General features: G+C 38.3%; 1 long non-coding RNA gene across 1 annotated transcript; it reads left to right on the plus strand.

Moving 5' to 3' along the window:
- Positions 1–2,891: 2,891 nt before the first annotated feature.
- LOC136560721 (uncharacterized) lies at positions 2,892–54,605 on the plus strand. Its single transcript, XR_010784197.1, has 5 exons — positions 2,892–2,998; positions 3,789–3,914; positions 39,553–39,799; positions 50,888–51,015; positions 52,171–54,605. It is a non-coding gene; the product is annotated as an uncharacterized lncRNA (long non-coding RNA).
- Positions 54,606–72,089: the final 17,484 nt, after the last annotated feature.

Genomic DNA, 72,089 nt, shown 5'->3' on the forward strand with positions numbered 1-72,089 from the left:
ATATTTAGAAAGTGGGGCTCTGTTAAAAATTATATTCAGCTTGCACCCATTCCATTTATATTATGTTGAGCAATTATATTCCTTCCCTCAAACTGATTTTTTACCATTTCGAAATAAGAACTCTGCATTTAATATCGCACATTCTTTATTAAAGAGCCATATTGTTTAGCTTGTCATGATATAGAGTTGCTTTTCCATAAGTACATTAAGCATGGGTACTCAGGGGATATTTTCTTCAAAGCATGTGGAAATTCTGGGAAGAAACGTGTTATAACAACTGTCTATGGTTAAGAATGAGAAATAGTAGAAAGCTTGGATGTTCCCTGGGGAATAGGGTGCTATATGTAGCATTGTGGAAATGCCATCTGAGGATGGTTATGAAGTAAAAGACTGCATGCTCCAATTTATTTAATTTCATTTTATCTTATTTTACTTTATTTCCCCTGACACATTGGCTAGAACTAGAGCGTTAAGTGTTCATTTTATTTACAGTACAACGCTATTGATGAATACATGTGTACGTGAGCTAAACCTCAGGAACTACATGTAAAGAATTAATGTGGAAAAGATTATTAGGTAGGTACAAGTTTGGAAGCATATCATAATAATGTAAGAATTTTCCTCCCCCTCAAATTAGAAGCTCTATGATCTTCTGAAATGAAAGTACCTATTTAGATAAAAAAAAAAAAATTCAGGGAGTAAAACTTCAAAATAATGGAATCTCCCTTTTTTAACCCCCTTTGCATAATATAAAGTCCTTAAACTCTTTCTGCAGCAGTCCTGCTGGCTTTCTGTTGCTTGATATTCTGACCATTTTTGAACCCTTGAACTCTGACAGAGAGGAGGGACTTGGAGAGGTTGTCATCTGATCTATGTAAGAAGGCAAAAGGAATAGCTTTCTCTTTAATAGCACTCTTTTCTGCTTAACAGTTGGTGGGAGATTAAAATGATCTAGGTGGATAAGGCAGGTTAAAGGTCAAGGGACACCACGACTCCCCCTCTTCCCCACATGTCAAAATATAGACAGGTCATTAGAAGTTAAAATTTTGTGCCCCTTTCCAAAATATTTCAGTTTATATATTATAATTTCTATTATTTATGCACTCATTTTTATTGTAAATTCAAATTCTTGAGGGGGACTGGACCCCTACCAGGCTACTGTCCAGCCTGTATAGTCATCAGGTGCTGACATTCTGAGTTTCAGCCATATTAATTGCTGGATAAAGGCTATAATCCCCTCTCTTTGAAGCCCAAGACTGATTTTTAGGCAGTACTTCAAAAGCAGCACACAACTGAAGAGGCATATTTCCTACTAGCACTGAATCAACATGATTTACTCTGTTTGCATTCGTCTACATACGCCGTGCATATTTGGCTGCACAACAAAAAGGTGTGAGTTGGCTATAATGTAGTCTAAGGAGAGGTTTTTACTCTCCTGAAGTTGATGCATGACCTCATCTGAGACATACCGTTCCAGATCTTTGCTTTAAGCATCATTAGGAAAGTATAAACTCCTATATCATGCTTTTGTTACCAATGAAAAATCTTGCCTTACATTGCTAGAATTTTTTCCCCCTGCAACATCATATTAAAACTATAATTTAGAGTGAGCCTGCTTCTTAAGCTGTGAATAAATAAGGCCTGTGTTTTGTAAAAGCAAACCTTTTTCAAAACATGGATTTTAATATCTTAAATACTGCAGCTTCTTAATTAAATGTAGCTGTGATCCAGCAGCAAATATCCATTATTAAGAATAAATAAACATATTGTTTAGCTTGTTTTCGGGAAAAGGAAATGGGTGAAGAGGCCTTTGAATTGTAAACAAATTTGTAGCAATTGCAGAGCTCATGGCTGAGTGTGGTGTGCTCCTCTCTCGTGGCTGTGCCTCTTTTTGTGGCGGGGTGTGCTTGGCTCCTGGCTGGCTGTCCACAGAGCCGCACTACGGGGACTTTCTCATCCAGGATTTGCCAAGTATACTTAGTGTTATGTTTGAGAAAGATTAACAATATTTCAGATCAAAGGAGAATCCTGCTGCACGGTCTTACAAGATTGTCATTCACTTCCATTATGGCTCATTTGCACAAGATTTTCCTGTAATGTGCGCCATTGTTTTGATGGCAGTGATTTGACATAAAGACAGGGCCAAAATGCATCTCGGAGCTCCACTCCACCGGGCTGGGGGGTAGCTGGGGCGCAAAGAACTTGCCAATCATAAAATGCAACTTTGTCTCAGTTATATTAAAGCCTTTATCAGGTGGGAAACTTTTGAATGAGCGTCGATTCAAGGAGAAAAACTATCAATGGCTGGTTTTTATTAGAATGTTTTAACCAGGTAAAGTTTTGGTTAACGGGGAGCACAAACCTCACACAAAGAGTTTCAGTCAGCCACGTATTCTGATGGGTTTTTGTTTCTTTGAAATGTGGAATTTGTTTTGCAAATGTTGGAGAGCCCCATGGCAGGAGTGACACATGAAAAATTTATTTCTCCCAAAATTTATTGTTAAACTAGTAGCTTCATTTTAAAAATCAGATTTCCCAGGTGGATGCTTTCAGACACTTTAAAATGCAGATGCATTAGACTGTACTGCAATACAGGAGTCAATAAAATTTATTAGAGAAGAAAAGTACACTATATCGCATAATCTTCTTCAATTCCTTTCTTTCAAGTAATAACTTTTTAGATAAGGTCAGATTTTATAGGTAAATAAATGCTGAACTTAATAAACTTGCTTGAGCAGTTTAGTTTGATTTAAAGTCACAGCCTGGAACTGGACGAAGCCTGTTGCTTTGGCTTTAATACACCCTGTTGGGCTTAGGTAACACAGGAAAATCAGTACAGGAGCTGATCCAGTATGTCTGATGCCTGAATCCGTAATTCCCACTGAGATCAAACTTCCTGTGACTCCAGAAAAGGACTGCAGCATGACCATCCTTTCCTGTCCAGCCAAACACCTTAGCTAGAATTATTCAAGTTTAAACCAAAATTTCAGCGGTAACTGTAAGTTTCCTGGCTTTCTGTGGGTCTAAATTGTCATTAAGTTTTCTACCTTTTTTTTTTCCACTTTTCCACTCTTTTTTTAAGGCATGGTAGTTTTTTTTCCAGCAGTGGGGGGAAAAGAGAAAATGTGAATGCATGAGAATATGTAGTATGTTTATAGGGATTTAGAATACAATTTACTTCAAAGAGCTAATAATGTCTTTAAAGCTGTGCGGAGGTATAATGCTAAGAAATGCATAGGTAAAACTCAAAAGAAAAGTTACTGTGCAGAGGATTATTTCAAGACGGAAATGGTATATTCTACTGGTTTTTGTGGGTATAGGTAGTTAATAATTTGTTATGGGCAAAACACCTGAAACAACTAGGTATGAACTGCAAAGAATATTTCAGAAAGAAAGAAAGAAATGCTGAAGAATGCCACTAAAGTGATGTGTTTCAAATTGTTTTCACACTTTGCAGTGCAAGTAACACTTAAACACATCTGGTGTGCTTTCAAAATGAAAATAACTGAAATATCCTTATATGAAAATGTGTCATGGAAGGAACCTTGTGGCTGGGTTATGAAATCTTGGTAAATGGACTGTAAAGTGGAAACAGTGAAAAACATTTCACTTTGGCGACGATAGCTGGCATCCCCCTTCTAGACTGCCACGAAAAGTATTTATTTCAGGAAACTCATCACATACTGTGGAAGGTAGCATCTATATGTCAGCAATTCCACTGACATTTTATGGAAACCTTAAAAATACAAACATTAAACTGGTGGATCCCTGTTTTTCTCCCTGCTCAGGAAATGCTTGCAGAATACACGAACAACAGCGCCCTCTGCACCTGAAACCCCTCCGGTTATTAAACCCAGACGTTCCTACGTGCTGGAGTAGCCTTTAATTTCAATTACTGCTTTTTTCAGCTGCTGGTAGGTATAGCTGGGCAGCGGGGGAGGGGTGAGAATATTCAGCTATGCTTTTAAGTGCTATGTAACTTTATAATATTACCTGAAAGCTTCGGCACCCTCAAGTACAAAATTTACAGCAATACATAATTTAAAGTTACGTAGAAAAAAAAACCAAGCGCAAAATAGCAGCAGAGATGTTGCACTTTTGCATTCCCTACAGCATAATTTAGATTCCTAGTGCTGCACTTTTGCATTCCCTACAGCATAATTTAGTTCCCCAGTGTGTCATTAACAGTGAAGTACATCACAGTCTGGAGTTTTGTTTTAGTACAGGCTGGCTGTATTGTTTTAATAATTTTTGAGTCTTCAAATATTACATAGAGAATAAGAATTATCTGTTTCTTGTAGTGCTAAAAGATTTGTTCTGAGGAGTTTCCAGAAACCAGTAGTAAAGCCAGAGACTGATATGACAGGATTTCAGGATTTTTGGCCATAATGATGAATTTAAAATTGGAGAACTAGCTATTTTTGCAAGGCTCAAAATAGAATTATGCAAGGAAATAATTATTACAAAAATGTATTAATTTGAAATAAGTATTTAATTTTCCTACAATAATACATGTAAGAAAAAGGTCCTGTGTGAAAAGTTCTTGCATAATGTTTCTTGATGATCAAAAAGAACAAAAATGAATTTCTATGTGCTATTTATATAAGCAATTAGTACAGCTGAGATGCTAATTAAGCCCATAATATACTTTGCTTATTTCTATAAAAGGCATTAGATGAGCTGTCTAAAAAACTCCCAGCAGAAACATTATATTTCTCTTAAATTAAAGCAGCAGTTTTTAGATACTTTCCACCACAATTTATTTCTTCAAGCCAGAGGCAGTGAAATATTAGAAATACTTATATATTTATTATATATATCGATGAAGTATAGGAATGTATCAGGATACTTTGAATTTTTTAAAAATAAATTATCTTTTTTTTCCAGTTTTTCACTGGGAATAATTTAATTCTTTGCTTTTTCTCATCCCCTCCTTAGCCAATAATTCCTTATCTTTAATATGAAAGAAACTCCTAATCACAAGTATTGTGCCTGAAATATGAGTTTTAGAAATGTTCAGGGTTATTTCTACACGGATTACAGTTAAAAAAAAATGGGTGGATTGTATGGAAACTATTATAAAGGACTTTTTTATAAAATTAAAGTAGCAAAGTTAACACCAAAGAGTGGTAATCTCTTGCTTAAATAAAATGGAAGTAGATCTACATCTGCAACAAAATATTAATGTGACAAAATTTGTTTTTAAAATTTACTCATTTAAGAAAGGCAAACTGTCTTTGTCACATCAATTAGAAGGAGAAAAGTAGAAAGGTTAAAATCATATTGCTTCTGCATATGAAACAAATACTTTCTAAGAAAATTCAAAGACATATCTGAATGCTAATGTAAGCTTAGATTATTGATGTGAAAGGGACTTAACAATCAGAAAACAATAGTTCTTTGTTACATTTATACTTTTAAGCAATTTAAGATGCTGCTTGGAAAGATATGAAGTCTCAGGAAATTTTCAAAGACAAAGCACTAATGGCTCTTAATATCACTATGTTCATTTTAAGAGCAAATTAAAAAAGAACGGTGCAAATAATTGTTTCATATGTTCTTTGCTTGTGACTGCTGTAATCATCCAGGCTGATTTACAAATGTAGACTTGAAGGTTTCTCAGCTTCCTGCAGTGTAGAAGACTGTTACTTTGGCACTCACACTCATGCCCTTGTAATCACCACTCAAAACTGTGCCCTGGTACTTCCAATTCCCAGTGTCTTGATTGAACACCTCATTCTGTGCTAACAAGGTGTCCAAGGTATTTGAACAGGGGCTGCAGTCAGAAAATTGTTAATGGTTTCACTCATTAAGAGTTGCTGCACTAGTTTTGGTAATTTGGTAACTGTCTAAATTGCAAGTTGATTTTTTTCCTTCATTTTAAATAATGATGCTAAAATTTGAGACCAGGAACACTAACAGCTAAAAAACCCCAGAAGGGTGCTTAAATCACTGTATTTGTATTAAAGCAAAAGGTTTTCATAGCAGAAAAGCTATAATTTTATTTTTGAGGTTTTGTTTTAAAATTATTGAGAAATGCATAAACAAGTATTAAATAGAAATCTAAGGACAGAAAATGCATAAAAAGGTAACAGTAAAGTGTAAAACAGCCTGAAGATCTTGAAGAAATTATTTAAGAAGCAAAGCTAATATTAAAATTACAAACAAAAAAGTAAGAAATAATTTGCCTTGAGCTTGGAGGTACATTTTTGGTAATTAGGATGAAATTCTTTAAACCAAAAGGATTTATAGTTGCAGGAAACTGTAGTATATGTACCTGAGAAAGGCCTTAGGAGTCTTTAATATTTTTTTGCTATATTGCAAGCTAAGCAGAAAGTAAGCCAAGATCAATGGGCCTGATCCTGCAATCCATACTCAAATAAGAACCTTTTTCTTTTTCACTTTTCTATCTTGCCGAGAGCAGCATTTAGAAAGAAATGCATTTCCTGGAAAAAAAAAAGCAGTAAAGTATCATTAAAATTCATTAAACAAATGATGTGAAAGAGATTTTACTGTTTGTATCCTCACTGTCATCTGGGATCAGTAAGTTACTTTCTTGAAATAGGAATATTAAAGCAGGGAGTAGGTTTCGTTTCAGGAAACATTTTACACCTGAAGAAAATTTTCCCCATGGAGATTTAATATTTGAAGTGGAAAGAAAACTTTTCTGAAAAAAAGAAATATCACAGTTTGCAGATTTTTATGCAGTAAAAGTTTAAGCAACCCCTAAAAAAATTGCAAACTACTCTTTTAAAAACAGGATTAAAATTCAGTGAGTTGGCCTCCACTGCATCTTTTGGCCAGGTTTTGTGGTTTTTCAATTACACATATATATATCTTTACAAATAATCTCTCTGTGGCTGTGAAAGTTCCACACACACACGAAGGGAAACGAAAGGCAACGCTAACGCTGGCCACACAGAAAGCTCTGTCAAAAGCACACTATAAACAAACTGAGGAGATATTTTTTTCCCCTGTTGTTTTTCTTCTATTAATTTCAAATATTCTTTGTAACTTTAGAAAGCAAACTACTTTCCAGCACAAGTGTGGATAATATCTTTGTGGTAGGTGGTTTGAGCTTGTTCTTTACCGAACAAGTATACACTTTAATAAAAATCATACCGGAAAATGTAAAAATAATATTGTAAATATTCTGCCAGATTTGAAATATGATATGATTTGGCCTTCACAGGAATATTCGAACCAGCAGGAAATACTCATCTGATTTTATTTGAGCAGAATCTCTCATACAGCTCCTTTAACCACTGCACTTTCATAAAGTTATGCTACCCACATCATTTGTCCCTCAGCTGGCTGGGATATCTCTCCAAGGTACACAGCTCTTGCTCACGATAGAAAAAAAGATTGCAAGCAAAGGAGCAAAATGAAAGCGGTGTTTACAAGGCTGCCACAGTTTGCTGAGATGTGCTGTGAGCAAACAAGCAAACGTGAGCTGTTGAACAGAACACACTGCTTGTACATTAGAGAAGTGCAACGCGTCTCTGAGTTTTACTTTAATTCCTATCTTTATTCAGATTGATGTTTATAAAAATTTTTGGCATTTCTATTTATTTACTAATGGGAATTTTACTGATGCCTAAAGGCAAACGGTCTGTTTATATATCAATGTACCAGATCTCTTCTGTCTGCCTATTTTGCTCTTTGATTGCAGCTTGAGTGGGTGTGTATAAATAAATAGATTTTAGAAGAAATTTTTTTTGAGTTTTGTTGTGTGATCGATGTATATTTGAGCTAGACGGTGGAGGGGTTTTTCCTTTTAGTAGTTAGGTCATTCCTCTGGAGCTGATTGTGAAGATAAAATCCTATCTGTATAAATTGAAAACTTGTCTTTTTGAGCTGGAAGTTGAATACAGACCATGACTTTTGCATGGAAAAATTACAGAAATAATGGCCCCTGGCTGTGGAGGCATTTTTTTGTTTTTCATGAATCAGGCACAAAGTTATTTAAATTAATTCTGGTCTCATCACCCTAATAGAATATCATTACTGATCTTTAGAAAAAATATTAGAAATCAGCAGTGTGTGGATGCAATAGCAATAGCTATTTGACCAATTTCCCCAAACAATTTTTTCTTTATTGAAAAGCAAGACTGCTGATGACAATACTCACTCATGATGCACATGCTTCATGCATTTCACACATTATCTTTTTATGTCAATTACATGGATCAAAAATACTAACTACTCTTTTGCTTCATGATTAATAAGGGCTAATTTATTTACTATCTTTTGAAAGCAGTCATTAAAGAAAAAATCAGAAGAAGAAACTCTGTTAATATTTCCATGTAATTTAAAAAATATATGAAAAAGTAAAAATTCTACTACCCAGACTTAGTCTATGGCTATGCACCACCTAAAGTGTTCTGCTCTTCTGATTGGATCCACTAAAACTCGTACTCAGGTATGATTACATGGACTGCAAGAGAACAGATTTAATTTCTCTGTGGCTGCTGCCTAACAGAATGCAGGATATCAGATACCACAGCTACAGCTATTTAAGTTCTAATACTTCCTTAAATGTGAATATTTAGTTATTTTTTCCCTTCCCCCTTCTGACACTGACACTTCTGTACAAAGACTTCTGTACTTCACCAATTTCTGTTTCAAATATGTGAAATGTCCCTGAAATGAGAGCCCTTCCCCTGAGTGTTCTGGGTTGGTCCCTTTGCCAAGGCACGAGGAAGCCTGAGGTGGTGTGAGGCAGTGGATCCATCCCAGACCTGGCAGGCTCTCCAGTGGCCCATTTCTGCCTAGTAGTCACTGAGCATGGGCTTCCTACATAGCTCCTCTGCTCCTTGATTAGGTGGGAGTCAGACTTTGCTGGTCCCAGGTGTATCCTACCTGAGAAAAAGGGCATTCTCTGATTCAAAGTAGGGGCAGAATCCACACTTTTAAGACACTCCTGAATGAAAAAGGCTGATGCCTTCCCTTAACAATGAATGCAGCAGCTGAAAGATAGCCAGTGTGCTATCTTAGCACTGCCAAAAGACAGGACATTCTTTCTGACAATCATCAATTCTATAGAAATTTGTCACTAACCAGAGCAGAAAGAGAACTGAGGTCTTCTTCAGAGGCTCCACTCATCTGCTCATCCCACAGCTCAGCACCAGGCTCCTCCCTTCCAACTCTGCCAGCCATGAGAGTGCTGAGAAGTGCTGAATTTCCCAGGCACAGGCACAATGAAGGAGCAGGGACAATGGGTGATGATGAGAAAGCTTCTTGACACTAAGAGGAAGCACCTTTCAAAACTTCCTCATGCCTCCTCTGGAGCACAAGACTAAAAGGGCTGAGGAGAATAGCGAGAGGGAGGGTTTCAGTGGTGAGTAGGTGACTTTAATGTGGCTAAGCCCAATCCTTAGTGAGGAAGTGCAGCAAGCGTTTGAGTTCAGCATTATCCTCACTGGTAGCTTCAGCTCTCTCTTTATTCCAGTATCAGATTTCTCTGCACTTCCTGTCTTACTTATGACTATGTTGGTTCATACACAGCACTCAGCATGTGCTTTGTAAAAATGGATCGCACAAGATGATGTGGATTTAAATAGGTGCAGTGACTTTTTCAATTGCTGATGGATTCTTCTTGACTGTGCTCAAAACCTCTATTTTCCAGCTGGAATTAATGGTGGCAATGGAATTCATTACTGGGAAAATTCTTACTGGAGTCAGAATGTTGTTCAAATCCATCTGCATTTTCCATGTTGATTGTTCATTTCTCATAGGGTTTATTTTCCTCCCCCATGTAATATCAAAGATGTGGGCATGATATTTCAGCACAGGAACATCTAGTCCATCAAAAGGCTCCATAAAAACCTTTGCAGCAACTTGTTGAGCCATGGCAATTTCTTTGATCCGTACCACAATGACTAACAAGTTCAATATAATAAGTAAACAATGGGTTATCCATCCTGAAAAAACACCATTTGGATAGATAGATAGGAAGTAGTTCAGCACTGTCATGGTCCACTGCTTTTCCCCCCCATGCAATTCTTAAATTATATTCATTTTACACAAGCAACTCCTTCCCAATCCCTGATGAGTCCATCTTCCACTAGGGAAAAAAGAGCTGTGGGTCTTGAAGTTTTTGGGGAGTCAGGACCACTTCAGATTTACTGGCAGGTTTCATTTTCTCTCAGGGGGGTGCGTATCACTCTAATGATTTGCTATAATCAGAGGAAAGGAGGTTCTGGGTGATGTGGGCAGTGGTGTAATTCATGAGGTGCCATTCATGAGGTGAATGAATATGTGTATATCTTTGTTTACTAAGTTTTTCACCACCATTGCTGATTATATCCTGCTTTGCACCACCTTGTGCTCTGTCTCTCCTTAGTGAATACACCCTTCAAGTTCATTCTATTACTTGCCAGTCTATCTTTGGCCAACATGTACCTAAGATTTTTTTAAAATAAGTTTTCTCACTATTGTGAAATAGAATAGTAGAAAACTTCCATAGAATGATTTCTTTCTATCTGAAATCAATGACAGAGCTCCCAGTTGAAGCTAGTTGAGACCTATTGTTGATTTCCTCTTCTGGTAATATAAGTGATGTGTTTTTTCACCAGCAGATTCTTTTTTTCATGTGGATGGTTTTGTATGTTATCTCTGAAAGGAATAAAAAGGAAAGACAATATCATTTAGAAAAAGTGTGACTATGTGGATACAGAAAATATTTGAATTTTTTCAATCTTGATAATAAACTTGGAATATATTTATTAATGCATCCCAGATAAGCAATTTTTATTGTGATGTGTTCTCTGAGAGAACTGTACTATGGCAAATTGAGAATAATGGGCCGTGTCATGCCTTCAGTCCATGTGCAGAACTCACACTGATGTCAATAGGAGCTCCCTTCACAAACCAAGGCCTATATATGACCCATGGAGTCACTAGTAGAAGTTTCCCATACATAACTACAAAATTAATGGAGCATTGTAATCCATTTTGAGATCTAATGAAATACACCATGATTTAAATTGCAATTAAACAGAGAGATGTCAATAGGCATTGATGAGTTTCCACATGAAGATAGCAACATTCCTGCTACAAACCTACAGCTTTTGATGGGTAGTGGCTCACAGACTCTAAAAACACATTTTCTCAGAGCATTATTGATTAAGCATCTCAGGAGCCTTAAACATCTGAATTATATCTTTTGTTGTAAGACATAATTTGTAAATCTAAGACTTGATCCATTCTGGAAAGATTACAGATTCCCATGTCATGGAATTCAGCATTTCTTAATTGCCATACATTTAGAAATTGAAAATCATAACATTAAATTATGCTTTTGTAGCAGGGGGAGGTTGGAAGGTTGTAGAGTTCAGGTGATTCAAAAAGATGTTGTTTAAAGTTCATATACTTGATGGTGTTTCATCTGTCCATGACTTTTTAAATTATTTAATGTGATAAAATATTCTGCGTTTGTGTTTGTGTGAGAAATGTCATGAAATGATTAGGGTGTGTGTATTTCACAGCACAGAGAGACCAAGTTTCATTACAACAGTGTTTAAACTACACCAGAACTTTTGAATCCCACAGTAATATTAATCTTCTAGTGCTCTGAAATATTTCATTCCCTGCTTCCTACCCTCATAAAAATACACAGAGAGCTGTGGCTTATCTTTGAAATTACCCATTGACATAAAATATGAGGAGTATTATTTTCAACTGTGTTTCAAGGAAGTGTTTCCCAGGATGCTTACTAGGCAGAGCAGTTCTGGTCTTTAGCAGGAGCTCCCGTGATCCTTCCCAGAAATCGACCTCCCTGCTTGCCCTTGCCCCACAGACTGGTGCCTTCTGACAGCACCTGGCTGCTGGGAACTGACTTTCTTATTACTTCAAACAATAGTTCATCTCCTATTTTGCATAATTCTGCAAAATAGGATGCCATTATCTGTTGTAATGTAATTATCTCTCACTTAAATGAGACAAGTCTTGGCCAGAATGCTAGAGACTCAAGACTTCAGCAAATCCATAGTGTCCTGAAGACATGCAATTTTCCAGTGAAGAAAGAGCAGAGTTTGCTGGACTCCAAATGAACTAAATGAGGAATCCATTCCCCTAAGACCATCTGCAAACCCTGTCAAAATTTCATTTGCTTTTCAGAATTTTTTTTGGTGTAATTATATGGACTAGACATTACATATGTTCCTTTTATAAATAAAGTAGGGTATGTTAGAGTGATATTACTAAGTATGAAGTATGAAATACATTTCTTATTACAAAACTCCCAACAATTATTTTAAAAAAATTCAAATGACATAGAAAGGCCCAAGAGAATTTACAATAGAATTTTTGAGGAATTTTAAGATTGATGTCAGAAAGTCCCAAATGATTTTGCATTTGGGACTTTCTGACATCTGCTGGTTGTTTTGTTTTTGTTTGGGTTTTTTTTTCTGTGGCTTCTCTACCAGTTATCTTGCCAGAAGGTTTATCAAGGAGAAGGCTGGGCAGCTATTTTGTGATGTTTTCACAAAGCAGCAGGTCTCATTTACTCCATGAAAACACCTCCATTTAATATCCCACTTTAGCAGGGAGATGAATACTTTGCAACTGCACCACTCTGGGTTGAAGTTTATCTCTACACAACATATAAATGCTCCCTGGAAACTATTTATACCTGGAGTACTTATAAAAGCTGTTTTTTCTTATTGTTTCCTGACTTTCTGGACACTAACCAAGACCAGCAAATTCTTAAATCCTATGAATGATTTCAGCCATCTGTAAGTTATAAAAGAACTCTGTTCAACCTCAAATACCTGAGCTGATTTCTGTTCTATTGCAGGTTGTTTGACTGTTGAGCCTTCTTTGGTCTGAAACAGGCTTTGGGTTTTTTTTTTTTTCCTTCTTCCTTTGTCTGCTTTTTCAGCTTACACCTTCCCTATGAGAATGGTATGAGATGACAAGAAAAGGTTTCTGACCTCACTATCCTCTACTTCCTCCACACTGCATTTTGAAGGGAAATTTATAAAACTCCACCAGTGTAGCCTGGACACTGCTGTCCCAGTAAGGACTACAGGGAGAAAGAACCAGGATCTTGGGTTTGTTGCTTACATTTTCTTTTTTTAACCCTTTCCCCCTGCCACCTAACAGACAGGTGATCTTTCATCTTATCTTTTTCCTTTGATCAAGTTTCAGTCATCTGCATCATAGAACAAAATTTTGGTCTAGTAAAATGTGAAGCTTGACTTTGGAAGAACTTCTGATTTCTATGAAATAAAGCAACAGTTCTTTGTCACCACAATCAGTGGATTTTTTTTTTCCATAATCAAGCTTGCTAAGAACATTTTAAATAATATTTTTGCTGGACTGAAGCTCTCAGCTCCCAGACTCTTCTTCCTTTTACTCCTGTGAACACAGTGCTAGTGCACTGTGTGTCAATTTGGTCTTGTTTGTGGGTTCATTTTCCCCTCCATTAGAACAGCATTTCTCTCTTTTTTTTTTCCTTCTTCTGATATTGTTCAAAGGCTTCTTGTGATGCCTTGAAAAAAGTTATTGATTGTTAGATCATTTCTCTCATTCATTCAGATGTTTTCTGGTCCCCAGATGGAAACATCACAGCTGCTGCTCTGGAATTCACTATCGACTTCTGTCTCTGGATTATCAGAGCCCCTAGCAAAAAAGCCTGATTCCAGGCACCCTCTTTCCCTCTGTTGAGACTTAAAGCTGTTATTCTTCCAGCTCAAAGGAAGTCCTAGTGCCTTTATATGGCCAGAGTCTGTAGCAGTAAGGTCCTATGATTACTTTCTTTGAGCTATTTTTCTAGTGCACCTTTTTTTTCTATATAATTTTTCAGCTCTTCAGTAGGAGCACCAGATCTCAAACACCAGTCTGATTTCCTGCCTCCCTCTGCTGCTATTTCTGTGCTGGTCATTGTTGTATATTTGAGGGCCAGAATCAACCTGACAAATTAATATTTTTCAAATTCAGCCTTTTCTGACCAGCAGCCATCTGCTCAGACAAAGAAGAAAGTGGGAAGGATTGCCGTGTTTTAAATGCTTTTCACCCAATCTCTGAAGGAAAGCCTCTTTTTTAAATTCAAAGAGTTGTTATGATTCAAAGAAAATGTTTATTCTACAGACTGTTTCCTTTCCATTAAAGTTTATTTATACCGCCCTCCTTGTCTGAGGGTATAATTATGAATGATCTAAGCCTGTACTGAAAATCCTAAATTAAAAAATACATCTGTTGCAAGGATTCTCTCACCAGAAACCTTGAAAATGTTATTCTGTCTATGCATCCATATATCTGTCTGTCTCTCTGTAGGTTATGGCTATCCTTTATATGTTCCAGAAGTAAGTGAGATTAGATCACTTGCTTCGTACTTTAACTTCTGTAGACATTCATGAAAAGAATAAAACAATGTGGAAAACTGAATACATTTTATATTTATTTATAGTCTTCTTTCAATCACATTTTCACTTGTTAACAGCTAAAGGGATTAGATTGTATTGTTCCTCTCCTTCTAGATTTAGAAATAATCATAAGTGTAAGAAAACATTATTGAAATGGAAAAAGTTATGTTTAGAAAAAAAAGAGAATTATAGCACGAATGATGCGAAGTGCATCAGTGTTCAGCCACAGCAAGGTGTTTTCCTGACAACAAAGGGCAATTGCTTCAGCCCAACTTTTCAGCATACCTCAGGAAGCATCGGTGAAACACATTTATTTTTAATTAAGGCCAATTCTGTCCCAACATTTGCTTTAAATATGAGGACCAAAGAGGATCAGAAAAGGACATTATTTCTGCAGTCCTTTGAAGCTGCTGCCTCCTGATATGTAGCACCAGGGAGGGCAACACCGCACGGACGGTGGATTCATAACAAAATCTCCACTTTGCAGAAGATATCCAGACAGCACTTTTCTCAGTTGGATTTCACCTGACTAATAATCTTATTTTTCATTTTTTAAACATTACAATGAAATGAGTCCATTAAGATGCCATAATGTTAATTAACATTGTCATAAATTCTTTCATTTCACTTGCATGCATTTTTCAAAGCTACATTGTGGAAATGATTCTTTTACCCTGCCATTTGCCTATATATCATCTCATGCTAGTACTGAAAGGTTAAATGTTATAATTTATGCTAATTTTAATTTTCCCTACTGCCATAGGCAGTACAAATCAAGCAGCAGCAATTGATTATACATCACTGACAGTATAAAACAGAGCAAACATACAGTTCTGTCAATGAAAGGCCTGTGCCAGGTTAGTCAGAGTTAGGTTGTTATGGCCTCCTGAGAACAGCCAAACAGCAACTATGATATGAATATTTATTTTGTGCATAATTTTGGATCCAAGCCATATCAATAAATAATTTTCCATGGTACTTTTGTGCCTCAAGAATTTTGATGGAAAGGCTCTGTGCCTCTTGAAGAATTTTGTGCAACAAATACCAGATATTTGTTTGGGCTTTGGCTTTTCGGAGAAGGGCCTGATGTTGTCAAGGTCAGGCAGAGTTTCACTGAAGTATGTTCCTGCATGATAACATGTAGGTTACAATTACAGGAGAAGGAAGAAACCAAGGCCTGGCTTAGGCCGTCAAAAGGCAGAAATTATCACTAGCTTGATATCATCTGGCGGCTAAATTGTTCCCTTGTCACTGCCATAAAGAGTTTCTTTGGAGCTGAGGAATGATAGTCAGAGATTTTCAAAGAACCAGGATAAACACCCAAATTGTTCATTTACTTGGGTCTTAAACCCTTCCCTCCTTGCAGCACAAAGAAAGCTACACACCACCCTGGCTTAGAACCCTTCAGGGCTCATCTTTGCTGTTGCTCTGCTGCTCCAAAAGTAGCATTTTCTCCACAAATGTAGCTTCTCCCTAGATAGCAGACACTTATTTTCATGGATAGATGGTTCATTCCTTGCTCTACAACCTACCTTGTAAGAAAATGAAACAGAAGAGAGAAATGATGTCACAGAAGTAAGAAGCAGTGGCTAGCAACTGGTACTTCAACATCATGGGACAGAGGCTTAATTCCCATGAAAGACAGGCTGAGATGACTCAAAGCTCTTGGGCACAGAAGAAAATGCCATTTGGAGGAAAACAGAAGTGATCCCTGTGGCTGTTGGCAGTACAGGAGACACAGCCTGGGCTGAGAAATGTGGTCAAGTGTCTCAAGAGCTTTTCTACCCAACCTGGGTAAAAGGCACTGTGGGCACCTTGCTGGAGAGATCCTGAGAAGTGCAGAGAGGATTGCAGCCTTGCTGGTACATGCAAGAGGATGGTCAATGCCACGTTGCTTATGGTAGAAGGAAATGGAGCATTGACAACGGGATTAGGGAATTATTGCCTGACTTGAGGCCAAGTGGGTAACCCTATGAGACAAAGACAATTACACAGATCACAGAAGATGGGAAGGAGATTCTTGCAACAAGGCAACAACAACTGAAAGGCAAATGTTGCAATACATTTTTTTTCAAAAAATAATTGATAAATTTCAGCATAAAAATCCTGTTGACTTTTAATTGGAAGTCAGTTTGAGTGGTTTCAGCACTTTAAGTACAATAGCCATTCTTGCTGATTTTTATGTGTCCAAAACTTATTCAATGTTTGTGTGACAAAGCTTAAAATAGAAATAGGGATTTAGCTTGTCCACACATCAGCTTTGCATTACAACATGATTTCTGTTAGAGACATATTTGTGAATAAAGCCTTTGTACCAAAAGATAGAATGCTTCTTTCAAATTCAGTGCTTTAATTTAAAGAAGACACCATTATTTTTTTTTCATGAAGCTGTTGCTTCTTGATTTAGAATTAGTGAAACACTGGTTACTTTAACCCAGATGGTTTCTTCCCCACCCATAAGGATTAGTTACTTTAGCACAGATGTCTCTTTTTCTTCCATAAGGCATATTAGAAGGAAAACAAAGATTCACATTTAAGCAATAAATAATAACAAATACCACCCCTATTGGCTTAGATATGTCCAAATCCAAAACCACAGCTTAAAGTTACTTTAAAGTGTGGTGGGCCACAGCTTACAGTTCTTTCATTTTGCTTTCTTTTTAAAAGATTTTACTTTGTTGACATTTTTTGCACAGTTTCAATTGATCTTTATTGAAAAAGAATAAGGATGGAGCAGACTGACAATTTTATTTGACAGATGATTAATAACTTTGCTTAGATCTGGCCTGAAGTGTAACCACAAAGTGTTTGATAAGGGATGGATAAAATATGGTTTGCAGGCAGTAGAAAGTTTAAGGGACATAAAATGGCTGAATGGCAATCTTAAAAATGCAAGGTAGGAGCCATGAGGTCATGTTAGCAGCGCTCTAGTGCCCTTTCATCCCAGGGTTACTCCAATTTTCTTCTGATTGCTCTTGGCTCGTGGTGGAAGAGTCTCCCTTGGTGCATGTGTGGAAATGTCTGTTTATGAAGAGATATTGTCTTGTTGTCAGTTTATGAACAGATCTCTTCCCTTGTTCACAGGACAGTGGCTCAGCCTCATCTCCCAAAGGCTCCATGTTGGGCTCAAAGAACCTGGGCTGAGTCTGAGATCAGCACAGGCTCTGTGGGGCCTGCCTGGGGCCCTTTGGGCCAGCCTGCTTTCCCCTGCCACAAGGAACTCTTCTCCCCTTCCCTGACGAGCACCACATCAAAATGTTTTCCTTGAAACTCCCCTAAAGTTTCAGCTTCTTGCTTTTCTCCAAAAGGAGGTTGATCTGGCCCAAAGTAAGCTTGAATAAGCAATTGAAAACAAAATTCTTTTATGATAACAATTTTTCTCAGGCTTTTTAGCCCAGTCCAGATTTTGTTACTGTGGGGAAAATTTAGTTGTAAGGATTTATATTATGTTTATTTAATTAATAATTTCTGTAAATGAAAAATTAATTCTGTTACTTGTGGTGATGTGTCATGCCAGGAATAATATTTTGCATCTATGGCTTAACACAATACACCATTTTAAAGGACCTTTTCCTAAAATTTAATTTTAGATTTGGGACTATGGAGAATTTAACTTACCTTCAGGAGGATATTTTGAATAAAAATAACAAGAAACTGCTTTACTAGAATATCAACCATGCTTGACTGATATTAACCATATGAAAAAATGTATGGGACATATATAATTCACATAAGAACTACAGTTAAGCCTACTCATATTTTTCTTTTAAAATGGATGTCCAAACTTTAAAAGTCTGTATATTATTCTTCTTAAGATCCAAATATATTTTTGGAGACTGAGTTCCTACTGTTTGCAATAATGAACACCTCATGGATAGCAGGGGAAAAAAATCAACTTTCCTTGATGCTACTGTTGGCCAAAGGGAGAGTGAAAAAAATTATAACAAGATATCCCCTGTTGTAGAACTACACTTTTTCTCCCTATCTCTGGATGGAGAATGGAGAGTTTCAGCGAAGTCTTCTCACCTCCCTCTCCTGTTTTCTTGCTTTGTACTCTGGAGGTTTGCCCCAGAGCAAACCCCAAGACACCCCATGGGGTGCAAAGGCTGAGGAAGTTGAAGTAGCTCCTTTCTCCCGGAGTGCCAGGGAGCAAGGACTCAATGACAAGGATCCTTCGTGACTTCACTGAGTACTGGATGCTGCCCAAGCAGTCAGCCCAGGGCATTCTGCCTGCTGGAGCCTGTGGAAACTGGGCACAGCACACAGAACTGGTCTGATACTGGTGTGACAGCCCCTCACAGCACAGTGTACTGGCACCCCAGGATATACTCTGCCTTGTTAGCTGTCCTGTATTGTCTTCTGTAAATATAGTGAGTAATGCAAAAAGCATTTACTAATGAGGCTTAAAATTTTCCTTCAAATGCTACTCTCGCATATTTACATGCTTGTGGTTTGCTGCCATTATATGCACCAAGTTTTGGCCTATCCCCTTCATTCACGCTCTCTGGGAAACATGCTCCTTTGAGAGTCGTGGATAATTTTGTTCTCCTCGTTTTAGCAGGATGCTTCACTAGCTGTGTGCCAGTTGTCTTAGAAATGCTGGTATAACTGGCTGAGAGGGATTTTTGGAGCTGGGGCCTCTAACAGAGGCACATGCACCTCGTGTGCATCTGAGGGTGAGCATGACGCCTGAAGACAGCCTGTGTCAGGCCTCGGTGAGCGGCACCCTGCCCCCAAAAGTCAGAGGTTACATTTCAAGGACCGGCTCCACTCCTTGGGTTGCCAACCCCTGGTGATAAGAAGTCTGCTTGGAGCAAGGTCACAGCAGCACAGACCACCTGCCCATCGCCCGGTGCCAGGGGCTGGGAGCCAGGTGAGCCCGTGCCAAGAGCGCAGGAGCCAGGAGGGGAGCAGGAGGGGAGAGGCCCAGGCAGAGGCTGCTGCAGCCCTGCCCCTGGCCAGCGTCCACTGGCAGCAGTCCTGGGGCTGGAGGAGCTTTTGCAGGACTCCCTGCACGAGGCTGAGGGCATCAGGACTGCAGCTGCTTTCACAGATGAACTTGGTGTTTCCAGAGGCCTGGCTGCAGTGAGGTATCTAACATGTCATAAACACAGGCTTAAGTTCTTAAAGATTAAAGCAAAAGTTAGATAATCTGATTCTCCAAACAGCAGTAGAGGATGGAGTGAACAGCTGCCTGAAGCTGCTGTGGCATGGCACAATGGGCTGGGAGGTGCTAAAGATGGAGCTGGAGGGGCTGACTTGCAGCATGTCTTGAGGTGACCATCAATGAACCAAAGGGTACCACATCTCCTCCTCCTCCTCCTCAGTATTTTGAGGACCAAGCTGTGACCTAACACAGGAGCTACAGTTTCTGCAAAGTACACAACTGCTGCTTCTCCTTGTTTTGTTTCTGCTTTGTTCTTGGTCCTCAAGAAAGGACAAGGACAAGGACTCTATGACAAATAATACAGATGGAGTGTAAACATTGAAAGAATTAACTTAACTGTAACAAATATAGCTAAAGGTCAAACATTTAGTTTTCCTCCATACCTAATTTTTATAAATATATAGTTGCCAAATCTAAATTATTTGATCTGAAATGGCAGTGGACATTCAGAATGACGCAACAAGGCAAATATCATATAAATGCAAGTTCCAGATGAAATTGCCAGAGGAATCATTCTTCAGAAATCCTAGCTGTAAAATATTGCCTCCCAGTTCATGAGACAGCTGCAAGAAGCATTCATGACTTTAATTTAAGAATAAGTTTCCTCAAGGAACTTTAGCCTTTATTTAAGATCTGGAAATCTGTGTATCTGTAAGAAGCTATATGTAAAATGCATTTTACTCTTTGAAGCAGAAGGCTTTTAAGGGACTTAATTAATTCTGGTTTTAACATGGATGATGATATCCGTACGTTAGTTTCATGTTCTCCAGGTGACGTACTGACTTTATTTAGAAGCCTCTGAGTTTATGTGAGCCAAGACAGTCACATAGATGTGCTGATATAACTCTGCTGAGATACCACATGCAGATTGCTTTTTTTATGACTTTGAATATTTATTTGAAGTTTTCATTTCAAGAGATTTAGGTGGAGTCATTCTGCTTGATGAATATAGCTGTGGATTTTTTTTTTCATAATGTAAAAGGGTTTGCTTCCCCCATCTGGTCATGTATCCATTGTGTCAATTTCTGCAGTTCTGTTGTTCCAAAAAAAGCACATAGACTCATGTGGTTGAAGTAATCTGACTTCTAGCCATCTATTGACACAGCTTTAGTCACCCAAATACAAACCTACCTCAGACTCTTTCATACTCACTCCCCAAAACCCAATTTTGCTGCCTGTCCTTTCCCAGAGCCATTCCCAGTTTAGACCTGTAAGTGCCTTTCCCACATTGTTCCCCCTGTATCTGCCATCCACAGTCCTTTCCATGACCCCATGGCTCTTTTGCCTGCCCCTTGTAGAAGCATCTCCCACAGCTCTTCCTAAGTCCAGGGAAAGCCAAGAAGCACATCTGATCATCAGTCCTGCCTTCAACACCTTCTTACGTTTATAGCCTTTGAACCTGAATGACCTTTAAACAAAGATTTTCGGAAGAACTATAAAAGACTGTGAGAGGAAAGCAACAAAATAAATACATTTAGAGTTAATATCTCCAAGAGAAACATCTGTTTGTTCCTTTGAGTAACCAAAGGCAAATACATGTGTTCAGAACATGCTACAGCTAATGCCTACAGCTGACAAAATGAACTTTCTGTTCAGTGTCATTAATAATGGATTCAAAACTATTTTTTTTGTAGTGCTAATACAGTGCTTTTAGTTTTATTAAATAAGTAATAGCACTTTTTTTTTTTGTGGTATATATTGTAGCATTTAGACTGCCTGTATCTTCAAATTTTAGAAGCTTCAGCAGATGACTATTCAAAATGACTTTTCTCACAGGGAGTTCACTTGTAGGACTTCACTTAATTGGAGCAGACTTCTAATTAGTAACAAAATTAATATTTAAAAAAGAATCAGGAAAAATATACACACTGGAGTGTGCAAGAGTATCAAATACCAGCAGTAGAAGACAGCACTGATCAAAACATTACTGGGGTGAAACTTGGGCTACTCTGAGTGCTGCAGCTTGGGAACATGGCCAGGCTGCACCCTGTTTCCCAGAGAGGAGAGAAAGTCCTAAACACTTCTCCTTTTGCCCAGGAGAAGAGAAAATGAAGGGCCAGCAGGGAGCTGCTAGGACTCCAGTGCAGTGCTCGGTTTGGGCTCCCAGATGGGCCATGGAGAGGGGACTGAAATCCTCAAGTCCTCCCAGAAAGCCTCACTGCACGTTAGGACACTTCTCTCTCACCTTGCTGGATGCTTATGAGAAACCTGGCCCCAGGGCTCAAACTGAATTGATGGGGACTGGGAGACTGGGGGAGTGTTTAGAATACTTGAAAGAAATATTCTGTTCCTGCAATCAGCTTTTGCTTCTTGCACTGTGTGTGGCCACACACGTGCAAGCATCTCACCTAGAAGAGGTATGTTTGTGCACTTTGTGACGGTAAACACCTTCTCACAGTGAAATACTTGTGCTCCTCACATACTGCCCTTCTGTGTGCTTCAGGAATTTTTCACTCATCTAGACAGCAATGCAATTTTGAACTTTCCCAGGGTAGCAGTAACCTCCAGTCTTCACTTTTTGTAATATGTTCCATATGTTTCTTGATGATCCCACACATGAAAAATCATAGAGTATGTATCAGAGTATATATGTATGGATTCATCATCCATCCCCTTCTGCATGATAGCTCTCCTTGGAGGGGGGAGGTAAGTTCAGTACATTAGCCACTCAGGGAGTGCAAACACCCATTTAATGAGTGTCAGAAAAACCCAGCGTGGGTGAAATCATCCCACACTTCCCATTATTAAAGACAACGTGAATGGGAAAGAAAATTCCTCCACAGGTTCAGTTTTCTGAGGTGTGGGTGAAGTTCCAAACAAGATCTCCCACATCTACAGGCAATGCTTCAACATGCAGCTTAAGTGAGATCTGGCATTCCTGCAGTTAATGATTTGTTGATTAAATACCACATTAGAATTTATTTATACAATAGGAAACATATTTTGCAATTTTTTTCTCAGATTTAAATTTCTAACCTCTCCTTCTGGCAACAAATCTAGTTTAGATCCATTGAAGTTATCTTTCTGTGATGATACAAATAGAGGCAAGGAATATTGATTTCAGTGGGATATTGAGATATAGCCATCTGTTTGCCAAGCATGATTACTTTCAGTTAATTTCCAATAAAGCCCAGAAAAGCCACCAAAAATAGTCACTTTTGGATGTTACAGACAGCTTAGACTACTGGAGACATTTTAAAAGAACATAGTTTCAAGTTGCTCTCCACTTGATTTCTGAACAGTTGGCCCTGTGACATTTGGCCAACCGAAAAAATAAGCATAATTTTGAATGGCCTCCTTGCACCATCTACAGGATTTGGTAGGACATTTTGGAGGTCATGATTTTAAAAACAGAAGTCCTTACCTCAGAAGTAGTGCCAACAGAGGCAGCAAGCAGAGAAGAAAGGTCCCTGTCCTAGTTGGGAAGTTGAGTGCAGCAAAAAGGAAATTTGTGTATATGAAACAGTAACAAGTCACAAGTGCCCATCTCCTGTAGTCTCTAGCAAGAGGACTCTACTCTACACCCTGGAAATTGGGCAGTTACTAAGAAAAGACATCAAAGTTAGCAGAAATTACTCCTACATACTTTAGAAAATGAACTGCAAGGCAGCCAGGCAGCTTCTGCAACTTAAATCACTGTGAGTAATCTGGAACTGTGATTTGAAAATAAAAATTTGATCAATCACAGAAACATTTAAGTAAAAGTCCTTTGCAATTTTGTTTTACAAATGCTTCATATTGCTGTTCATATTTTTAAAAAGGTATTTAAATTTCTTTTGCCCCCTGGAAGTGTTGTCAATTCTATTTTATGTAATTCTCCTGCAGTGAGGAAGGTGCATCTTTTCAATGTATAGCAAAGCAAAACAGCCAATGGAAGATGTAGGGTAATATAAAACTCTACAGCATATGCTCCTTCACCAGGGAAAGGAAGCTTGTCACTCTACTCAATAAAAGACATAGAAATACCATGGGAATTTTCCCCCTCCAATTGGGCCCCAAATGTTCTCATGCTATACTTGTAATGTGCATTACTAGCTGATTAGAAGTGACATCAATTAGTCACATGTCTGTGTTTCTGATGGAAATAAAAATGAGCTTCTGTACACAAAATCTCAAATTCATCTCTACATTGCCTAGGGATTTTTCCTTCTGCAATATCAGTTATCGGTTTAATATAATATTGTTGACTTAACAATGATATATTTCAGGCTGAAGGCAGAAATGCATTTTGCATTAATAAATTGTTTTGAGATGGGCTTAAAGAATATTTCATTATATAAGAGAGGCAGCTATAAAACCTATTTGGTGGTCTTTCAATCACTGCTACCTGTGGCCTATTTATGTGGATGGCATTCATCAGTATGGCAGGAAATATTAAGCAAGTGCTAGACAGTTATTAGCTCTCCTCAAGCAGAAGTCCTCATACCCTCTATTCATATACCATGGGAAAAATTCACTTGGTATTTTCTTTCTTGCAACTGTTCTGCTGTTCATAATTTGATGGAAAATTGATTAATCACACATTTAACTCAATGCAAGATCTTCTGCACTGTAATAAATTATGGCCATTAATCAATAAGTACAAAGTAATTCCAGGAGTCTGGAGACATGCTGATTTCTAATAGAAAAACTTGTGCTTAGGCCTTCTTGCCAGTGACCACTTCATCTGAGGTATTTTGCACCTGCCTCAATCCAATTAGATGACATAATTAATGAATCTCAGTGCAGTTGATAATTTGTTATACAAAAGAAAGAATGTTTTGGCACATCTATTAAGTCCTGATATACAAATCTTTGCAAAGAGGGGAATACTAGGAAGCCAAGAGGGGAACCTACAGCCTCTGCTACAGCAGAAGAAATCTCTGTTTATTCCAGGGCACTGAGTAGGCAAATTTTACTGAACTTAAAAATCTGCACGTTTCCTTCTGCCATATTTAAAGGGAGCCTGTGCAGAAGCCTTCCATGCCATCTTGCTTCTTTTGTGACAAATTAAATGGTATGATTCGAGCAAGCATTCAGGAAGTTTTGTTTCCCAGGCAATCTAATCAATGTGTCCCTGGCCGCATATCGGTTACAGTTTTACATATCGCAATCCATTTGCACCTGTTATGTCCGGCTAACATAGAGACACTCAATAGATTTTGGTGAGAGAAAGAGTGTGAAGATAAAAAGAACCAGTCTGCTGCTAATTCTGTCACTAGGAGACGCCATGAGCAGATTTTATTTAGAGACTTTGAAAAACAATTAGCTGAGGATTATAGGACTAAAAGGCCTTTACTAGCTGTACCTGGAAAATACTTTGCCCATTTAATGCCTTCTAAGCTGTCATTGTGCTTGAACTTCAGTCCTAGTGATTAATGAAAAGCTGCAGGGCACAGCTAGAAGCTAAAGTCTCAATTATGGAAAAGCAGTAACTAGTTTAATGTGCTGATGCTTTTATACTTAAACTGACAGCTGTGAAAAATGGCAATATTTCCAATCACGCTTTAATAATTTATCATTAATTTATTGGCATGTCCAACACACTTTAGTCCTACTGTTCTTTTTCTCCTTTTAGGCTCATGGCATTTCAATACTGGAGAGCAAAATCTGTTGCAAATCTCTAAGGACAAACCTTATGGTGCCTGAGTGATTACTGTTTGCAGGCAGTCAGTATTACCAAGGAGTCCACAGTTTATTGGCACAGATACAGCACGAACATTTTCGTGGGCTATGATATGTGAATGTGTTTCATTAGCTGCTGCTAAATTGCTCCAACTCCATCCACTTCAGTGGAGTTAGAGCAACTGAAGAACATAGATGGCTTTGTGGGACTGGGGGCAGTCAGGCTCACGCAGGCAGTTTTCGTTCGTCAGCCCAGCAAGCTCCCTGGATGGAGAACAGGAGCTGTCTAACTGCTCTAAATCAAAAATTAAATTTGGAAAGTGTCCCTTTTGAAGAGCACAGGCAGAGTGTCACCTGCTATGAAATCTGCAGAAACATTATTATGTTTAATACTTAACAACTGAATCAGTGCAGCTAAGTCAATTTAAACCAGCTGAAGATCTACAGTCCATTTAGTTTTGAAATATTTTGAATTTTTTCTTTGCTGTTTTGGTTCTTCCTGCTTATTCAGTTTCTCCTGATAAGGTGTATGAACAAAGGGAGAAGAACAAAGTGAAATAATAAAATCTTGTTTTAGTACAATTTCCATGCTGCATTTCCAATTTAGTATGTCATGTTTCATGGCTGTTCCCAGGTCTGCTGTGGACTGGACAAACACTCATGAAAATTAGCAAATATTATTTTCAGTGTTCATTACTGGCTTTTTTGACAGCAGAAGTTGACCCTATTTTATTTTTCATCTGATACTCCTGTCATTTATAAAATATTAGTCATCCAAGCAGGAGTGCCTCTCAATACTTTATTTTTTATGCAAAACCTACATTTCTCTTTGTGTAATGGTTGACGCAGTCTGAGCGAAACTCACTGCAATTTTGGGGGGAACTTGATAATTCTTGAGCTTTTTGCCAAGCTCATGCAGCCCTAAATGGCAGCTGAGCTCTCCCTGACAGCGTGGTTGTGCTGATGGTTGTCAGTTCCTGGACTGAAAACCAGGCTGACCAAACAGTGGGGAAAGTTATTCTGGACTGTTTGATGTAAACTACTACAAAATTGTAACTGGCTGTCATTCATGACCTGGTTGAATAGGAGAGACATGGCTATGAGAGAATATTAACACCAATTGATGTAATGGTCTAACAAGTATAACATATTATATTGCTGGACTGTTCACAAAAAGCTGCAGTGTGTCCAATTTGGATTGATGTGATGGAAAAGACCTGTCATGTGGGTTGTTCCATCCATTGAGAATTTGCTGTTTCCTATTAAAAAAAAAGAAAGATTTTTTGCCTTTGTTTGTATTTGCTTTTGAGATTTTTGGTTTGACATTTTGATAATTTTGATCATTCTTTTCCATGCAGACAGAGTTTATACTAATTAGTTAACAGTTCAATTATTATCAAAGGGAGTTTTGAATGAAAAGAACCAAGTTCCCAGCCCTGCTCTAACTATGTGTTTGAGCACTGAGTGTAGCCCTTCATTAGGAACCCTGGAAATGGGCAAAGGGACGTGAAGAATTAGAAATACTTATGTCTACTACTGTTTCTTAAGGGAATTGAGCACCTCTTTTGGGAATTTCTGCCTGGAAAAAGGCAGTTTATTCTAATCAATATTATCTGTCATGCTGTAGACCTAATATTGTATTTTAGGAGCATGTGAAAGAGTGGAGGAATACAACAAAACATATACAGGTGCCTGGGATGCCAAAGGTATGTCTGGATTTGTGAGATTCATGTCTGGCTATTGCTGGTTGTACAGTCAGTCACCAGCAATCCCTCTATTACCACTCTGCCACCCTCTATTTTTCAGGCTCCTACTTTGAGGCTTGATTACAGCAATTTGGAGGATGTATGCAAACCAATTCCAGCTACTAATTGAAGGAACTCTACTAATTAGAAAAGGCTATGGAACAAATAACAATTGGCAAGTATGGGGTCTTTTTCTGGATGGAACACCCTTCATACAGTGACTTCTGTCTTGAACAAATTCATTATTACATTTTCTGGATAGGAGACAGACTTTGAAAATCATTATGCATATTGATACGATTGCAAATCTAAAAATATTTGGTATTTTCCCTAAAGCCCCAACTGCTGAAGCTATGTGATTGTGTAAGGGTCTTTGTTTCTATTAAGAAAACTGAAAATAAAATTTCAGTGATTCTTGATAGAGGGAAAGTCCTGAAAGTATGTATCCTAAAGGCCCAACTTGAAAAGGCAAATAAAAAGAGATTTTTTTTTAAATTTAAATTTTAAAATCATCTTTCTCAAAAGTCTCAGTATCTATTGGAAATGACAACAATTTTTTACTTTCTGAAGTTAGTACAGATATGACTGTAACTGCTACCATAGATTAGGTTTCTTTTTAGTGTGACTAAATGCAAAATTTGCAAGATCCAGCTCCTATATCTACCTCTATTGCAATTTTTAGTTGAGATATGTTCCCTAAAGAATGGTTCACATCTTTGCTGAGACAAACATTTAAAACATGTAGAAATGAGTTTTGCAGGACATTTCTTATGGCACCTTATCAGAAACAGTCAATTCTTTCTTAAATTGATTTTTAAATGGGGAGATGTGTCATTGGGTAAACACTGATTATCTAGTCATTGGCTGAACATCTCTTCTCTCTCTCTGAAAGCAAGGCTGGTAGCTGGCTGCTGCAGGACCACATATCAGGATCTTATCTGGGAGATGCATGGCTGCAATGGAGGTTTATCCCATGCTACTTCCAGATGAGGCTGTAACCTTTTCTGCTAGAGCAATCTTCTGTTTGTGCTAACGTGGGCAGGTTTACAAGAATGCATGCGTGCATTTTTACAGGAACACATTTAATTTATATATGATATTCCATGCATTTGCATTAGTCTACAAGTAATAAAATAAAAAAGCATTAATTTCATGTTTGTCATCTTAAATGCACTCTCTTAATAAGCTTAAACCTCTTACACTTATACCTGTGCTTTATCTCTTCACAAGCGGCCCCATGCTTCCTAAAAATAGTTCTTTTCCACTATGAGAGAGTATCTCTTCCTCTGCTGCTGAATTGGATAAGAATATTGTCCATTCTGCACTAGAGGGATTTGTCTCACTTTCCCACTGCCTCAATGAGGTATTTTTAGCAGCTATTAATGTTAGCTTAATCCAAATATTATTTACAGTAGAAGCACCAGATATTTTAGTAGTCATTTAATACATATAAGTCCAGAAAATGCTGAAAATTCAGTCCTATTGACACTTTGATAAGGTCAAGTATTTTCTATTGAAATTCTGTGGCTCTGGAATTCAGTATCAGGTGATGAGTGTCTCAGGTGCAGTGCAGGTATTTATTTGGTGTGGTCCTTCACAAAGTGTGTGTGACAAAAATCAGAAAAAACTAGCACACAGACAAGGTTTCTCAGCATCTTCCCTGACACAGACTGCTTTAGGACCTGGTTTGACCATGATCTTTGTCATAGCCAACACTCAGTGTTTCTGTGGGCATTGCTGCCTGAGTGCAATATTCCCATGAGGAAGCTTTCACGCTACTGAAAATGTTGTCTTGATGGACTTTATAGATTGCCCTAAACTATCATGACAAAATACCACTAACTTCTGAATTTGCCTAAGTACCTTAAAACACAAATAATACACTCTGTGTCTTATGCCAAATGCTGCCAGATTTCCTAGTGACCTACTTTCACTGAAGGTCAAAGCCAGACTTACATCACAGCGGGGTTAGACAGACACCTTTTATTGTGCTAGAGGATCCTGCTTTGCACTTGCCAGAGAAAATATTACAGAGTGGACTTATTCCAATTGATTTCAATGGGTCAAGCTCAACTGTGCTACAAGAGATGTGAGACAGATTCAACAAACGAGAGAGAACAATGGGCTCTGTGCCACCTTGGTAGTGAGTAATGGGTGCTGCGGGTGGGAGTCAGCATGTTGAAAATCTCCAGCCCATAAATGCATGTTACAATTTAGCTTTGTGTCACACACAGCTTGGTTTGGAACATCACTCACACAGTGGTAAAGCCAGAATACCACTTCTAAGGAAAACCAGGTCTTCCATTTTTCTCCAGCTGGGTCCTTCCTTATTCATTACATTGTTTGCCCAAACTGTCTCTAGAGCTCAGGTAGAAGTTGGGCTTTCCTGCCCAGCTAGAAAGTGACACCTAATGTTTTCTAACTCCGGGAGACATTCTTTGGTTTGGACTGTGTTGGTAAAAATAATTGGGGACTCTTCTTCTGACTGCCAGTCCTGGACTTCCCAGCTTCCTCTTTGTAGCCCAAGAGCTTGTCCCTCCTGTAGTGATTGCACCACCTGCACATTGCCTTGGTGTAACCTTAACACAACTTTACCCTCCCCTGTGGGGGATGGTGAAGACTGCTTTCTCCTGAGCCCAGGCACATGTATCTTACACAAATACTGTTTTGTGGTAGGAAATGAAAGAGTAGCCAATTATTCCTCACCTTTTATTGCCCCTTTGCCCTTCCCTTAAAAGTGGATCTAGCCTGGAATAGTTCACTAAAAGTCACATTTCATATAACAGTTTTTCAGAGAACCTTTTCTTTTGTGCAAGCTGAAGTCATGCTTGGCCACACTGTGACACTGAAGCCTATCCCAGATGAATAGAAGTGATTGTGTCCCTGGCCCAACTTGGGGTGTTATGTGCTGGCTCTACAAGGAGGGGTGTTGCATGGCTTACATTACCAGGAAACAGATAGAAGAAAGAATTCTTTTTTGTTTTAAAATTAAAAGATGGCATCAAATCTGCACAATGAGTCAGAGGGGCTCACTGGTAGGCCTGGCAGTGGGGGGATGCTCTATTAATTGAAATATCAGTGGTGGAAAGTGAGAAATTGTCTTCAATGCAGACTACCTAAATACTTAGAAGTCTGGAGATAATATGTGCTCTGATTGATGTATTGTGAGTGAAGGCACACTCACAGTACCAGGGTAGTGCAATGGGAAAGTTCAATTTCAGATGTCTAGGGCAGGAGCAGATCGTTTGATAGACCCTCTTTAGGAGTATAACAACTTGGAAAGTTATCTCTAAGTTTTGATAATCACTTTGCCTTCTGAGACTGCCAATCTATTTCTTAACTGTTCTTTTTAGTGTGAAAAAGTCTCCCATTTCTATTCTCTGCCCTACATACTTGGGTCAGGAAGCGAACATCCTATTTTTATAGCTTTGAAGCAAAATAGATATATAAGCAGCTGATTTCTTCACAGAATCCTTCTCAGACATTCTTTTTTTTTTTTTTTTTTACAAGAGGAGTCCTCACTCTTTCACCAGTCTTTACCTTAAAAGAAATAGGGCAACACAACTAAAGAAGATTCACAATTTTACCTGCTGAAGGGCACTGTAGTCAATGGTATTCAGCCCTGCAAGGACCTGCTAATGTTATTTAAACTGTGGCCCAATTAGAAAAAAAGGCTCTTTAAAAAAATATTTTTGAATAGCATACAACAGAATAAAAAGATATTTTAAAGGAATGTTCTAAATTTTCCACTAACTGAATTTAGCATTTTTTTGTTTGATAGATGAATAAGGTTTTGTTTGTTTTGAACACTCCTGCTTCAAGAACTCATGGAAAGCACATTCAAATCTGTATTACTGCAATTTCAGGCTCAGTTTTGGTTTGGGAAGAGTTCTGGAGAAACAAGATTACAGGAACTAACTCCTGTCTGGGACAAAGGCTTTTGATGCACATTTTGCTTTTACAAGACCTTATTAGCAGGCATTCTGTTTCTTTGGTAAAATGAGTTACTTATTCAGCTTCAAGGTACCTTTTTATAAATATCAAAACAGATGATTTCTTGCAAGCAATTATTCTGGAGAAAGAACAGTGAGGGATCATTTTAGGAAGGAAATTAGGGGAGACACTTTAATGTACGCAAACACAACATATGACAGTAGCATTGCATTGCTATGTAAAACAAGTCATTCAGATTTATATATTGAAGTCTCTGTTAGTAGTTAATCTGCTGCTGGCCACCTGCAGAGGAGGAATGGAAAAGGTTCCTTTTGATCTCTTTTGTGAAATGACCTTTAAGGGTGAAAAAATATAAAAAGAAAATAAATGTGAATGAACCTTAAAAGGTTTGGTACAAATATTCTGTTGGGAACTGTTTGGTCCTTTAAAAAGATGTCCACATAGGATATAAAATGTATGAAAGAGAGTAACATCTGTGCTTTAGGTCAGGAAGGCTTATCACCCATTAATGTAACTCAGCTAACTTCTTACAGGTCCCTGAGACACAGTGTTAGTCTGCTGGGTTACTTTGTGAGTGTGCTGTGTCTCAGCAGAGAAGAGCAGCTTTGAATATGGAAATGAAGGAGGTAAGGACTGCAATTTAAACTCTGCTATGCAATACACCTCTTCTTGACAAGGGTTCCATTCAGGTGTGGTGTTTTGCTGACCCCTATGTAGTTTATGCATCTCTGTGCCTAAACTCCTGGTCTTTGTCGTGTACCTGACTGCAGGTTTGGATTCAATTTTGCTGGTAGGAAAAGAGATTTAACCATGATTTATACCCATTTGAGTGGAAGGGGCCAGAGCAGAGCTCCTTCAATCTTGCCTACATCAGCAAACACTATAGATTCACCCATGCATGGAAATAAAACTGAGCGCTTGCATCTCACATTATCTTTGTGTCTAAATGAGGCTAAATGTCTGAAAATCATGCTCATGACCTCTGAGTGGGCAGAGATAATTCTACCTATTATACCTCTCCACTTTCCTAAGATCCTGGATTTCTCAAACTGTCTGTAAAAGCCCAGGTTCTCCTCTGACCCTTGCACATACCCAGACACCAGGAAGACATATGTCTTAACAGATAATGGCTCCATTGTGTGAATACTGTCAGTATCATATCAATGTGACATAAATACAGCAAATTAGCTGTATGTTACTTACATCAGAACTGCTCCAGCTCTTTGTGTGGAATGGAAAAGGTGCAAGTGAAAGCTCTCTGAAGCAGCATGAGTCTTTTCCTTTTTAAATAGTGCTTCTGTGAAAACTGCACCGAGTTTTAGATTTGGTACTAATTCAAGGCTATTTCTCCCCCAAAATAAGAAAGAACTAAGGTTAATAATTCAACCTAAGCACTGCAAAATTTGTACTTTGGCAAAATTTTCCTTAAGGAATATTATTGCCAGTCTTGACCATACACATGTGAAAATTACATGTTTCTTGTTCATATCACTGTGGGCTTATCTCCCTGCCACTATCATAAAATATCTTCTTTCATTACTAAAAGACAGATCAGTTAAGAGAGCTCTTTGTAATTATCTTTAGTTTTGGAGACTCAAATTCAATGAATTCCTTTCTATTGTGTCTTTAGAGATTGCAAAAATTAGATCTATTTAGTCTCCTGAAAAATAAAATTTTAATTGTAACTCTTTTTCTCTTCTAGGCATTTGCAAGGGGTACAGCCGTTGATAAGGCATAATACTTCTTATGTCACTCATGAAATATTGCAAAATTATATTCTGAGAAGTGATAGAAAAAATCAAATGAAACCTTTTTTTTGACCACATGCACTTCTCAGGTCTAGACACATGGTATGGTTTTAATATACAAACATATTAATAATAAAAAGACATCAAATAACTTTTGGAACTAAATATGCATTTGAGTTTGTAAATTTTTACTGAAGTGTGATGTAACAAGTGTTATGAAAAATGTTTTTAAGTTTTTCTCAACTTACATCCCTTCCTTAAAGAGTAATTAATGGAAACAAGGAATGTGCCCATGTCTGGTTGTGTGTAATCAAAAATGACGCATTACTGGAAATTAAATGTAGGCAATATTTTTTCAGAAAGTATCAAATAATGAATACATGTGCTCTTCTTTTTTTGCAAACACTTGAATGTTCATTTCATAAGCTTGTGTTCATTCTCTCCCTGCCCTCTTGTCATGGGAACATCTCTAAACAATGGTTTTCAACAAGTCACTTTTTTCAATTTTTTAGCTGTAAGGTATCAAATTGCACCAGTCTGATTGCATGTGTGTTTTTCTATAACAAGTCAACACTGAATGCATGAACAAATTACTAGGGTACATTTTAAAATTTAAAGAATAGAAATAAAACTTTGCACTAAAAAATTCTCCAGTAGTGTTCAGTAGACTTATTGTCCTCTAAAATTGTAAATATACTTCTGTTTTCAGAGAGAGCAGCCCTGTTATGATGATGTAATTTGTGTGAATTTTGCCAGAGGAGAACTTTGAACAAATATGTTGTGGATTAGTCCAGCAATTTTTTCAATGTGTAAGATTATCCATGGAAGTCTTTTCTGGGAAAGGGCAGGACTTCACAGAGACGTTCTTCCCTTCCAAAATACTAGAGATGTTATATAAACATTACCCTGACAAGAGGCTTTATTCTTACTCTTGTGCTATTATAGCTCTTCAGTCAGCTCTGACTCAAAGCAGTGACTACACTGAACTTGGTGGGATGTTCATATTAATGAATTAAAAGCATATTTGATGCATATTAGAGTTCTGCCTTTCTGTGATATCTTGACTACAAATTTACAACATGACACTATGAAGAAATATAAATCTGGTTAGCCAAATGTAATTTACTAACCTCAGAAATTACAGCAATCAAAATTTGCGTATTTGTGTAAGACCAAAAATATCTGTATCTTCCTACTAATAGGAGCACAAAACTCCTATATATCCCTTGGTTTTCCACCAGCTTCTCCACAGAACTCAGCAAGAGCCTTCATATGTATTTGTGAATGCATGCACTGCTACAGCACCAATCTGCTCTGAAAAAAACAGGGTTATAGATTTCCATCCCACTTTGTTACCACTTACATTGACTCATTTCATAATGGTTATGCCCTACAACTAATGGGATGGCTCCTTGCTTGAGTTCCCTGGTGCTGAGGGGCTTTGTGAGTGGTGCAGCTGTAATGAAGGACATGTTTCTCAGTCTTATCTGAGACAGCATCACCTTAGTCAAATCTTTTTCTATATGTAATTGCATATGGTTTAATTGTTCATGGTTAATTGCCTGTACTCTACCTAACCCTCTATCTTGAAACAATTCTGATGATATTTGAGATGATAATTGAAAATTACACCAGTGTCTCAGGAGCCTCTGTTAGAACATCAAAATAGGTTGGATAATTTTAAAAAGAATAAAAAGAAGTATGGATAAACTGACCCTTACACTTTGCAGAACACAGGATTGAATTTAATATAATTCTTAAGTACTCTGTGGATTGACTGGTTGCTCAACAATTGCACAGCTTCTGACCCCAGGGCTTCCTGAGCCATAACAAGAGATGGCCACACTTCAAATGATAATAAAAATGCTAACAATAATCAGGACAATAATAAATTACTGGTACTCAGCACAGAGATAATTTATTGGAATTTTAAGACTTCTCTTATTTTATAGCTGAGAAAAAGCAAAGGTTAATTTATAGCCCATTTGTATTTTTCATTTTCAAGCCCATACTAAACCAATTGAACAACTTCACTGTGGCTCAAGGGAAATTTGGTCACTGCTTTACTGGAAACAGGATTGGTGACCTAGAACCTCCTCCTCTCTGGCAAGACTGTGACTGCATCCATTCTAAATCAGAGGCGTGGATACTGGTGTAAAACTGCAGCAACACCCCGGTGGAGCAGGTCTTTAATCCACCACATCCATGCAAATTGTGCAGACCTCAGAGAACTAAATATTCAGACTTTGTATTTATGCTCAGAGAGGGGAAAACACGCCCATAGTTCATTCGCATAATAAATGTGATGGGAAAATAATTCTGTGGGGACAAACATTGTTTGGTTTGTCATGAGACATACTTGACAGTTACTGCTTTGTCCCTTTTGTGCCATTGCAATGCAGTGGTATGATTGTGCCATAAATCTGAAAGACTGTTTTGCAAAGTTCGTATCTGTGCTTGCTACCTTTAATATTAATAGGAGAATATCTTTAAAGTGAGTAAATTGAGAAAGTGGCTGAAACTATAGTTTATAAAAGAAGATTAGTGGGTTTAATATGCACTGGAGAGTAAAAGAAAAATCTTATTACTGTATGGAGAAATTACCTCATAAAGAAGCTAATACAGCAGGCTAGGGAGTAATTTTTAACAAGGGTTTTATGATGCACAAGTGTAGGCAAGTTAATGAACTTATCTTTCTAGTTATTTTCAGATTGTAACAATGCATTTCTTTTCAGTTCCTGTGCTTTAAAAAGTAAAACACATTTAATCACTTACAATAAAACTAACTCATTAGTTTGATAAATCAAGTAAGATCCTATACTGCTCCTGTTGTGGCACTGCTGCTAAGAAACTAGATCAGGTGAAAACATTAAGTATGGAACAGAGCAAACAACCAGGTTTATTCATTATTGGAATTAAAAGGTGTCACACTGACAGGGAATGTTCATTTTTGGAAAGACCTGCTCTGGTCTCAGTAGCAGAACTTAGGAAATAAAACTAAAATAGGGACCAAGGCCAAGATTTTGCTTAAACAATTCCACTCTGCAAAATAGCCATGTGGTCTTTGACATTCATAAAACAGACATCTGAAGAATGTCACATCCAACAGCAAAGAAACCACAGGGGGGAGTTGGTAAATACAGAATGTCCATCTGTCAGCACCCCAGCATGGCATGCGTAGGTATTGTTTAGGAGGAGCATGTCCACATTTTTCTGCCCAAATGCAGAAGACAGACTGCTGAGTAAAACAGTTCAATCTTTGTATTGATTAAAGAGATGTGCTTTCCTACCATACAACAATCACTGTACTTGAAATTAATTCAGCAACAATCTGAAGGAAAGACTGAAGATTGTCAGGCACTCACTGCAGCTTTTAATACAGATGTCCTAGAACAGAAATACTGTGGACACACCACAACAATTTGACACTACAGCAGGGCATTTCATCGAGAGTTTATCAGAACCTCATCTAGACCACAGCCATGTAAGCCACAGTCTTGTTGAATGTTAGTATTACTCACAGCCTCCTTCATGTCACGGCATGGGACAACCTTCCCAGAAGCACACTGGGGAATAAGGGGAGAGAGGAGTGTGCTGGGAAGATGAGTTATTGCTGATCAACTCACTGACATAAACAGATGGGAAGGAAGGATTTCTCCTCCACTGATGAGAACATTCTCCCACATGGATGTGGAAGAACTGTCTGCAAAGAGCAGCAGCAGGGAGATTTCTGCTCTTACAATAGCGTCTGAGTGATGAGAAAGTTGCATAGTGCTCAAGGCATTTGAGTGTCCCCACACCCTTGTTAAAGGCCACAGTCGGCAATCTTTACTGCACTGAAATAATTAATCTAAAAAAGCTTATGGTTGGTGGAAAACTGGAGCTGTAATTAGCACAGTGTATTCACCTTGGCGTGAAGAAGTATTACTTTTCCCAAGTCACATTTTATGGTTTGTACACTGCCGATGAGTCAGTAAATGCAGCTGAAATGATTAATTTACTATCTATGGTTCACTGGTGGGGATTCTTTGTTCAAAGTAAATATCCAAAATAGTTGTTCTGAGTTAAGGTGCATCTACCTACTGTAACAAGCACTGATCTGAATCTGGCTAGAGATATATAGAGAGGTCTATTCATCCATCTGTCTATAAAACCTTTGAAGGGCTTTTTGAAAGAATGTCTGACAGTTATTTTCCTGCTTCCCTGCTTTATGGTAGACTCTGCTTCTCTCTTTTAGGGGTGCAGGATAAGACAAGTTTTACTGAGTTCTCCTTTGAATCATATCTCCCTACAAGTAATTTAGGCTTTGAGGGAAAAAAGTTCTCTCTTCCTTTACTTTTTTCTCAAGAAAATTTTCTATGAGAAAATGCTGTGAACTTCTGAAATTTGGTGCCTAAAAATATTTGCAGGGTGGGGAATATGATTTCCATCTTTCTGATTCCAAGACTCACAATACATTCCTCTGCCCCTATCCAGTCATGAAAATTTTGAATCTACATATTTAATCCTCGGAGCTGGTGATGAGTGTCTAATATAGATTACCCTGAGCTTAAATTAAAAGTCAGATTTCTCCTGAGTTCTGCCAAATTTAAGGCACCTCAGTCATTGAGGTTGGTGTGACCTTGTCTCTGGTGTATGGAGCTGACCTTTCCATGTGGTTGATACCACAGTAACTGGATGCATCTAAAGAGTAGGCTTACATCAAAACGATGTGATTCAGTTCAGTCGCTTCTTGAGAAAAAGAATTAAAGCAGAATTGACTGAAACTGAAATAATAGATGCATTATTTATTATATTTATTTTTATATATATTTAATTTGCTCTCTATAAATGAAAATTATTTTTGCTGCAAAATGGAAATATCTGCAGTGCAAAGGTAGCAGATGTTGATCATTGTGATTAGAGAAACACTCTCAGTCAGGTGATGAATGACATGTTTGCAAAGCTGAAACTTTACTGGAAGATTTTAGCTGTTTTCTATACACATTTGGAAACCGATAAAATGACAACACTGAAGTGACAGGATAGAAAAAGTGTGTGAAGAGAATGGGCCAACTTTTGCTCTCAGTAACGTTATGCAAATGTAATTGCATTGCAGACCAAGAAGTTTCTCTAGATTTATGTCACTCCTTCCTCTTTAAATCAGAACTACTTTTTGGGGAAGGTGCAATAGTTCTAGGACAGCATTTACCCAGGAAAGAATATTTTGGAAGAAAAAAACCTTGCTGTGCTATTTCCCCCACACTATTAAAGCAATGTATCCTTCTTTAGACTGTACAAATTAATGAGTGAACATACAACTGTGAGAAAACCTTTAACAGCCCGGTACCAAAACCAGCCATCCCTTCCCACAAAGAAAATCTGCATAATAGGATCAAGTAGAAATGGTGAACTGTCACAGGAACATGCTCTTACTTTCAAATTTGATGGACTGAACTTGGACAGAAATATTGAAAACCATCATTTTTTTTTTAGTTTAGCTCAATACTTCTGCTGCAGAAAACAGTTGTGTGCAAATAACTTCCCAATAAAATGAGCACATCATCCAGAAAAACAAGCTCAGAAGCAGATACTGTTTTTTCAGGCACAAATTTTCAATTATCATGGGAAAAATAGCAAACATTTTCCACCAAAGTTTGTTCATGTTTTGAGAAGTGATTTCATCTGCTGGGCTTGCCTCATTTTTGCATATGTTTTGCATGAATAGCTCAGCTTCACTGGCTGAAACCTTCTCAGGAAATGAAATTCAAAGAGCCGTGTTAAAAGCTGTCATCAAAAATGTCAGGTCTCAGTTTGCAACAGGGGTGTATTTACATGCCTGTGTTCCCAGTGCACATGCTGGGGCTGGGGGAGTGGTTTGTGCACAAATGGGGGGTACAAGGGTTTACCTGGCACAAGGAGGGGATAGTGCCAGGCAGCTTCACTGACCCCTCAGCTCTGAATGGTGCTGAGGGAAACATTGTTGACTGAGACACAGCAAAGAAAACCATGAAATGCTGTGTTTTAATATATTACGTACCCCCTCTAAACTTGCACTCACTCCCACCTTGGGGATCCAATCTTTCTTGATGCTGGAGGTGGTTACTAACAAGACTCTTCCAGGGAACAGTTGGGGGCACCACTTGCACTTACCAATTAGCCATCTGTCACTCTGACTGATCACTTTGCAATAATGATATAGTAGTGATCAATTTAGTGATATTTCTGGTAGGGGAACTTGCTTGGGCTTTACATTGTAAGCCAAAGAGAAAACCAGCAGCACATCTTGGGAGAATGCCATGGAAATTGTGTTTTGTATTGCACAATGTCCTGCTGGAGTGCATTGTGTAGCAGGAAGAGCTGAGCTCACAGTCAGATGTCAAGCTCTAGATCTAATGTTATCAGGAATATGACTGCCAGAGGAAAGAATTTGTTGTGTCAACACAGTGCCCAGAATAAGGCTGTCAGAAACCAAGTGTGGAGCAAGGATAAGAAAACTCTTAACATTGAATGCTAAAAAAGAATGGACATAAGCCCAGGGAATAAAAGTATGTACTCAAAAGAGCAGCACAGAGCAAACTTGAACTCAACCATTGTTAATGTTCATGTAAGAGAACCTTTGGTATAGAAGAAATCTAACATGAGAGTCAGAGAAAGAAAAGTGCTAATTGTGGAAAGCCAGAAATGAAATTGTAACAGACAGGTCTGAAATATCACTTCAGGGAAAGCAAAGGGAGACCTGCAAGGACAGGTGGCCAAGAAAAAATAAAACCCTTTCATGGAAACTGTGCATCCATAGTAATGCAACATAAGGCAAGAACCATATTGTTGGGAGCAGGAGTGAGCGTGGCACGGCCCAGCACACCCTCTCCCTTGGAGTCTGAAGCCTCCCAGGGTGGTGGAGCTTTAGCCAGCAGGCCCTGACAGATGCTGCGGGGGGATGGGGGAGCCTTTAGTGAAACCTGATTCTTTATCTTGTTCTCCAGCTTTTCCTGATAAAACCAGTTCAGATGCAAGGGACAGCTGAGTGCTCTTGCCCCTGCCAGTAGGACCATGGCCAGGGCTCATCTCACTGCGGGGCGACCATCTGCTGCCACTTAACAGCACAGGAAACCACCACTGAACAAAAGCATCCACTCGTAGAGCATCCCACCTCCTGCAACAAAATGGAGGCATAAAGGCAGTGCTACTTCGTCGCATACAATTTACAGTGAAGAGAGGACAGCAAACAGTGTAAGTAAGCTTATCTGGGAGCTTTCCCCCTAGATGTCACTAACAGGTACAAGGCATTATTATGAGGCTTGATACAGCCCAGGCAGACGAAAGGGAGCAAACAGCAACCACAGTGGTGGAAGGATGGGAGGGAGGGAGGGAGTGTGGCCTCCCCCATCTGCAGAGAAACCCCTCTGCTGTCATTGATGTTGAAAGAGGCTAAGCCTGGTGTAGGAGCAGACAGGGTGATGCCTTTCAACAGCATCACTCCTCAACAGTGCAGAATTTCCTGGTGATCCTCGGCATGGTATTTTGGTGTTTCTGTCAGTCCATGTACATGTTCACATGCCATATTGGGCTGCTGTCTGAATAGAGGATCGTGAACACATACTGCGAACATCACTCACCCAGAGATTTGCCTGATTATAAACCTACCCTCCATGAATTTGCTTTCTGCATATTTTCTAACTTTTTTTTTCACAAGGAAATTTAAAATCTTTATTTTGCATCAATGTCGTGGGAAAAATGTCCTTTCTTTTCATAGAAGATTTGAAGTGAATAGGAAGGTCTGACATTGGTTTATTAAAACCTCCCCACTTTAACATAAATTTTCTTTTTAAAGGAAAGGGTAAAAGTTTTAATCAGGTCAAAACTGATCTAGGATGTATGCCAGCAAAGAAACACATAGATATGAAGTTGCCAGCAATACAAAAATACCCATTTATTGCATTTTGACTAGACAATCAATCAGAGAGAAAAACAATGGCTTTATTATGGAAAAATATTAAAGCATATAGAACTTCTAAAGAAGGGGGTAAAAGGATGCAGATGCACATCCCAAATGCAGAAGAACACTCAGTCACTCTTCCTACCGATAGTGATTGCTGACATGTTCATCAAGAAAAACAGATCCTTCTCACAGAACCTGAAACTTCTGGGAAGCAGACTGGCCTGCCAGGGGTGTAGTCAGTGTCTTGTGTAGGCCTTTCTAGAAAAGAGTTCTGAGAGGCAAAACGTAACCAGATGATCAGGGCAAGGAGAAGCTTTTCAGAAGCATCTTTTGTGTGTTCTGGACTGCATTTAGGTCAATTTTGGATTTATGGCTTCTAGCATAATATTCTGTCTGACCTCTAAGATGATCCCAAGACATGATGTACCCCCAAATGTACACCCAGGTGTTCCTCTGGGTGTATTAAACAGCTCTTTTGGACAGGGACCTGAAAGTATTGTGCAGAAAAGAGGACACTTAAAGTGACTGGCTTACTTTTGGCTTTCCTGCAGAAAGGGCATAGTAGTAAGCCAACGTCTTTGATTACCAGGTCTTTATTGTCCGTGAAGCCATTGAGTCAGTTCTGCTTTTTTATTGTGACTTAATTTTATCAAACAGTAAGGGCAGAAGCATCCCATTCAAAAGAAGCAAAAAATGTTCTGGGATAGCAATGCTGACAGTAAAACTCTAGGAGCATTAAAGATCTCAACCTGGAGTTTATATTTAGATTTTAACATTATATTTAGCTGTTAGTTTTCAACTGCTGCTGTAGACTCTCCTCCCCACCCCATTCACCCCTTTGGAAAAGGATATGAGTTTGAAGTACAAACTTTGCATTTGTCATTCAGACTAGGGTGGGAACTCCACCTGCTCACAGCCTTGCTCTCTTAAAAGCTACTAATCCTCATAAAACCAACCTTTCTGCTTCCTCCCCCTGCACCCCCATCTCTAATTTCCTGCATTCCTCACACTCTATTCTCTCTTTGTGTAGAAACTCATCTTGTTCTCTTTTGAACATACTGATTCATAAACATATGTTCTAAGTTACCTCTCTTGTCTTTGGTAACGTATTCCACATGTTTACATGCCATTTTATGAAATAGTTTTCTTTAACCTTTTTATTTGCCTCAATTTCCTAATGTTCAAAATATATTCTTTTCTTTCATGTTTTTTCTTCATAAATATATTGTACAGCTAAACAATGATGATTTTAATCAAAACCAAAACTACGGAAGGCCTAATCCTTCATTGACACATGAGGCTAAATTCTGTCCGTAGTTACTTTTGCACAACACCAGAGTGGGTAAAGCTCTTCACTTTCACCGGATTTTAATGTTGACAAATCACCTTTATGGCTAAATCTTGACTTATAAAGTATCCAGGGGAAGCTGAGAGGTATACTAAAGCAATTAAAAATTTTATTGCTAAAATGGCAAATTTAAAAATTATGTTCTGGTATAGCTGAGTGCATGTTGTGTCTGTGTGTGCAAGTGTGCATGTGGGTGTGAGCATGTGTTGTTAAATCTAAGGATAACCATGCAAGTTGAATATCCCAAACACAAAGTATGAATTCTTGTCTTTTTTCATTAGTAAGTTATTCAACTTTAATAATAAATGCACTTGGAATTGCAATAGGCAGAAAAATGTACAATATAGAATTTCATAAAAGCTTCATTAAAAAATAAATAAAAAGCAGCAGCAAATAATCCAAATGAAATAGATGCAGTTTTTAAAATCCCTGCACAGATATGCTGCAGAGGGAGGGACATGCAAAGGGAAAACAGAAAAAGGCCACTCTGCAGCCCAAGCACTAACAGGAGATGGTAGAATTCTGTAAATGTCATTGAAGGTGGCTTCTGGTGTTTGTATTTTCTGGCAAAACAGGAGTTAAATTGATCTTGCAAAGAGAGACTATCCATAACTCCAAGGGGTAAACATCTTTGACTTAGAAGGTTCAAGGACCACCAAATGATTAAATAAGATTATTAAGGTTCAGTTTTGCTTGGCTTTGTTGAGGGTGGTGGTCCAGTGCCTTTATAGTCTACTGTCTGCATACTCCAGTAACAGGGACATTAATACTCTAAACTGGTCCTGTTGTCAAAAGCAACACTCAAACAGATAAATTGCCCAGCAGTAATTGTGTATTAAATGTCAATTGAAGTAGCTTACATGAATTCCTGCTAAGGGACACATAGGTTGCAACCTATGCTTCCATTTATCCAAATCCTATGTGAAACCAATCTGAAATCCAATTAAATGAATTTTTGATAAGAGAATGAAGTTATTAGATGCATAAAAATCTGCCAATGTGCAGTGATTGCCTTAGCAGTGAAATAAAATGCACGGAAAGGATAAACTTGTGGTAAACCAGTTCATGACATGTACTGAACATGTTGTGGAACCCTCACAAATGAATATGTGACAAAGGAATAAACATGAAAGAAATACACTGATTGTACACTAAGGCTGTGCATTTCAGAGAGATTCACTGTATTATCTTCCTTATTCATGTGGATAACAGGCTTACTTATGTCTTCAAAAAATAATTCTTTCTATCATACTGCAGCAATTCTAAGCATAGTGATAAATAGGAAGTATGAAAATGCTAATGTATAAGAGCTAGTGGAATTTTAAAGGATCAGGACTGAGCCAAATTTTTAGATGAGATTTCTTGACATGGAAAAACCTCACTGAAGAAAAAAAATGAACACAACAATATGTGCATTGCATATTTATAGTGCAATAATTTGACTCTGAGATTTACGTAAATCCATTTCAATGTTTTTATTCCTGTTGTACAGCTCACATGGTTTTGGCATCATTTGCTACTTATGAGCAACAATATTAAGCAGATTTATATTGTACAGGTTTTTTCTTTTTTAAACTTTAATGTAACTTAAATTTAAAAATGAAAGCAGAAACTTCAGCTGGAACAACCTGTGCTTTGTCAGTCAAGTGCAATGTTTGAAGAAAATAGTACTGTATATTTTTATTTTTAAAAGGGACAATGTTTTTCTTAAAATTAAATGAAAAGTATCAACTGGCTAATAATTTCTGGGTAGCAAAAAAGGAGAATATGCAAAAATTGTCTGCAGAAATATCTGTACAGCCACTTCCCCCTTCTGGCACTCTCCAGATCATACCTCTAATGCCTCACTCTTCCATGACGGACATGAAATCCGTGGGACAACACAAGACTTAAGGGCTGGATCTGCTGTTTTTGACTGCAAGAAATGGTGAGGAAATCTTGTCTGCTCTCTACATCTCTGCAAAGTTTGCATAAAGAGAAGCAACCCCTTTCTTGCACTTTTGTCATCCCCACAACCTTATGAATATCTGGAGTATAAATGACCTTAAATGCCCAGCCTGAACACAGGGATGAATTTGCAGGGGTGCCCAGCAGCTGTGTCCACTGCCTGGCCACCAAGGACCAAGGCCAGAGGGGCAGGAGGCTCTGGGAAATGAGGAGAACCACCAACACTTGGAGGTGCCTGAGGCTGTGAGGCATTTTCACCTGGATGGCAGGGGCAAGGCCAAGGGACTTTGAGCATCACTGCAGAGCTTGCCCTGCCCATAACATGTGGAGTCAGGAGAACCAGCCATAAGAAATTGGACATGCAGATGGTGCCAGGGGTTCCAGTGCTTTGGAACACCCACTGGTGTCCTGTCAAGCACAGGAAGAACCTTCCTCTTGGCTTCCCCTGCTCAGGAAGCTGTAGAGAGCAATGAGAACCTCCCTCTTGACTTTTCCTGCTCAGGAAGCTGTAGAGAGCATGAGGTCACCTCTCAACGTCCACCAAACTAGACCAACCCAGTGGCCTCAGCAGTCCCCTACAGAATCTGTCTTCAAGCCCCTTCACCAGTTTTGGTGCCTTTTTCTAGGCCTTGATCCCCTCTGGAAATTGTGGGATCCAATTTACAGGATTGTATTCCTGTACTCTGTCCCCTTCCAGTATGGGAATTAGTAACAATTGGTACAGCTACAGCATATTATTTTGGGATGTGCTAATCAGCATGCATTTGTCTTGTGGGGTCCTTTGCAAAGAGGAAAAATGGTCTTAAAATACATTGGCTACCAGTTTGTTTGCAAGCATAGCTCAAAATATAGACTTTAGCTTATAAACTCTTCCTGAAATCCTTGCTCCTTAAAATTTGGCCACTTTAGGCCTGAGAGAATTCTGAAGTTCTGAAAAATCATCAAAACCTGAAATTATCCTTATTCATATTCTTACTGTGTACATTTTATAGCCTAGTCACACACACATAATAAACAATTTTTATTCTTGCCTGTGTTGATGAAAAAAAATATGCCCAAAAATCTTTGTTTTAGTATTTCTGATTACTCCCTTAAATCACAAAGCCATCATTCAATTCCTTCTGGCTAGCACTGGCTGCTGAAAAGAGGCACAAAAATGGAGAAAAGTGTGGTAACCCAGAGCTGCTCTGTGAAGGATTGACAAGGCTGTATGGAAAGGCTTGCAAAGCATCTGCTCTCACACTATGCTTGGCTTCAGTTAATATTCCCACTATTAATCCTTTAGCTTTATGAGAATAAAAAATAAATAACACTTTAAATAGAAAACAAACAAACAAATAAGCTAAGGGTCCTGGGTTACTTCCTCCTGTCTGATTAGATTAGAAAATCTGGCTTGAGTTTTTTATTCTAACAGCCTGTTCTGCTCCCTCTCAGACCTAGTAAATCTGTCAGCAGTAGGCTTAGGTAAGAACCTGCTCCAACTCCTGAATGGAAGTGAGAAGCTTTTTAAATGTGAAAGCTGAAGGCCTTGCTCCTGAAGAGAGCAGAAATTCTTCATGATGCTGACCTGGAAAAAAGGGAAAGGAAAGGATTCAGGCTGGAGAACAGGAAAATGGTGACTCTTTTGAGGTGACATTGTTTTTAATTTTGAGCTTGATATAGTTACAGAAAGGCAAATCCTGGCTAATGCCAGTGCTGTATTACTGGGATAACTTTATTATTCAAGCTTCTCACCATATGACTTTGCTATGACTGGAAGAAATCTGCCCAGTTTTGAGCTCATGGCCTGCTAAAGCTGCTGTTTCAGTGCAGAGGCAGAGCTGACCCAGGCTACAACAATGCTTGACTGAGCACACCTAAAAAAGTGATTACTATGAGGGTCCCAAAGGAATCCAGGAGTTACTGTCTAGGCAGAGTAATTCAAAGTAAATGGCATGCCAAAAAGAATGCTATTTTAGCAGAAATCACCATTACTGTGTGTGAAGTGAGGCTTCTCAAGCAACAAAATGAGCTTGAAGGACTTATTTATATTTATTCATATTTGATAGTTCAGGAACAGCATTGACTAGTATTTAAGTTGGTTTGAACTGGTGCTAGTCCCACAGATTGACATTCTCATACTGATATTCACCATGACCTGTATGAAAGATGATATAAAAATTCAATTTCATGAAGATGCAGAAATGTTTGGCTTTTGAATCGAGATCCCTTTCTTAACACAGAAACTAGATGTGATTTGGAAACAAGCATGGCACATGAGAGACTCAGGATTGCTAAATTATTCTCCTGTTTCTCCCATCCTTTCCCATCCTGTGACTCAGCTCCTGAGCACTGACTTTCATCTTAGACCTGAAATCTATGCTAAGCTCTGCTCAGTCTGGCAGAGCAGTCTGTCAGGCAAGATGAGGGGGATGTGCCTCCACGTCAGACTGGCACAGAAGTACTTGTGCCCATCACCATTGCTGCCCCTCGCCACTCAGGGGCAGCTACAAACCCCTGGCTGGTCAAAACCCACGGCTTTCCCTTGCTGGGGTGGACACGAGGATGGGCTCCCTCTGCTCAGCATCTGCTTCAGTTGCTATGGCTGTGGACTACTGTGTAGCCTGGGGAGACTCTCACTGGTCCTGCTAAATCCAGCAAACAGGAGACCCTCCTGCAAAACTTGCCTGTGAGCTGTCAGATTTGGCTGCAGGTAGACAATGTGATCCAGTGGAGCACCATGGCAGGGTCATCAGGACAGGAACTGTACAGATAGCACAAATTAATGGTGATAGTTGTTTTCTCACTGCTGACCCTGACACATACAAATATTTGGCAACAGCTATGGATTACTTCTCAAAATGCACTAAAGATAAACCTCTACAGGATAAACTACCCCAAAGTGTTGAGGTCTTTGATTGAATTCATCAGACATTCATGTGTATCTGCACAAATCAATGACCAAGGCAGGGAATTTGTCAATCAGGTAAGTGAGGAAATACATTAACAGGTGACAGACAACAATTTGCCAGGACACATAACCCTAGAGCCAGCAAGCTTGTGAAATGGCAGAATTGAACTGTGAAAGACAAATCACTGAAGGTGGAGAGAATGTCTTCATTATGTCTTGCTCTCACCTGCAACTGCAGAACAAAGTCCAGAGAATTTTTTTTCTCTCATCCTCTGCTGCATTAAAAATGTGAACAACCTGTTAATAGACATTACAAATTCTGTTACTGTCTCACTTTAATAGCGAGATAACAATCGTGTGCCATTTACATATTTTGCATTTTATCGCTCTTGCATAATTCATCATAAGTAACATAACATTCTTGTCAGGAGAAGTTCTGCAAAATTTTAGAAAATGGAAGGAGAGCTGTATTGCAATCAGAAATAGCAATTAGTATTGAAGTGTTTAGGTAAAATAAAAGGAAATTAAGCAAGTAAGAAGCATGAATGGAAGAGAAAAAAATGAGCTGATTACAGTTAGACACAAAATGAAAGTGTGGACTAGAAAGTGACACCTCGCAAAAAATGGGAATGCTTGGCTCACACATTGTAGGCAAGATGGGTTTAATGATGACTAAAATGGATATACTGCAAAAGAGTAATTGTTATGGAAGAACACATGTTTCAGGGAACAATAGCAGTGCTGAATCAGTTAGTAAAGTCTGTAGAAAACCAGAGCTATGACTAAACAGACTATAAGTTTTTGAAAAAAATGGTAATTTTTGAGAGCTCTAAAATTGTTCCATCTCATATTAGTATAGCTGCAAACAATAGTCTGCAGTAGGATAAAAGAGTAGGATTTTATCAAGTTTTCTGCATTACAATCACCTTCATTTGTATTGTTAATTTTGGCATGAAAACACCCAAACAATGACATTCAAATGTTCTTCTTTGGATCAAAATTTGATCTCATTTCACATCTGGGCAAACTAAACTAAAAGCACACATACATATAAAATATTTTATTATCTAGTAACTAGGAGTGTTAGACAGGGAGCAGAATGTAGTTAGCTGATTTCAATTCTCTTCTGCTTTAAACATGAGCCAGATTTGAGGAGATTACAGTCCTGGTAAGGGAGCCCTGAATGTCCCATTAGCAAAACACAAGTTTGGACTGGATGTGATCTAACTCTGTAGAGTCCAAAGGGGTTTATGGTGGTAGCTGAAGCAATTTAAGTCTCAGTAATTTTGGCTCTGAAGAGGACGACATTGATAACTTTGTCATTCCCTTTGATTTCAACTCCTATACAGCAGTAAACATTACACTGAACCATGGTGGGGGGGGGACCTGGTCATGAGCAAATCACAAACAGACTAACTGGACTGGCAGAAAATCAAGCACCAACATTTCATCAGTGGAGGAACTCTTGTCTCCAGAGATTTGTGACTTGTGGGTCACGTCCTGTTGCATTTGTGGTCACAAATGTCTCCCTGGCAGCTCTGTGAATGACATAGCATGTAGCAGTATTAAGAAAGGATTGGTTATAGCTTTCTTCTAATGGCATTTAATGGCTGAAGATGAAGAACTGCATACTGGCACATATGCATGAATCACTGTCTGGAAAGTCTATTTTGATTGGGAGGGGAAAATACAGAGATGTTGGATACCTCTGAATGATGATAACTGATGGCAAATCTGAGGTCTAAGAGCCATTCGCAATACATTGATACATAACCCCATGTTTAGAGACACCCTTCCTCCTGCCCCCACCCCCAAAACAATCTGAATAATGAATCAAATGGTCTCAGGAGTAATTGGATCTTTTTCTGTGTAATTAGCAATTTTTCCCCTTGCATTATAATTTAAAGTACTGTGGATGAATCGAGCAACTCATGTAATGAGTCATTAGACTGAGGCTTTTAAGGAAGTTATTTCTGAAGGTCTGTGGAGGCTAAAATATGTCTAAATTAAAAGAATGACAGGCTGCAATCATGGCTGTAAAATAAAGGTGCTCAGTAAGCAGTCCTATTACAATCAGAAAGAAAAAGAAGCAGATCTCTGTCTTGTGCATGGAAGCAGAGGAAATGATGAATACCTTAGGTAACTCATTCTGTGCAAAATCAATCTTTCACTGTCAATTTTAAATGAACTAATTTGTTCACAAATCTGCTCAGTCAGTTTGGAAGCATACTCAGTTCATCCATATTAGCAAATCCTTTAATCTTGACTAGTCCACTGAGTAAGAAATCTAGAAATGTGTTAATATGACTGGACATATGTAGTAGGATAAGAATTGATTCTTTTAATTAGTGTCTATTCAAGTTATAGTTCCTTCTTTTACTGAACTATTGACCCACTGATACATAAAGAGATTACTATTATGACTAAAATACCTTCCAAAGTTATATTTAACTCTTTCTTTATTGGTGAATGTGAGATAGAAAAATAATCTTTGAGTTATCCAAAAATAAACAATGTAATCTAATTTGAGGTTTCTTTCCAACATGCTCCCATTAATTCTGGAGATTCAAACTGATATTTGAAATTTAAAAAGCATAAGCCCCAAGTTATTGTTAAAGGAATTTTATAATCCTTTCTTCCAATTTAGATAAAACTATTACATGCTATTTGTAATTCTAGTTTGATATCAAGACAGTCAGAATTTCACCCACCACAATCCAACTACTGTGCTTGGTGGTAAATCCCCACTGAAATTCATTGATGACAAAAGTATTTTCTTAACAAAAGAAATTAAATTAAAAAGACAGAAAGAGATTGCTCCTGTTTCTCTCATTCCTACTCTGTCCATACAGAGTAAACCCTGGAAAACAGCTGAGTATAAACTCACTGTATTTTGCAAACAAACAAGATTACGCTCGCTCTTGCTCACCCATGGAGATGGGACAAACACTAAAAACAATCCCAAATAACTGTACACTGACAATTGAAAACAGCATTGTAATGATTCCAGCATGGTCTTTAGTACCAAAAAAAAAAAAAAAAAAGAAATCTGGCATTTACTTGTTGCTCTTCACCTTACATTGTAAAAGACTCTCTGCAGCAGGGTGGTCCTAGGTAGGGACCTATATTGAACAGTATGGCTGTGAACCATTTTATTAATCACATGAATAATTTGAGCTACTGCTCTAGAAAAATTCCCTAGCACCCTGCCTGGGTGGACAATCATTTTTAGCAGCTTTGAGATCTTTGCACAGGACTAGACTTTTAAGATTTTCAGAGAGTTTTTTAAGTGGAAGTTGAATATAGAAACACAAGGTGAGTAAGTTTCTGGCTAAATATGGAAAAATGTCATTTACTGAAGCCTTCTTACTGCAAACCAGCAAGGCAGATTCCTCTGTTTTGTTCTGAGCCTGGATAATCTGAATCTTGCTGTCTTTGTCAGATCTATTTGTCCACTAAGGTCTTGACTTGGGGTTTTGCACAGACCTGTCTCTTGCAACAGCACTTTTTCTTAGCTACAGTCTTTAATTAAGTAAATATAAATAAACAAAAAAAGATGAAATTTTCACTCAAGCCTTCTATTGTTTCTCTCTTTCATCAAATTTTCACTTGAAGGGCATTCCCAGGCAATACATGACATGACAGGAAGAAGATAGCTGTTGTATTTTGAATTCAGCCTGTGTGGAGCTTTCTGAGCATCCATCTGCTTCATTTCAGACTGTGTCTCTCCTCAGTTTTCAATGTGATGGTTGTTTTGCTCACCTACTTTTTCAGTGGGCTGAGCTTCTGGGGCCTGGCTGGTGGGAACCAGCAGATTCCTGTCACTGAAGGCAGCAAATTAACAGTGGCTTTTCCCAGTCTGCTTTCCTACTGCATTAGGGCTGGCCTTTGCCATCTGAGCTGTTGATTTGTATGAGCTCAGACTTTCTTAACTGGGTCTGTAACCAGTCTGAGAGGGATTAGGACAACAGAACACCATAACCAGCTATCTCATGTGCTCTTGTTCTCTCATGTTAGTGTGACAGTGGGCGTTATGGTCTCCTCAGTTATTGTTTAAAATTTTGGCCAAAAGTGTCTCTATAAACCTTCAGCATTCATTTACATCTTTATGGTTTGACATTTTTCCTCTTAATTTGCCTCAGCAGCACCCATTTTCTAGACTTTGGCTCACTAATTTGTCTCTGTCTTTTACAGTTATCCTTGCAGTGCTCCCCTGTGTCTTTCCACATCCAATTCTTAAGGCCTTTGAAAAAAAGGATTAGAAAAACATACACATCACCAGATGACCCTTGATCTTGTAGACTACCACAAACACATGCAAGGTGAAAATGTTTTCTTTGCCCTGTGCTCCTTACCCAGCAATCCAATTTCAGCTGTGTTCATAATGAGGGCCTGCCATGTGTGGGAAGTGTGGCAGGAGCAGGGCAGGGTGTGTCCAGCACCCTCCTGGGGGTGGGAAGCTCCTCCTGAGAGTCCCACTGGGTCCAATGGGAGCTGGTGTTGAGTACTGGATTTCCGTTCCCTGATGAAAGAGAAGTGGAAATTTTCTTCATTTACTTTAATCATTATTGCGACTTCACAGAGAAGTAGCTGATTCTGCAAATAGGTCTATAGATTAGCCTTTGCAAATGCCAGGATACTTAAAGATAACTATGTTGATGTCATATATCTCTACCTCCCTATATGTAATTCTCTGCATATGTTTATGTGTGTGCTATTTTGTATGATCTTGGTGGAGGACAGGAGAGTCCCTTCCAAACCAAGCTTGGTTTGGCTCATTTAAAATACTAATAATGATGGCCTTAAATGTGAAAAAAAAAAAGAAAAAGAAAAAAAAAAGACCATTTTAATGTTTAAATTAGTGCAGAACCTGAAAACTCTTCTCTTGCTTCCAAGGCACATGTAGGATTGAACAGAAGAAGAATGGCACATCTCTATCAGCCAGTGCATGTTGATAATTGATCAAATTTCCATATTAATTAGAAAACATGCACCCAAAGTGGGCGGGATCACAAGATTCTATCAGCTCAGTTTTTCTTAATTCTCTTCCCTGAATGAAAAAGTGAAGTGCCTGGTCTTTTGCTAACTCTGAATTTGAGACATTGCCTTCACCACTGCTTGCTTCAATTTATTTGGGAATGTCTTTTGTGCTGTATGCTCTCTTATTGTCTAAAAATGCCTTTTAATTTCCTGAGTACTTATATGTATACAATGAATATTAATCAAGAGCTGATTAGTATCTCTTCTGCTGTCACACAAAAATATTTTATCAGAGACAGATTGTATCTGCAATTGCATATATAAAGTCTACATTGGAATGGTTCATGAGTTTGATTGAGTACGGACTGAAGTCCTTCACTAAAATTTTGGATTTTCTCATCTAGAAATAAATTTTGCTAACCAGAAGCATGGAATAAAAACCCCTCAAAATACTCATGTATTTTTCCTCAGTAACGCAGTTATTTGCTTGCTTTCAGATATTCTGACCAGCAGAACCATGGGTATTTCTGGTGTTATATTTGGCTAAAATCTCACCACCAATCTCAGCTTCTGGCATGGAAGGAAAGAAATCCTTTCCCAAGGGGCACAGAAAGGATACAAAAGACCCAACCTTTGCAACCTTTGTGTGAGGTGAAGAAAACAAAGAAAGTGAATAAACTGCCCAACTGCTAAAATTGATGCTGCAAACTGCCCCCAGGATAACTGCCAAGGAATCCAGCCTCATTTTGTGTGGGGAATGCAAGATCTCCACTGTGGCTCCTCAAACTCTGCTTCCATCCTTGCCCTTCTGCCCAGAAAATACCATTTAATGCACATGCCCAGTTACTGCGACAACTTTGAAGAAAGGAAGAGTAAGGTTTGCATTTTAGTTCCTTCATAATAAACTCCTAATTTTAGTCTGCTTACCTCAATATATTTTCTGTTTTGTATTCTCTGGTGGCTGTGGCTCTACCTTGCATGGACGTTGACAGATTGAGTGCTAATTCTACCACCTGTAGACCTTGTTTATTTCAAAATGTCACTTGTTTTTTATATCCGAAGTGCCAAGAGAGATGTTCTCCCAGGACACCAAAAATCAGTCATTATTACAACACAGCTATTAAGCCACCCATGTCTTAAACACATCAGTCAAAGACGTCTGTCCTGCAACTATACAGCAGAAAGGGCAGCATGTTATTAGAGAGAAAGAGAGAGAGAGATACCAGGGGAGCCAAAATCATTATCTGAATATATCACTGAGGCTGTCTAATGCTGTAGGACCCATGGCAGAGCCCAGGAAGCTTCAGTCCTCTGTGATCATGTAATTGCTCCACAGTAATTCCTTCTAGAATCTTCAATGGCTCTGAATCTGGGCTCTGAAACCTCCCACACTTGTGGTTGAGTCATTGCAAGAATTCAATTTTTCCAGAAGGTTGAGGAAGAAAAAGCTCTTCCAAAAGTCCAATTCCTTACCTCCAGACTTTTTGCAAGTTCTAGAAAATGCACCTAGCCCCCATTAAGCACATCCAAACATTTAGTTCTGAGTCCAACGGTGAACATCATAGGAGCAAGAAAGGCAAGAAGAGAAAACTTTCCGAGGGCATCTGCTAGGCCCACGTTGGCTGTCTTGGCAAGACATGTCAGGATGCATTGGTAGTGCGCAGTGAGGCTGAAGATTCCCTACTGGCTGGAACTGAGTCATTTGCCAGGCTTTCCTTGTCAGGGAGAGTTAAACCAGTCACTGATCCTAATTCTAACACTGTTGTTGCAGCATTCCAATTTTTAATCGCTACATGACTTGTCAGGTTGAATATGAGCCACAAGAATAAAATTTAAAAACCTCCTAATAATGAGGGTGTCAAAGATGACTAGCACTTGGTGTTCCTTCCATTACCTTTCAATTTCTTAAAAGTGAAACGAAGGTGTAAGCACCCTCATTTCCAAATGCTCTCTAAATTTTCATTTTCCCCCCAACAGATCTTTTCCTGAAATCCACCAAGATAGTGGAAGTAGCACATTCCTGCACTCCTTATACAGTGTTTGGGGAGCTTACTTTGGGCTTAAGAGCATGATTTGAAAAGGGGTTCCCCCTTCTTCCACAGTTATGGCACAATATGGTGGACAATTAGGTAAAAAATAAATGTGCCATATGCCTTCATCCTAGGGTGGCAGCCTCTTTTCCTAGCTGCTTTTCTCCCTCAGTTTTGAAACCTAAGTGAAGTGAATTTCCTGCCTTCAGTGAGCAAGAATGAGCTCTCTTTGGTATGTCACAGTTTTGCATATCATCAATTTGTCTTTAAATGTTTGAAATTTGAAGTAATTGTAGACAATTGACACAAGCAAAATGGAAGACACCCAGAAGTGAAGGGCATTTTTCAGGCTAGCAAACTGACACACACATCCCAGTATTCCTTTCCCCATGACAGAAGATGGCAGGGAGAGATGTGCTTCATGCTGTAAGTTCCTGGATGCTGACAAACAAATCAGCTTCCTGTAGGCTCTGAGTTCTCATCTGCAATTGAACTAATTTACCATCTTCATTTGCTGTGGGAATGAAATACAATAACTGATTTCAAAAGACACCAGCATGCTAACAAATATGGGCTGCTGAATGCCAGTCTTTTTCAAAAATTAGCTTACCCTTAAGCAGTGTTTCAGTTCACTGATTTCTTCTTGTTTGATTATTTTGTTATAGAATGCTTAAATTCACAGTACTTTCCACAAAAGAAAATCTGTACTAAAATCTCTAATCACTGCAAAAAATGCAGGATCAGTTGACTTCATCTTGGATTGACATTAGAAGTAAACTTACAGCACACAGTAAAGCTACATGCAGGAATAATTAAATGCAGTTATGATTTTAATACTGATACCTACAACTGGAACAATTCAATGTTTGTGGAAATTTAGTTCAGCATCAAAGCTGAGTCAAGAAAATGGAATAATCCAATTAAAAATTGGTGATGTGGTGAACTTGTCTGTGTTTGAGATTTTGTGGTTTATTTAAAAGGCTGCATCTTTTGAATTGAACTCAATGACTGTTGCAAAATGTTGTGTTTTCATGAAAAAAAAAAGTTTATCTGGGACTACAAAGGCAAGACATAGAAGGAGACATTGTGGTGTGTGACTCATCTCCAGACAAGGCAGCTGCTGTAGTGGGGCTGTAAATCCATCAATGCAACTTCTGTAGCCAACACAACTTCAGCAATCCATCCCCATCTTCTCTGCAGTGAGGCAGGAACAGGGGCTCTAATTCCAGGTGCATTTGGTATTTGGGGAAATACCCATGGAGGCTCTCCAGCCCTATCATTCTTTTTCCTGGAAGCACACTGCTGCTCCAAAGAGCTCTTCATGGCTCCAAGAAAAAGCTATGGTGGAAGCTGTCCTTTTGTTAGTAGAACAGAGAAATTTGAACTGAATAATGCTCCTTGGTGCTTCTTTGGTCCCTCTATTTTACTCCACTGTTATTAAAATCTCTATTCACCTCAGAAGTTAATCAGTGCTACAAAATCTATGCTACCCCTTCCTTTGGGAGGCTGAAAGGTAAATCATTGAAGAGATAACACAATGAAGGTGTGACTACACAAAAGTAAAATTCATGGGCACTTACATTTATTGCTACTTTACTGATGAATTATCTACTGCAGTGGCTTTCGTGCTGTTCACCATCCCTGTTGCTATCTCTCCTTCCTGTAAATATGAACTGTTCTGGCAGAACTAATAGGACTTTTGAAGCAGAAATAAAATCTTTTACCAAGGAGCATTCCTGGTTCTATGTCCCAGTTTCAGAAATACACAAAACTAGGATTCAACAAAACTTTTCTAACCAAAAAAAGTACCAGGAGAGGGGCAGAAAAGCCACATTTTCTTTTTTAAAACTCAGAATATGGGTAGTTTGAGCCTTTGTTCGCTTTTATTCTGATCATCAGAGGTTGAAGACAATCACACTTTTTCTTGAGTTCAGAAAAAGGTTTTATTTTTGTCATTTCTATTATGAGAAAACTGGGATGAATGTGATTTTGAGTCGGGTTTGGAAATAGCTTATAAGTTAAGTTTTGGTTTTGCAGAAAAAAAATCGGATATTGTTGTGCATAAAGCATGCTTATTATCGAAATCATGAACTTGTGTAGACTTGTATAAAAATAAGATTTAGCCTTTTTAATCTTTCCTGACAACCCAGGGTACCGGAACTGTTTGCCTTCTCTCTGAAGCATAACTTGGTCAAGATTTTCAAAAGAGGGAAATAGGATTAAATTTGATTAAGGGTTGCAGTGGTTCAATGTAGGGTAAATTATTTTTATTCATCCTGATTTGACTTTGTATGAGAAACTAAGCTGAGCTTGTACTTTAGCTACCCATGTTTTAAAGCAGTGACTCTCTATAGAAAATTTATTCAGATGACATGAAACTCTCTTTATCAACTATTCAGTAAATTATCATAAAATATTTCAGGTGTTTATCTTAGACCTCAATTTCTGATGAATATATTGGAGTAAATATAAATCAAAATTTACCCTACACTTTTCTGTCCTTATACAGCCTAAAGTTGCCCAACAAACCCTCTGTTCATCTCTTAGTTTCCTTCAATTTAGATTGATTATGTCTTTATACTGGGGAGAGGGCTTTCCTGATAAAAGAATGGCTTAATCTTTATTTGCCTAGAGCAGTTAGAAAAATAAGTGAAGCAAGCAGCCTCCTGTGACTGATTTCTACTCACTTAAGGCAATTCACCCTTGAAACAGAGAATAATTGTTCTCCATCCTTTTCCAGGTATTGTCTTCCCTTTCATATATTATTTCCAAATATTCTTTAAGATTTTGAACATTAGAGTAATACAGGATGAATCGGTACCATGCATCAGGTTAAATTTTGCCTACAGATTCCTATCCAGAGATTTCATAAAACTGAGAAAATGGAAGCCATGCACACATCTAGGAGAAAAATTTGGTCCATAGCCTCCATAAATTCTGAATTAAAAAAAAATAAAGAAAAAGAAAAAAGTGAAAGAAAGAGAAAGAAAGAGAAAGGAAAAAGAGATTACTTCTATTTCAAGCAACAAGGTAATAATGTGTGGGCTTTGATCAAACTACTGGGTGTCAACAATCTGATAATATTAGAATTGTGCATTATATAGGAATTGACTTCCTAGATGGTACTCTTCTGGACAAGAAACATGGGTGCGCCTGCAGAAATTCCCTAATTGGGTACCTTTAGCTTCTGTACCTCAGTTTTGTGTGGATAAAGTAACAAATGTTTCCCTTTCAGCACCACTGATACTGGAATGACAAGGTGGGAGGTGGACCACTTGATCTCCTCTTTTATTTAGCCCTATTTTTAAAAACAACATTTCTTTCTTTCCTGCACCTGGTCAAGTGGTTGGCAATAACCAACAAGTTATATGCATTGTCTTATTCAGAAGGAATCTAGGAAACTCTTTTTAGCTGGATTAAGTCTAGCCATAATATTATTATCTTGTCAGGCTGAGTTTGAAACTGAAACAACTCATAGAAATCCTAAGTTTAGTAATCCCTAATGTAAACATTTCTCTGTAATTGGATTTAAATTAAATAATTGTTACTCCAATAACAAAACTGTACTGAGGGTGGGTACAGTAATTCACCCCGAAACTTTCTTTTTTAGTGACCTCTTCCTCAGAGCTGCATCTTTCAAATTCTTTTCTATTGGTGGAACTGAGGACACAGTGTGATATTGCAAACTTAAGAACCGCTTCTGAACTGCAAAAGTTCATCAAGTTCATCAAGCAATTATTCTTAATTTTAGGGTTGAAGAATGATACAAAGCAAAAGTAAACTTTCCTGTAAGAAAATTTTAAAAAGTCTCCCAGTGCCTCCACTGGCAGGGAGACCAGGAAGAGATCTACTTTCATAGATCATACGGCTGGGAACTCACTCAAAGCTGTAAACTGTAAATACCAAAATGGAGCACAGATAAACTGCTGACTTTATAAAAATCATGGATGTTTTAATAGGATAAGGACTTCAATTGTGCTCTTCTTTTATTTCATCATACCCACTGTGCTGGACAAATTTGTGCTGGACAAATTTGTGTCAGCTAATACAGTTCTCTGCAGGCGATTTGCAATGTGTGTGTTTACTATAAATTTTTACTGGAAACTTCTTACAGCTGAATGTTGCTTCATCATGCCAGGTTCTTTCAAATGCTCTTTAGCAGTGAGTTAGGATGGATCAATTTACCAGCTGTCCCTGAGGAGGTGTTTGTAAAAGAAATGACTGTTTCATGCACCTAGGTATGATATCAAGGAGACACTGAGTTGTTGTATAAAAACAAGAGAAAGTATGAAGTTAAAGAACCACCTCTTCATGAGTCTAGACCTGTAAAAGAATGTATTTGTTCATAAAACTCTGAGCAGATTAGAAATAGGTGTTATTAATCTTAGATTATAATATAAATCCAATGTCTGTTTTTCTAAGAGTCCTGAATCAACTACTTTTGACTTCTCAGTCCCTCTGCAATAAAACCTATGACATTTCTATAAGGGACAGTTGGTTGGGGGCTTCACCTGCTAAATTCCCAAGTACCAGTTCTTGCAACTGTACTATTTGTGGTCCTTCCTTTTGCCAGTATTTCCTTGACATAGACTTTCTAAAATACTATGTCCTGTTTTAAAAATAATGATTTAATAAGTAGACATGAATGGATGCGTAGTTCAAAAATGCAGCTTGCATATCACCCCATCCTTGCTTGGCCTTTGCAGTTAAAACTGAGATGTAGTTTTACTTTGACACACTGTGAGAATCTGTATCTCATTGTTGCTTAGATCATGGATGGGTAACAATGGCTTTTTTCAGAGTTTCACAGACTAGCAAACTTAAAGTAGCTCCTTTTAATTGAAACCCAGACATACTTTTAGGTAAAAACAAAACTGAGCTGGCTTGAGTTTTTCCCAAGCCAAACAAAAGAGATTGGAACTTTCCATTGTTTTTGTCTGCCAACCATGCATTGTTAAAGGAATCGAAATAAAGAGGGAAAGGGGTCAAGGGTTATAGAGCTCATATTTCCACTCTACATGACCCCATCTCAGCAATAGTGGGACCCTCGTGATCAGTTCCTGTTGGTCTAACGGAACAGCCATTTCTTAAGAAAAGGAATTACTGCGTACAGTACCTTTGTGACTAACAGAAGAATACCCCAGCTCTTCAAAGGTCCTTTCATTACAGCTTCTGAAGAGGACTCTGACATTACTTTCTTGAGATTATAATGAAAACAGCTGTACTTGTACCAATTCCCCTTTTTATTATTTTTTGTAACAAAACAAGATTGATGTTATGCCACTTTCTGTTCTGTCATGAGAATAAGGTATCACAAATGCTAATAACTACCACAGTAGCAATATGCACTACTTTGATCTTTTCACTATTCTTTAATTTGAGCAGCTGGCCACTGAATTTCTTCCTTAAAATCTGTGCTGCCTAAAAAACAAAGGGAAAAATGGCCAACAAAATCAAATGTGCACATTTAAAACCATTCCTCTGACTAGTCCAATTCAAATCCTACATGAGTAATGCAAATACTATACTTTGATTTTGTGATTCTAGGCACAGAAATCTTAATACACATTATTCTGATGATAGATTGTGGCAGACCAAGAAACACCCGAAACAACCAATTCTCATTAAAACCTAAAGTTTGTAATCCCTTCATTCTTACTGGTTGCTTTGCCAAAGACTTCTTAAGAGATTATTGAGCTTATTTATGAAAATCCAAAAGTAATTTTAAGTGACTTTTTCTCCTTCTAAGACAGTAAAATTAAACATGCCGCGGTTGTTATTTTTTTCCACTGTCAAAGGCAATGCAAGAAGGCAGGATCTGGCAACAGCAGCTGTCAAGATTCCAAACCCAAGAAATGAAAAAACACCTACTGTCCAAATTATTGCTGTACTGGGAGAAACAGGATAGTAGCCTTTGGTCTTCCTGTGAATAAACTGGAACAGAACTCTGTATTGCCAGCTGAATTTCTTTTTCAGCAACTCAACTTTCACAGTGAATCAGGAGTACAATTTTTCTATTCTCTGCATTTTAGTTTGGTCCCAGCTCTATCTTCATGATGAGCACCATTAGCCTTGTTTACATGAATACCACAATGAAAATTATAAAGTGGCTGGTGGTGCTCAGAATTTGCAAGTAAAGATCTCTAAATGAGAATTTTGGATCCTCACTTCCAACCAACAGCAACAATTTAGATACTTAAGTTCTTTCCTGGAAGCCACAGTACAATGTTTCCAAAAGCAGAAAGAAGTGCCTCATGGAAACTTCAGAATCAGCTGAAGATGTAATTTTACTGCATAAATGCTTTTGAAAATATGACTGTTCTGTTCCTTAGTAAATGAAATGTAATAATTTTAGAAAATTTAAAATTTAGCAAAATTTGTATGAAATGGAGTGAGATGAAAAAGTTTAACAAATACAGTCCCCAAGGCGAAAGCATCATGAGAGAACATCTACATGTCCAAGTTAATTCACTGTTAGGAGTGCTTTTATTCTCTGTTTCATTTAAAACATAAACATTAAAGTTATAAGTAAGGAAGCAACAGAGAAATCTGAATTGTTATGTTTGTGACTTACTGGGAGACAAGATATGCTTAGAGAAAAAGGAGCCTCCTGAAGTGTTCAAAAAGATGAGAACATTGTATATGCTATAAAACAAGATTATAAAGTGGAATAAAATTTTAGGATGTATAAAATGAGAGGTATGAAATGGGGAGATTATCTATCTAACTATCTATCTACCATCTATCTCTTTATCTATCTATCTATCTATCTATCTATCTATCTATCTATCTATCTGTTATTTATAGAGAGGAAACCAGTCAGGACAGGAGATGAATTGCAATACATTGCAGCTGATTTGATTGCATATATGCTTATGGCTACTCTTATGTTCAGACACACATAACCAAGTGCATCTTGCACGTTTGTGAGCAGGCTGGGGCAATTTTTTTTACACTGATGCAGTAGAAATTGCAGTCATTCTGCATGGATATTCTGAATGCAGCTTCAGTCTGGAAGGGGAAGGAGGGATTGCAGCAGGATGAATGGAGCTTTGCAAACAAGCGATTTCAGGAATTGATTTGTGTTGTACTACAGGGCTATTCATTACTCCTTTGCAATTTCTCTGCACTCAACATAGTTTTTGTCTACTAATATAGCTTTGAGTATGAACACATTTTTGTCTGAGCAGTAGTTTGTGCTTTAGGCCTGGTTTTGCTGCATAAACAATTCCTGACAGTGGTTTGGTCATGCAGCAGAGTAGCTGCTTGCCTAGGTATGTTTGACATACAGAGCAGATGGCAATGACTGTACAAGCCTTCCAGAGGCCACACACCACTGGGCATCTATACTGAATTGTGCAGTTGTTTTCCAGGGCTTGAAGTGCAAGAAGACCAGCAAAATGAGGAGGGAACATGATTGTACAGACTGGAAATCACCACAGTAATTCTATAAATTCAACCTAATGAATTAGGTGTGGTGCTTCTTGTCATTCCAGTATTAGTAAATTCAATTCATGGAGCTATTCTTGCTAACAAATTTATTGAAATTGTCATCTGGAGACCTCCAACCTCGCATTTTGCATCAGTGATTTAAGCTCAGAAACTTGTCCATGAAATTCAGAGACTACTACAACAGTACAGATTTAGTACTGCTAACTCTTTGGAGTCAGCAACCTCTTTTTAGCAGACAATATAAATGTGTGAGGTATGTCCAAAATATGCTTTTAAATCTGCAACAGGCTATTCATTATACTCTGTAGCTATGCCTTTATCAATTGCACTGGAGCAATGGCAGCTGGCAAAAACTAGGTATAGAAATAGACAAAATAAGGGCTGCAATGGAAGCAAAGAAACATCTTGCATGACAAAGGAATATTGCACAGAACAGGGTAGATATGGGGCAATAATTCAAAACTTAAACAGGATAAGAGTGATCCTGTACAGAGTAATAGCTGCATAGTGTGCCCACGAGTAGAAAAAAGCCAGGGGAAGAGAGCTTCAAATTTGAACTCAGAGGATGTTATAAGATAGTAGCCAGTAGGAAAAAGGATGTAATATAGAAAAAGGGCATTAGTGGGACCACTCTCAAAGCCAATGATTGACTGAAAGGGACAGATATAATGACAGCAGAGCATTAAAGACAAGAATGGTAGAGTATCAGAAAATTCTTAGTTACCTTAGACTGAAAAGCAAAAAGACACATGCAGGACCAGTCTGATCATTCCAGTATTTGAGAACACGTTTCATACTAATCTCTTTTTTATTTTTCCTTCTATACTAGTGGCTTTTTCTTACAACAGTTTATTTGTGCCTGCTGAGATATGCACACATGCACATGTACACAGCCTCACACTCCTCTACAGCTAAGCATGACCCAGAGTACAACATTATTTTCTGCATTTGTTCAGATTCCTGGAAAAATACTCAAGGGAGGCAGCGCAGATCTGATATATGGGTGCCAATTTGTCCCTCTGTCTTAACAACACAGCCAAGGTCTGACCCTCCCCAGCTTCCAGGGCTTTTTGAGTAGAGGAAGGTAAAAAAAAAAAAAATCACCAGACAATTATAGATGAAAAGAGCCCTGAAAATGCAAAAATGTTAATTAATATGTCATATATCCATAACCCATTTGGATTTTTACTTACCTTTGCCAGCTTAAGATATTCAGATGAGGCACTGGGACTATACATGCTTTAAAGAAAGGTGTGTACATAGCTGTAAAGGAAGGTGCAGTATCTTTTTCCTAACAAGAGATTTAAATTATTTTTTAATATCTTTTGTGAATCACTACTAAAGAAAGTGGCAACTTCTCAAGCTTTTGGAAAAAAAAGGAAACAAAAGAAAAGCCTTTGGATGCCCACAGTAGGTGGCATCAGCTACTGACCTACCTACTAATAAGGCAAATGAAAGGAAAACAGCCTGAGAGAGAACTAAATAGCAGAGAGCCAAAGTCTTGAGGGGAGAACAGGCAAAGGAGGCATACAGTGCTTAATTCACCCTGACTAAAAAGCTCTGTCAAACCACAAGTTGAGGATGCTACCATTACAGCAGGAAAAAAAAATAGTTAATTGCATTATACTCCTTTGACTGGAATACTGCTGGAATACATGGCTGTAAAGAGAAAGTCTAATAAGTCTTTAAGAAAATAATATATAGCCTTGGAGGAAGCACTAGGGCTAGTCAGGCTCCTGTTTACAGGAGCTCTGTCCTAGTGGATGATCTATGGGAAATAGCTCTGAAATCAAATTAACTGAGCTGCTCTGGCTTCACAACCAGCACTTTGTGCAGTATACAGAAACATGGGACAGAATAAATTAAACAGAAAAGTCAGAATCATAAATGCCCTCCTTGGCTGCTTTGGAAATGTGCAATGCTTATTAGAGTTCCTAAACCTGTTCCTGAATCTTAAAGCCTCCCTGGAATATTTAGAAAACATTTCCTTAGAGCCTAAGTACTTTTTCTGCACTCCCTTCTAAGCAAATAGAGGCTTTTAACATGTCTTTAATAATCATAAAATTTGCTCTTAAGCAGTTCATTGTTCCATTTTTTACATTTACTGAATATCAACATCAGGGTTTTATTAATTAATTTATTTATATATTTAATACTTGAGTTGACATATTTTTGATAAATCTATATTATTAAATTTACATACATATATTTAATATATATGTAATATCTGGTGAAAACTGTCCTGAAAAGCCTTTTTAGGAACTATCTTTGACATGGGACAGTTCTGCTACAACTGGTATAACTCCATGTTATTTTGGGGCATTTATTTTTCACTGTTACTTTGGCATTTGACACATTTTACATTTATAATATGCATCATTTGGTTTGCTGCTTAACTCTGAAATAATGCAGAAAACACAATGAAAATATTTTTAAAATTTATCTATTTTTGTGTGTTTTATTGGCTTAAGGGACAAGAGGATTGAAGTGTTGATGTCCTCTTGCAAGTTTCCCAATTTAAAAAAAAGGAAAAAAAAAAAAAGAAAAGATACATCTATATAGAATTCTTGCCTTTTTGTTTGGGCAGATTCTTGCAATTTCTTCCCATGGCTTTAGTGACTCGTGGAAATTTCTCATATAGTCCATACCGTCAGCAGGATTCTTTCCCAGATTTCTCACCCTTTTTAATTTGTATCCCCTAGTTACCTGCTCCATCCTTTCCTTCCCCCTCCCTTCTCCAACACTAATAGCCTGCTGGAATCCACCTTCTAAATGAAATCAGTCAAGTCACCTCAGCTTTGATTGCCTTATTCCCATGGTGTAGAATGAAAGCACTTTATTGAATCAAAAATGTTCTACATTCAATTGTCATAAATAACAATGCATAGCGAAGAACTTAAGCTATCAACATAAACAATACAATATGAAACTGTGCTTCAAACCAGATGCTTCTTTATTTCTGCCCAAACAGTTTGAAGAGCCTGTTAAAATGCTTCAAGTTGCTGTTTACAGAGGGTCAAACGAACATTTTTCAATGAAATGTGTCCCTTCTGGTTCCTTAATGATTAAATACAGTGAAACAATAGCCATTTAAAATAGCAAAAGAATATCTGATGATTTTTTGTTGTTAGGATTGTTAAAATAGGAGGAGTTGAAAAGCTTTGTTTGAGGTGAGAGAAAAATGCTCTGACAGGATCTGAGCCACCTCAAAGATTTTGACAATTTGTCAAAAATCATTGCACTTGTCAAGTAGCCTTTTTGCAGGACACTTGGGAAAACAAGCAGCATCTTTCCTTCGCTAGGACTGGAAAGGCTTTTTCCCACAATACCCCCAAAATGCTGTGTCTTATGTCTGCTCCACCTCCCTTCACCTCCTCCCCCCAAATGAGCAATCTCAAGCACAGGTCTTCCTTCCTGGAGGAAACAACCAATCCAGTTAAAATCTGTGTGCTTGTGCTGTTGACAAAGGGTTCTCTGTAACCCCAGGACTCCAGATTTGCTTCCTGCATCCTGCTCCTGCTGTCCTATGCCAGGATTCAGCCTGGTGTAGGTATTTCACTGGGCTGCATACCATTAAATTAATTGCTGTTCTGAGTTTTGTTGGTAGAACTTCAACCTTTAGAATCCACTTTCATCTGGTAAATAGAGCTGAGCTTCACTGAAAAATACTTTGTGTTTATGCAAAGACACCCATGCAACTGGAATGTCAAATGGTGACCTAAATAAGATGGAAGCAGATCTTGTTTGATAAGAAACACACCATTAACATAAAAAAAAGGGAGGGGGGAGGAATAATGCCTTGATTCTACACGGTCTGGAATAAAATTGTATTTCTTTTCACACTTTATCAAAGCCTTGTCAGGATCTAGAAAAACAGAGCTACGAGGTCACTGTATTTCTGTTCTGTTTCTGTATTTCCACTCCATGGAGTATTGGTATTTGTGACCTCATTCTTACCAACTATCTGTACTTAAACCTTGCAGAGCAGTGTTTTGCTGTACAATAAAAATGAAACCAGCAACATTTCTGTTAAATTCACATTATCATGTTGGAGAGTCCGACTTTTTGTGTAAACATACACAGCATGCAAACATCAAAACAGTCAAGGAATAGCAATAACAGGTAATAAGTTTTTGCTATGTGAACTTCCTTACTTAGTTACTCAGCTTCCTCATGTGTTAGGATCTTTATAAGGCACATAAATAATAAATGAGATTCTTATTAAACTGGATCAATTTATATCAGGTAAATAAGTGTTGTTTCTTAAGAAATTGCAAGTTTATAGTGATTAATATGATGGGTTTCACAGTTCTTTTTTCTAGGTTGAATGCTTGTTTCAAGAGATAAATTCTTAAAACTCCTTGTCTCCATAGAGGTAAGTTTATACTCTTGTCTTTCTATATTGGGCAAGAAAATACAGGGAACCTTCTTTCCTACTTTAAAGCCTTCTCAGATAGGACCGAGGCCTTGGAGTCCCTAATTCTGGGGAGAACAAGATCTTTCCTATGCTTGGTGTCCTAAAAGGGCCATGAAGTTACTGGTGGATATCAACTATAAACCAGTCTGCAAAGCTGGCAGGACTCAGAGTGGTTGGTGGTGCACAGGTGGGGTTATTCTCATCTGGATTTGACTGCAGGAGCGCCACAGTACCTGTGGGGCTGCTGTGACACAGGGAGAGTGGGAAAGGGTTTTCAGTCTCTGTGCTGTAAGGCAGCATGCAAAGGTCTCTTCTAGCCTCTTAGAAGATTCACAGCACTTTCTGGTTATTATGGAGAGAAATAAGTGTACATGTACCTGTACATGTGCATACATTGATGTATAAAAGCTATATGAAAAGATTGTAAAAATGTGGGTGCTGGTCAGGTGCATGGATCTTGCAGCAGCTGCCCTCTGTCCCCAGCCCCAGATTTATTTTGCAGACTCCCCCTCTTCTCCCTTTTTCTCCTCACTAAACCTTCACCAATGGGCTCAGACTGCAAAATTTGGGGTTGGGATGACCAGTCAGATGATGGCTTTTTTTTGGATGAAAATTAAGCAAAATAAGGAAGAAAAGGTCACGAGCATGTTGAAAATCCCAGTGACCATCACAGACAGGTACAGTAGCCAGGCTGCCTCTCACAGACTCCATTTCCACAGATAACAACTGCTGCCCATTAGGCCCAGCTCAGCTGCAGACATTAAGCTCTTTGCACTGCATGAACCCATGCTAAGTGAAGTGCATCACTGTAACTGACTTTCTATATCTCTACCTTAGCCTCTACCTTAGCTTCCCCCAAGAACTATGGTAAAAATAATGGCATTTGTTCGTTATTGTTCCTGCTTTAGCTCCATTTAATTACATATTTGTCCATCCCAGCCTTTCTGCCTTCAAGAACAAATTCTGAAAGTACACAGGACAAAAAAATCTGTAGGTTTTACATCACAGCAAAAGTGTTTCCTGTCCTTAGGTGCTGTATTCCAGCTTTGTTGGAAATGTGGAGTAAAATATTGACCTTACAAGGGTTTACTCCAAGTTTACACTATTAAAGTGAACAGAAATTTTGGCTGAGATCCTTTGATATATAGGGTACAAGCCATTTAAGTTTAGTTAGGCTGCTTTCCAAGCTCCAGAAAGGATCTATGAAAGAATAAAGCATATTAAGACTGTGGCAGACCCCTGGTATTAGGCCTATATTAATTCTATATATGATTATATCATTCAGGTTGCAGAAAGTTTAGTTAAACACTGAATGGCTTGCTTAGAGGATAGTAACAGGTACTACTAATATTAAAAATCATTTAATAATTAAATAGAATGACAGGATATGACAGTAAATAAGAATTTACTTAACTGAAATCAATCCTGCCTTCAGGCAAAATCATGGGCTAGATGATCCCCCTTTCTGATTATTATAGTATGATTCATTCTATGATTTTCTGATCCACTTTCCTCAATTTCTTTTGGGAAATCATGTGTCTATCTGTGAATATGTTCAGAGCACCAAAGAAGTTTTTTCACAGCTTTCTGAACCTTCCATGAAGAGGAAAGAAGTTTTAGACCATGTCCTCCTTGCACAGAGGATGAACAGGCAGGGAACAGAGAAAATTCAGTATTAACTTCTTTCATCCATCCTCCTTTTGACCTTTTGCCACCCTGTGCAGACCTGCCAGCCAGCACTAGCTCAAAGAGAGACTTGGTGGAAGAGAAAGGGATGGTATGTTTTGCTTCCTTTTAGGAAGGTTACAGCACAGTCCTTGCATGCACACTCACCTTTCTCCACTGAAGTTGAAAGTCAGTCCTTTATGAGTTCACATCCAGGGACATTTCATAAGATCATTTTTCTCCTTGATGTTATTTGGGCTTATGGACGTTTTTTTAAAGATATCTTAAGTTCAGAACTGGTAATTCCCTCTCCCTGGGTAGCTTTCCAGAGGATTGTTACTTTTCTGTGCTGTGTATATATCTGTAAATTACTTTATTTTCCCCTGTGTTTCATAGAACAGTTGGTAGGATCATAAGTGGTGGCTTTTTGCCTCAGAGGGTTGAAAACACTGTCAGATGAATTTTGGACTGCATTAGCTTAGTTTGGGAGTCATGAGTTTCTGCTGCCAGCAGACAGTTACTGTCTTCAGGATGTTCACTTAAGAACATCCTAAAGATAGATGAAATTTCAACTCCTCAAACTGCCAGCATTAAGTAACAATTTCATAGCTGACCTTTTGGGATATTTGTGTAAGAATGGTTGGCCTAGCCCACACACTGTACAGAAAAAGCTGCACCCATCACTCCTCTGCCTGAATTGGCACAGCTTTTGAAGGAGCTACAGGGATACATACTCAAAGGGTCTTCTGCACATGCAAACTGCTATCTTTGGCAGCTCCAGCAAAGGCTGGAATATAGGCCTGAACTGAAAAACTTGCATATACAAGGGGAAATCCAGCTACTTTTGGTAACACAGATGTAAATCAGGAATATGCCTTTGACAGCTGGTGGTGCTACAGTGCACGGGCAGGGAATGGGGGCCAGAACAGAGATCTGGAGTGTTGCCAAGTTGAAGCAATATTAGGTTGATACCTGTTCTGAAATCCTATAGAAACTATCATCTCCCAGTTTATCAAACCACAACTACAGATGCTTAAATAAAATGAAAAACCCCTGTGTGTTTGTGAAATCTGGCCTTTATTTTTTATCAGTCTCATGACAAAAAGTGTTAGAAAAATGTCTTAAACCACTACTTGGGGATTTCCTCCAAGCACTATGCCAGCTGCTCTCAGCCTCCATTGTGAAATGATGGGCTGCTGGCATAGCCAAAGTACTTTACACTCCAGCAACCACTGGATGCATAGCAGCCCTTTGGGAGTCATTACCAACTGGTGTAATTTAGGGCAGCCCTGAGGCACCTCTAAGTCACAGTCTTCAGGAACTGGAGGCTATAAAGGTGGCAAAACACCTCTTCTCTAGGTCTATAATCTGCAATAACATTTACAATACAGACTGCATCATATTATTTCCATGTTTAATTAGAGTACAGAATATCAAACATTTTGCTTTAACACTACCCCGTGTGCTATTACTGGTTCTGTATGTGATTTAATGGGTGATCAATCATTCACATATCAGTGGTGATGTAAACCTGATGTTCATTTGCTCTTTTTCACTTCATGCATGGATCTCATGTAACAAGAAAAGAAATATCTATGAGGAATGTGGTAGTTCTGCATTGCTGTTAAATCTCAGCAAGCCCTCTTAGAATTCAATAAATAAGGTAGCATCAGTTTACAGACCAGCCTTTCAGTGGCATCATTCCAAGTCTGTGCTATTGGCCAGGCATGGCTTATGCTTTGCTTTCATAGCCAAATATGTGATGCTTGACATGTCAAGTCAGCTGCTGTTTTTTTTTTTAAGAGTGACTATTGTTGATACAGCTGTGAAAGAGTCCCTTCTCCTTTCCAAAGAATTATCACTAAATTGCATTAACCAGAGAGAGACCCTCTTCACTGGATCAGCACTTAACAAAAAGTGCCCTGTCATCATTTTCCTTTCACTCTCTTCTCACTACCCTTCTGATCTGGTGCTGCTGTCCACTTATATTTCAAATGGGTATTATCCTGCCATTTGTCTTCATATATCAACAGGAAAATCACCTTCAAGAAATTGGAAGGGTTAGGCCTTGTAAAGGAAAAATGGTCAGATTTATGCCACTGTTTCAGGCCAGAGAACTGAGCCCAGCTGAGCTCAGGAAGAGAGAGATAGGGCCAAGGAGAGCCAGGCGTGGTGGTGTCTCCATGGAAGGAGAGACGTAGGAGGCGGATGCCTGGCAGGGGCGTGCTGGGGAAGCAGAGCTGCAGGAGCTGGCAGAGTTGGAGTGCCTGTGTGCCCAGGGGATGAGGGAGAGACTGGGATTTCCCAGCTATGCTAGGCACAGAGGACACGTGGATGCCATTCCTCTGTGCTGCTCTGCAAGTGCATCCAAATGCTCCTTTCCAGGAGCAAAAGCAGGAAAGCAACCTGAAACCCACCAGGGAAAAGGGAATAGCTATTTTGCCAAGTGATAGCAACACAACTTTGTTGTAATCGTAATAATAAAACAGAACTGCCAAGTGATGACTTCTCTGAGGTGCTTTTAACCTTAATAAGAGCTCCATTAATTTTTCATATTATTGATAAAGCAAATTAATACATATCTCCAAACAAGCAAAACATAAAAAGGCATCAAAACTAAACTGAAATAATTGAATATTATTTGTAGAGAATGCCATTAAAATAATGTAAATCTTCTTTTGTAAATTAACTTCATGCATAACTAGAAATGATTAGCATGCATATATACCAACCTCTGTGTTTGTAATTTTGACACACATCCTAATAGACTTGGGGTGTTTTATTCACTTACACTCTGAAGGTATTATTCTGTATGAATGCACAGTAACTCGGAGAGAACTGAAGGGAAGACATGAAGCTGGTGGAAGTGCTGTCACTGAGCCTCCAGGCCATAAGGGAGCATCTCCCTCCCATGGCAAGGACAAGTGGGAAGACATTGGCCAAATATTAACTCTTCCACACAGCTGGGGGCATCTGGGCACTCCTGAAACCATTGGCAGTGCATATTTTAGTACAAGTACAAATAGCGCTTTTAGACATCTACAGCTCGTATCCCATGGCAGTGGGAATTTTCCTAAGTTCAGAGAAGTAAGGAAACTTTTTAATTAGTATTTGGGCAGATGTACAGTCTCAATTACAAAACTCATGATCTTTAGCTTCGCCTTGCAAGGGACAGTGTGGAGGAATCATTGCGAATAAATATCAGCAAATAAACATATACTTTCTTAGGCCAATTTTCAAGATTGTTCAAGTTATCTAAAATCTGTGTTTGGATGATTGGTGGTAGGTTGATAAGAAAGTGATGATAATCTAGTTAAATTTTTCAGAGTTTTACAGTAGATTCTCAAGGAAATTAAAGAAATTATCCTCACTTTGTGTAACAGCTCTTACCTGAATCCACAAATATGAGTTACCTTCTTCCTGGAGCAAAGCCAAACAAAAGTCTGATGTTCTGTTCCTATCAGTCCCAACAGCTCCTAAAAGAATTAAATTTTAACAAAATATTTTATATTAATGACTTAATTAAAATAATTCATTTGGTGTTTTCTACTTAAAACATTAGAAATTCATAAATGCATATCTGAATGATAAGTGGCTAGGGAACACTTGAAAAAGTCACAGGAGAAATCAAGATCCCTTTCACCAATATCTTCTACAGCTGTGCAGACTTCAGGTAGTCAGAGCAGATGTGAACCCAGCCCAAGCACAGGCCTGCCATGTGCTGGGAATTTGGAAAGCTCTCTGTATGTATTTGTTTTAAAACTGGGACTAAAAGGCATTGCTGAAAACCTCTGCCAAGCTCTTGGTGTCTTGAAAGCCTGAAAGAATTAAATCCTCCCTCATGTGTTTGTGACAGACTTTGTTTTAGTTCTTGTTCTTGTACCCTATGTAAACAATAATGTTTGTGAGCTAGCAGTGGGCACTTGGGAATAAAAGGATAAACAAACAGGAATATTAAATACTGTAGTTTTTAAATTTCTGAGCTACAGATATAAAGCCTTATTTTAATTAAACATTTTCTACTTCTGTCTGCATCAGTATTAAAGTTGCAAATTTATCCAAGGCAATTTAGTGTTTGAGCAGAGAGATAATAATCCACATTTAGTGAAATTAGCCAGGAGGGTAGGCTCCTGTCTAGAATTATTTACATTCTTTGACCCTTTAGGCTCAACTCTTTATCCAATCAAATTTATCTAGCAGAACTTGTAGCCTGACTTGTTTGTGTCATACACATTTGGCATTAAGGCTGCAGCAGAATTTTGCAAGTATCTGGCATATCCTTGATAGCACATCTGGTGAGTATGGACACTGTTCATTAGAATAACTTTGCAAACTGATAACACGCCAAAGCTTTGACAAAAGTACTTATGGTAGATGTCAATCATCTTTCTTTGCCAGTTTAAACATGCACCCTTCTGGGAATAATTTTTATCTATTCTGGCACATAAAACATAATGAACAATATCTTCAGGCTTTGCAAATGAATGCAGGTCCCTGTGTTATGTATACTGCATGTGGATCACTAAACAAATGTACCAGCAGGAAGGATGGTGTTTATATATGGTATCAATAAAAATCTGTGAGAAACACCAGGCAGAGTAAATCTGTGACAAGTAAGGACTGTATGAAGGACAAGAGGACTGTGGATGTACAGTACAGCTACAGCAGTCACTAGCACAGCCCTGGTGTGATGGCAGAGCCTGAAATGGGCCCTCTAAGATGGACGAGACACCATTCTGATCTGAACTTCTGTTGCACTGGGGGATCACACTTAGTATAGATTCTCCCGCCTTCATTGCTGTTATTTGCACATAGATTTTAATTTGTTGACTTCCTAAAATACATTTCAGTA

The sequence above is a fragment of the Molothrus aeneus genome, chromosome 10 (assembly GCF_037042795.1).
Source record: "Molothrus aeneus isolate 106 chromosome 10, BPBGC_Maene_1.0, whole genome shotgun sequence".
NCBI classification, from domain to species: domain Eukaryota; kingdom Metazoa; phylum Chordata; class Aves; order Passeriformes; family Icteridae; genus Molothrus; species Molothrus aeneus.